This window comes from Jaculus jaculus, chromosome X (genome assembly GCF_020740685.1).
Source record: "Jaculus jaculus isolate mJacJac1 chromosome X, mJacJac1.mat.Y.cur, whole genome shotgun sequence".
Classification (NCBI taxonomy): Eukaryota; Metazoa; Chordata; class Mammalia; order Rodentia; family Dipodidae; genus Jaculus; species Jaculus jaculus.
In genome coordinates, this window is record NC_059125.1 from 9,863,886 (window position 1) to 9,935,974 (window position 72,089).

Genomic DNA, 72,089 nt, shown 5'->3' on the forward strand with positions numbered 1-72,089 from the left:
CTTCTGAGCTCTGGGATGCTAAGGCTTGCCTGACAAGCCCCCAATTAGCAAACAGATCTCAGCAGGGGAGCAACTTTGTAGCAAGTGAGCTCTTTCCTGTTTTTTCCACCCTGCTCCTTTCATTCTCCAAAAGTTACAAAGTGTGATTGTTTTTTCCCTGATAAACTCCAAAGCTTCCTCCCTGATTGGTCTCAGCTTTAGAAAGGACGTGACATCAGCAATTTTGCAGACTTGAGTCTGGGGGGCTGTTGTGGACTTTGGACGGCCTCCAGCCTGCTGCTAGGTGGAGTGTGTGTGTGTATGTGTATGTTTGTGTCTGAGTCTCTGTGTGTATCAGTCAGTCAGTCAGTCAGTCTGTCTGTCTGTCTGTCTGTCTGTGTCTGTGTGGGAGTCTGTCTGACCACAGGTAACACTCAGATTACCCTGTCTGTACTGTTCTCTGCTGCAGACTGCCTGGACTAGGACCTGAGCAGTCCAGCCAGCCACAGAACTAAGATTTCCCAGGGACACGAGGAGCATGGCATTTGGACTGTGCTGCTGAAGTGGAGTGTGGCGTTCGCTGGCCCAGAAGAGCATCATGGATGATGAACAATGGGGCAGGAACCACAGCAAGCCACAGAAGCCCGGAGGCTCTTCTGACACCAGGCTTCTTTCAAACCCAAACCCGTTGATGGGGGGTGAGTCATGGAGCATATGAAATCAGAGAACTGAGGAGGGGGGAGGTTAATGGGCTTAGGAGAGACACTAGGATGGGCCATTTTAGTGACGAAGGTGTCCATGGGGCAGTTACTGGACAGATAAACAGCTTTGTTGGAGATATCCTTTATATCACTGTTCAAAAATGTGCTTCCTTCAATCTGCAGAGCCCTATAGATTATACAAGTTTAATTGTCACAGATTGTTCACCAGTGAAAACTTCAGCTCCAAGGAATCATTCTTTGTATGTCAAATGCATTACTTATTAAATACAAGTTTAAGTGTTACTTATAAACAGCAGTTTTCTTCCTCCCTTCCTTTCTTCCTCCCTCCCTCCCTCTCTCTCTCTCCCTTCCTTCCTTCCCTCCTTCCTTCCTTCCTTTCTTTTTGACAGGCTCTATAGTCCAGGCTGGAATTATAGGTGTGTGGTAACACACCAGGCCTAATAGGAAGATTTCAAATGCTAAATTATTTAACTTTTATCAAAAGATGTTTTAGGCATTTGTCCTTGAAGTGGGGCTGGGTTTGTAAATGGCATTGAAACAAGGAGTGCTAGTTGATTTACTTTAAAAAGTGATTTAAAAATCTTTGGAGAGGTTTCCTACAGTTGTGAGTCTTACCTGTTGGGTGGTATCTTTGCTAATGCGCAGAATCCTATACATTTGGCCATTGCTACTTTCAAGTAAGCATGCAGCACGTACCTACTGCCTAGAGGACTTCTGAAGACTGGGTGTAAATAATTGAGGTGATGTTATTTCATTTTGTACCCTGGTAGGCTTGCAACAACACCTGTCCACAAGAGGGACAATAAATAAGGCCTCTGAAGCCATCTAGGACTTATTAATGTCCTATTATATAGGTACAGGCAAGCGAAAAAAAATAAACAAACAGAAAAAATTAATACAAACTGCCTTCTCTTTGATTTAGAAGACAAGCCTGCCCATTCATTCATTTATCCATTTTTCTCATAAAATGAGTACAGCGGGTTTGGCTCCTCCACAAAGATGGGGCTGAATTAATCAGTATATATTGAGCACAAATTTGAAGCTCTAGGAAGGCAGAGTGGCATCAAAAATCAGTTTCTAAAAAACGAGTCTGATAAATATTTTCAAAGCATTAAGCCAATCATTGTGGGAAATAATAACTTGGTAGACTTCTGAAAAATTATTTTACAGCAGAGTATTATGTTTATTTTTGTTTTTATGTGGGTAGGGAAGCCACTTTTTGCTGCTTCTAAAGATCCTAACACAGCCCTGATTGTGGCAGGATACTGAACAGAGATGGGTAGTTACTTAGAAAGTAGTTACATGTTACCAGTAGAATGCAGAGTATTTTAGGGAGTTGTCTATTGAGAATTAAGTGGGATAGATGAAGCTAGATAATAAAGCTTTCAAAGCCATGTGGAAGGGTTTATCCTTCATAATTCAGAGAATTGTCAGCCATTGATTGCTCTGGAACCGAGACCTGGCAATAATAAAGACTGTAAGTAATTTAATTAGGATAGATTGTATGACATGCTTTGCAGATGGCTGAATGAATCCACTGGTTTCCAAACCCACACATGCCTCGACATCACCTAGAAAGGTTACTACAATGGAAAAGATACAGTTTCTGAGGAAGTCAGTTACAAGTCTAGGGTAAAGCCCGGAAATTTTCATTCTCAACGCGTGATACTTACAGGTATGCTCAAGGACTATACTTTGAGGACCACTGCACTAAACCAAGCTGATATTTGGATAACACCTTGGAAATGATTAAAGGGGGTTCATTCCAAGGAAAGAGAACTCAGCCTATGTTGCTTCATTTAATATGGGGCTAAAGGAGAGAAGGCATTGTACATGGTAAAATTCTCAGTCTGAAGTTCATCAGGTAGAAGAGCCAGATAAGAAGAAAGCTGGGGTTGGGCCTGGTGGCGCTTGCCTTTAATCCCAGCATTTGGGAGGCAGAGGTAGCAGGATTGCCATGAGTTCGGGGCCAGCTTGAGACTACATAATGAAATCCAGGTCAGCCTGGGCTAAAGTGAGACCCTACCTCTAAAATCCAAAAAAAAGGAAGTTGGGGCGGAGAATTGGGTTAGTTAGAGAAGGAGGAAACAAGGGAGGATGCAGGGTCCATTGTGAACATGAAAACACCAGTAACTTTTCCCTAGGTACAGCCTGATGAGATGGGACTGAGGTTGGAAATGAAAATAGGTTTAGAGTCAGAAGCCTCAGAATGTTCTGTAGAGGGGCTGTGGTTGAAAGCCAGTGAAAGGAGAAATTTTCCAATGGCAGAGAGTTGAGACCAAGGACGGATCACTGAAGAGATGATCAGATGGCAGGACACCTCTCCCAGCTTACTTCCTTCTCTGATTCAGAGGGACAAACTCCTCTGCACCTTTTGCACCCAGTCCAACCACTGTTCCCATGTAGTTCCCCTAGGTTCCTCCCCTATTCCTATCCATGTAGACTCATTTGCTCTCTGCTCTTGCTCCAATTAAGCTCCTTGGGGAAACCTCAGTTGCAGCTGGTTACATTTGTTTATGCTTCTGAGGTCTTGAACTTGGTGAAGTGTGGAATGTGGAATATTCAGAATGTTGTTTCCAAATGGCTGTGCCAACAAACACAGCTCAGGCGAAGCATGTCATTTGGCAAAGACAAGTGAGAGGGAACATAGGGCCCAGTGTGGTTCATCTTGAGGAATTTTGCTTCTCTCATCTGCACCTGCAGGTTTCTTTTCTCTGCTTCCTTCTCCAGAAAGAGGGAGGATAGGATGTAAAGTCAGAAAGGCAACTGTGCAAAGATTTTTTTTTAAATATTATATTTATTTATTTATGAGAGAGAATGGGCATGCCAGGGCCTCTAGCCACTGCATATGAACTTCAGATGCACGTGCCCCCTTGTGCAGCTGGATTACGTAGGTCCTGGGTAATTGAACCCAGGTCCTTAGGCTTTGCAGGCAAATACCGTAACTGCTAGCCATTTCCCCAGTCCCCAAAGATTTTTTTTTTTTTAATGCTTGACTCTCCTTTCCCAGGAGTTGGTAAAGGATCTTCTCTTACCTAACCGTTTGTACCTCAAAATCGGTTCATGTGTGAAGGATTTGCAATCTGGCAGGCTCAGGTTTTTTTTTTTTTTTTTTTTTTCTTCAGAGAACAAGAGTGAGAGAGAGGAGAGATAGAGAACTGGCATTCCAGGGCCTCAGTCACTGCTATCCAACTCCAGATGCTTGCACTACCTAGTGAGCATGTGCCACCTTGTGCTTGTCTCGTCTTTGTGTGTTTGGCTTATGTGGGATCTGGAGAGTAGAACATGGGTCCGAAGGCTTTGCAGGCAAGTGCCTTAACTGCTCAGCCATCTCTCCAGCCCTGTTTTAATTTTTGGGATACAGGGTGGAGATATGGTTAGCAGTTAAGGAGCTTGCTGGCAAAGCAAAAGGACCCTGGTTCGATTTCCCAGTACCTACATAAAGCCAGATGCACAAGCTGGCACATAGGTCTGGAGTACATTTGCATTGGCTAGGAGGCCCTGGTGTGCCCATTCTCTCTCTCTCTATTTGCCTTTGCCTCTCTCTCTCTCTCTCTCTCTCTATTTGCCTTTACCTCTCTCTCTCTCTGTGTCAAATTAATTAATAAATATAAAATATATTTTTAAAAAAATCTTTGAAAAAACTTCTAATTTTTGAGATAGGGTCTTCCTAGGCTGGCCTCAGACTTACTGTGTAGCTAGGGATGACCTTGAATTTCTGATCCTTCTGCGCCCACCTCCCTAATGCTGGGGTTAGTGTGTGTGTGTGTGTGTGTGTGTGTGTGTGTGTGTGTGTCCCCTGGGGAATAAAACCCAGGGCTTCGCTTCATGCTAGGCAAGCATGCTGGATTGGTGTTTTTACAGAAAAAGCAGAGGAGACATTGGGAGAGAATGCCATGTGACAACAAAGGCAGAGATGGGAATGAAGTATCTTCAAGCTGAGAAAAGTCAGGGATTGATGTGCAGTGCCAGAAGCTAGAAGAACCGAAGCAGGATTCTTCCCTACGGCCTTTGCAGAGAGGATGGCCCTGCTCAGGCTTTGATTACAGACTTCTGTCAGATGTCTCCCTTCTACAGCTGTGAGACAATAAATCCTTATTGTCTTAAGCTGCTGTCTCATGGGGCTTTACTATGGCAGTTCTGGAGAAATGAATTCATACAACTTAGACACACTTTGGAACATGCACCGAAGGGTTAATTAACCACCCTAATCCCACCAGGCGGGTAAAGTTCTGGTCCCATTTTTAGTGCCTATCCTTACAGATTGTTTTTGCCTACAGGCTCATACATATAGTGGTATTTCCTTCTCTACAGAAATGAGCTCACTCTATAGAAGAGAGTGTTCACATTTAACTGTAAGGCAGGCAAGAATAGGCATTGAGTAGTCATTTCATTTTCTGATGGTATGCTTTTGGATGTGGAGACACCTCTGCAGGGGAATGCTTTCTGAGGAAATTGTCTGCTTAAAAAGAATAGGTGACCATACAAAGTGCCTATAGAGAATAGGAAGGGTGAGGGTATGGAGAGGAGAATGAGAGGGAAGAAGGAGGAGGACGAGAGGAGGGGATGGATGATAGAGAAAGAATTGTAGTGGACAAGACCAGCTTGCCCAAGCAATGTCTTGATGGGCCTCTCTGATTGATTGTTTTTCACTTTGAGATATTCTCTCTCCCTCTCCCTTTTTATCATGCTGGAATGAATCCAAGGTCCACTGTAATTGTCAACATAACACCCAACTCACAGATACTCTCCAATGTTTCTGTGTTGGTTCATGCCACTGAAGCCACCCTTAGCACATCTCCAAATGTTCCCATCTCAGAGAAACTCAGCTTCTGTGTTTTACCCCCTCTTGACCTTGCTAAGTGTTTCCTAAAATGGATAGATTTCTGATGTTGCCCAGAATTCACAAGGGCTCTCATTGCTTCTCTTAGTAGCGTTGTAAAGAATGTACCAATTAGTGCATTTCAAATTGTTCCTGAAATAATGGCAATCTTAGAAATAATTCCAGAAAGTGCAATAAAAATGAAACGGCACCCTTCCTAATGTGCTGCAGGTTTGATAGAGACAGGTTTCTTAAAAGGGTAAGTTTAATGGCACTAATTAGAGGACTTGGGTAGTAGTGTAATTGGATGGCTTGCAGAGTACTTTGATTTTGAGAGTTCCCTGGCCTAGTTTACATGTAATCTACACTACTGGATCCATGGTTATACTAATGACCTCATCAGCATCTAATTTTTGGCAGTAAAATTGATAGATCTTGGCTGGACAGGCACTGTGAAAGAATTGTTGATATATGATAAGTGCTTGTCCAATGCATTATATACAGGCAACCATTCTCAAGTTTCAGTGACTTTTGAAGTCAATGAAAAAGAGTCTTGCTACTTTTCATCTATGAGTTACTCCCCAGCATGAGCATCATCCATGGTTCTGGCAAGAAAACTGGTCTGCTTTTCTGCTCATTGTGCTGTAGCATTTGGCAGGATGCAGGGGATGCTGCCGCCTTAGGGTTTAACTAGGCAAGTGTTGAACTAATAGCTCATGGCCGGCTCCAAGAGTGGGCTCTGGAAAACACCAAAGGAGTACTTACCACATCTTGGATTTCATCAGGTGCATGTCTTAGCTTATTCTCTGGTATTTTCTACCGAGTGTAGACTAATCCATAATGCAAGTTATGATGTCTGCTAATTTCTCTTTCCCTCCCTCCCTCCTTTTCCTTTTCTCTTTTTTCTCTCACTCTGTCCCCTCACTCTCTGTGTACGCATCCATATGCACAATCTGTGCTCTGTGAATGTGAGAAAAACTGTTAACATGTTAAGCAAACCATTGTCATGATTTCAGGTTTTTGCATAATCACTCAATTGTTTTGAGTATAAAGTTCTATGAAGTTGACATGGATTTAGGCTTTGCAAAGACTTGTGTTTTACTTCTGGGCAGGAACATGGACACTGTGACAGGCTAAGCAAATGCTACACTGATATGGCTTAAAGCTAGATGAGGAAGCCTCATACATTGGTGCAGTCACTTTGGAAAACAGTCTCAAGAGTCTAAGCCTACACAGTTCTACTCTCTGGTACACCCATGAGAGAACTGAAAGCATAATCCACCTTGGCCTGTGTATGGGAATTCAATAGGCAGCATTATTGATACCCAAAAGTGGAAACAACACAAATTTACTTGAACTGATGAGTGAATACATAAATTGTGGTCTATCTACACTATGGATATTTGACCCCAAAAGGGACAAATGACTAACACATGCTGCTACAATGTGGATGAGCCTTGGAATATGCTAGATGAATGGAGTGAGTCCTAAAGGACCTCATGTACGCTTCTACTTATAGGAAATGACAGAATGGGTAAGTCCATTAGGACATAAGGTAGACCAGTGGCTGCCTGGGGCTAAGGGGGTTGTGGAAAATGAAATGAATAATTTTCATGGCTTTCAGATTTCCTTATAGGGTAATATAGAGGTTCTCAAATTGATTGTGGATTTGGTTGCATGAGTCTATACCTATAATGAAAAGCACTGAATTCTGTATTTCCAGTGGGCAAATGGCATGTGAATTTTAGCTCAGTGAAGTGGCTAATTAGCTAGCTTGATAAAGATATTAATATTGTCAGCTTATGTCATATGTACCTGATCAACACTCTATACTTCTCAAAGTCACAGGATGTCTCTGCTTTGTAAATACTACTTTCAGCATGGGCACAAAGTATCAGATAGCCTTTGTTTTAAAAGACCGACATCATTCTTTATTTGGCCTAAATAGGAGGGATAATGTTTCCATGATGAATAAGTAGGAACTACATCTGTTTTTGTCTTCATTTAATAATATAGCTGCAACATTTTCATTAAATCTGAACAGAGAGATGTAATTTAGGACTCAAATTACTTGCCTGGACTGCTTTGGTTGTCAACTCCAATAATCTTTAGGTAGCTTTAAGGAAGTTGAGGACTCTCCGACAGATATATTTCTAACAGCTGAGCACTTGGAAGAAAAAAAGAAACAGGTTAGTCATGAAATCCATGGTGATCCATTAGTATATACTTGTACATCTGTTGAAACCTGATTTTCAAAACTTTTCTTTCTTTATTTTTGGTTCTTCTTGCTTAAGACTTTGTATGAAAGGCTGATTATCAACATCAAGACAGGAGAATTACCTGTCCTTTCATTCTAATCCATAGGTAAATCTTTTCACATCTAGCCTTAAGACTCCAAGCCCTAGAAGCAGTAGTATTTTTCATGAGAGAATTAGGAATCCCTGAGAATGCAATGAGGACATCATCTGTGAGCCCAATATATATATATATTAGTTTTACTTATTTATTTGCGTGTGTGTGTGTGTACTGGAGCTTCTTACTGCTGCAAATGAATGCCAGACACTTAAACCACTTTTTGCATCTGGCTTTCGTGGGCAGCTTGAGAATTCAACCTTGCGCTGGCAGGCTTTGCAAGAAAGTGCCTTTAACCACTAAGCCATCTTCCCAACCCTGATTACACACACACACACACACACACACACACACACACACACATGATAGATAGATAAATAGATAAATAGATAAATAGATAGGTAGATAGACAGATGATAGAAATTTTCAGGGTCTCATGTATCTCAGACTGGCCTCAAGCTTGCTATATTGCTGTGATGACCTTGAACTTCTGATCCTCATGCCTCCAATACTCCTACTGGGATTACAGGTGTGCACTCACAAACCTAGTTTTATGCAGTGCTGAGGATCAAACCCAAGGCTTTGTGTATTCTACACAAGCACTCTCTTAACTGAGTTACTTCCCCAGCCAAAGCAGGAAAATCCATTTCCCTTAAGGTGCTTTCCTTCTAGACCTTTCCCAGTAGGAAAGCCCATGCTTTCTAGGTGTAGACCAGTACATTTCTAGGTGTAGACCAGGTGGAGATAGCTCATTCAGCATCATCTGATGTACTAAATACTTAATGAATTCATCTGGAAGGATGGATATTTGCTCACTGGGGTAGATTTCTAGTCCAGGACATTGATGACTCCAGGTGGCAGGCAGTTGTCAATGAACATGAATTAGGTAGGGAGTGTTCTTGCCTCTCCTCTTTCATGACGCTTAAGCTTAGAAGACATTAGCAACTACTCAGATTGTCCAGACTTCCTCGGCTTTGAAAGGCTCTTATTTCCCATGAAAGGAACGAGGAATATCAGACCCTGCTACCTTGCTTGTGTGTCATGTGTTGATCAAAGCCAGCAAAGCTGGAAGTGACAGAAGCTCAGGCAAGTCTCCCTATATTGCAGCTCCCTGCATCTGTTCTAGAAATCAGATGCAGCTGAGATGAGAAAAAAAAAATCTGGCCTGGGCCTCATTCAATTATATCTGCACTTAATTATAAGGAGAGAGGAAAGCACTTAATGTGCTAGGATAGGGTTTACAAGCTCCTTCCCTAGAAATTTGTATCCTTCCTACGTGGCTGTAGAATGCATTTTCTGTTTTAAGTTGCAATGATTATGGGGTGTAATCAAGACTCTGTTTAGTGCTCAGACAAGATAATAATAGTAACTAATATGTATGGAGTACATTTCTGTTTCTACCAGAAAGGAAACTGAGAATCAGAGCCTGTTCATAGACACACCACTCAGAAGAGGTCAAGTGGGTTTGAGTTAAGAACTTTCTTTTAATCACATTAGCATTCTGCTTGGGAGGGGCATAAATAATGTCCTGGTTTCAAGTGAAGACTGAACTCTGATTTGTGCTTAATATTGGGACAGGAGGTAACCTGCAAATAGATATAGTTTTGTTTAGATTTGATTCCAAACCTAATGGAGTATGTAATTACATGAGTGTTACTGTTAATGTATGGCACTATTTGCCGAGATGCCAAGGTTTGCGTTTCACGCAGGAAGCTAGATTGGCAATCGTAGCCAAATACACCAACACTGTTAATTAGTGAAGCTCTTACTTAACTAAATGAGCCATTTGCCTTTGAAACTCATATGAAAATGGAAGTAGTCATCTATCTGTCATTTAGTCTGCCTCTTTAAAATATTAATTGAAATTAAATTCACCTTTTAACTGATGAATTCAAAACAAAATTATATATATTTATAGGGTACCATGTAGTGTTCTGATATACATATACACAGTGTAGTGTTTGAATCAGGTTAAAAATAACTATCTCAGGCTGGAGAGATGGCTTAGCGGTTAAGCGCTGGCCTGTGAAGCTTAAAAGGACTCTGGTTCGAGGCTCAACTCCCCAGGACCCACGTTAGCCAGATGCACAAGGGGGCGCACGCGTCTGGAGTTCGTTTGCAGTGGTTGGAGGCCCTGGCGCACCCATTCTCTCTCTCTCTATCTGCCTCTTCCTCTCTCTGTCTGTCACTCTCAAATAAATAAATAAAAATAACAAAAAATAACTATCTCTTCAAACATTTATCTCTTTATGTCAAAACATTCAAAATTTTCTAGCTTTTCAAGTATGAACACACATTATTGTTATCTGTGATCATTCTCCTGAACAATAGAACATCAGGGCTTTGTACTCCTATCTAGTTGTAACTTAATGCCCTTTGGTCAAACCTTTCACCAATCTCTCCACCTTCTGATAACCACCCTTCTACTCTAAACTTCTATGAGATCAGCTTTTGGATTCTACATATGGGTAAGTTTGTATGGTACTTGTCTTTCTGGGCCTGGCTTACTTCACTTAACATAGTGTTTTCCCAGTCTGCCTTTTTTTGTCCTTAATTTGGGCACTGGCTATGGTTCTTTAGCTATCCAGACATATCAAATAAGCCATGAACAAGAAACAACACTAGAGGGGAAGAAAAGTCTGGATGGGTGATTTTAAGTGGTGATGTATGTTTTAATCCTGGACTCATCAGGCTTTTATTGACTGGCAAGGATAAGCCTCCCAGTCTACACACATTCACATGATGTAACCCATTCCTTCCTTTCCATGCAGATGTCGTGTCTGACTGGTCTCCTCTTCATGATGCTGCAATCAATGGGCGCCTGCTTTCTTTGAGGAACCTTATTAAACAGGTAGCTCTTTGAAGAAATGATCAAAACTAAACACATTCTGGGATGGAAAGATGGCTTAGCAGTTAAGTCACTTGGCTGAGAAGCCTAAGAACACAGGTTCAATTCCCCAATACCCATGTAAGCCAGATGCACAAGTTGGCACATGCATCTGGCGTTTGTCTGCAGCAGCTAGAGGCCCTGGCATGCCCACACCCATCCCCTCTTTCTCTATCTGCCTTTCTTGCTCTCTAATAAATAAATAAAAACAAAATATTTTTAAAAACATTCTAGTGCTACGCCAGGTTGAGAAAAATAAATTATTCTATCCCAAATAACTATTTCCTTCTTTGAAAGATAGTATAATATCAGTTTCATAAAAATCTTAAGCACACAGTAGACATCATGCTAAGTATCTGTTAAATGAATAATCAGCATGTTAATACATTCTAACTGCCTTAATTTTTCTCACCAAATTGTGTTCTTTAAAAGTTACTATATATAGGAGTTTTCAACAGTAGCAGTTTTGCCCCTTAAGGGACAATATGTGGACCCCCAATTGGTTGCCATATTAGGGTGGTGATAATAACATGGAGTGTGTAGAAACCAAAGATGCTACTAACTGTCCTGTACTGCACAGGACAACCCTCCCTGTGAAAAACTCCAGGTCTGGAGAGATGGCTTAGCAGTTAAGGAACTTGCCTGCGAAGCCTAAGGACCCAGGTTTGATTCTGCACTACCCACATAAACAGATGCACTTGGCGGTGCATGCATCTGGAGTTTGTTTGCAGCAGCTAGAGGCCCTGGTGTGCCCATTCTTTCTCTCTCTCATAAATAAGTAAGTAAATAAATAAATATTTTTTAAAATACAAAAAAAAAACCTTTCCAGCCCTAAATGCTGAAGTTGTAAACCCCTGACATAAGCCTCGAACTCCTGATCCTCCTGCCTCTGCCTCTTCAGCAACATCCAACCGGCGTGCGCCACCACAACTGGCCATTTTTTTTGTAATTTCAGTGACATTTTTCAACTTTGTTAAACCCCAAGGCATGGTGACTCATACCTTTAATCCCAGCACTAGGGAAGCTAATGTAGGAGGATGGCTGTGAGCTCGAGGCAAGCTTGGTGCTCCAGATTGAGTTCCAGGTTAACACCAAGCTAGAGACCCCACCTCAAAAACAACAGCAGCAACAGTTGTATTCCCCAGTTGATCATAGCTCTGAAGAGTCTGACTTGTTTCTCTTCTCCTCAGGGGTCAATCCCATGTGCACATTGATTAAAGTCTTGCTGGCTTCTGATTATTGGAATGCCAGGAAAAGGCACTTTTAAGAAAGCAGCTTAAATAATAACTCAGACTCCAAGCAAAGTTTTGTTCAGGAAGTTTTGATCTTTAAATGTCCATATATCTTCTTGTATTTGATGCTATACATGGAACCTAGAGCTTTGCACATGACAATAAATCTTGTTTACTCATTATCATTTGTGTGTACATATGCACACATCATTTTGCAGTTGTGGATGTTAGTGTAAAACCTGCAAGTGTTGGTCCTCTCCTTTTACCTTATTTGAGACAAAATCTCTCTTGTTTTTGTTACAGGGAAGGCCATACTAGCTAGCCTGTGACCTTCAGTATTCTCCTGACTCCACCTCTCATTGTAATAGGCATGTTGGGATTGTAGACATGTGCTTTGCATCCAGCTTTGTGTGGGTGCTGGGGATTTGGTCTGTGTCAGCAGGTCTGCAGAGCATGCTCCTTTAAGTACTAAGCCAGTTCCAAGCTCGAATATATCTTTTAAGTGATATTTTAGCTTTCTGTACTATGGACCTCTTTGGCAATTTGGCAGTCTATGGGCCCCCTCACAGAGTTAAATTTTACTTTATTTATTTATACTTTTTACTTTATTATTTAATCATTTATTAATTTTTAGAAGGAGAGAGAATTGGCATGCCAGGGCCTCAGCCACTGAAATTCAACACCAAAAGCTTTTGCCACCTCATGGGCATATACAAACTTGCAGTTGCCTCATCTTTGTGCATCTGGCTTATGTGGGATCTGAAGAGTAAAACATGGGTCCTTAGGCTTTTCAGGCAAGCGCCTTAACCACTAAGCAATCTCTCCAGCCCAGATTAAGTTTTGGATGCATGAAAACTAATGCATAGGAAACCTGTTAAATGTTTAAACAAATATGTGATATGTAATATATGACCTTTTATATTAACTTATTGAAACGTTTCAGTTGTGATTCTAAAGCTACCATAATTTTCAAGTACAGTGAACCAAATTTTGAGATGGTTTGGACTCCTTCAACAATATAATGTATGGAAAATATCTGTGATTTCTAATGTTGATAGTACTAAAAACTGCTTTTACTACATAGTTTGTTATTTTCATAATTGAATGATACATAAAAAGGCTTTAAAAAATGAAACTAGGCTGGAGTAATGGGTCAGTGGTTAAGAAGCTTGCCTGTGAAGTCTAAGACCGAGGTATGGTTTACCAGTACCTACATAAGCCAGATGCACATGGTGATGCCTGTGTCTGGAGTTTATTTGCAGTGCCAAGAGGCCCTGATGCACACATTTTCGCTCCCTTTTCTCAAAGAAAATGATTACAACAAAAAAAATGAACCCAATTCCATGGACCTATCTAGATTAAAAAGTCTTTCCATAAGAAAATAATTATTGAAGAAAAATTTTACACTAACTCAAGCCATCATCTTAATGAAGTTTTGGAAGCAGCATCCCATTATCAATAGAAATAGAGATTATCACACAAAACTGTAGCTAAAAGAAGTGAGACTGCTTTTTAGGTGAAAGGAAATATTTACCTTATTTTGATAGGATAAAAAAAAATGATCATTGTAGCTACTAGACTGTTCTATTAGACTTATAAAACCAGACAGACATTTGTTTCTATTTGGTATTCAGTGTTCACTGATCAGCAGCTAGTATCAGCCTTTATCTAAATCCTATCATGTTATTTAAGTTAGGTATCACCTAGAGACATCAATTTCTGCCTTTATAAAATGAGGATTCTAATACTTAGCTGTGTCAGTCTACCTAAAACTCAGGTAGAAGTCATTATGATATTCAGTAATGTTACAATAGCCATGACTTCTTGATGACAAGGGTTTGGGTCACTGATCTAAGACAAGCTTGGCCTAGCTCAGCTCCATGCTGTGGTATTCATGTCTCTCATTTGTGGACTGCTGGTTGGTTACCTGAGGGATTTTCTTCTCTTGCTGAAAGGCTACAGCATAACAGGCCAAACCTGAGCATACAAAAATATAATACTTCCAATATTTGCTTATGTCATATCTGCCAACATCCCATTCACCAAATAAAGTCACATGACCAGGTACAAAGGCAGGAATTAAGGGAGTGCAATTTTTGTCAACAATAACATCATGGATAGGGTTTGAATGTGTTAAGTTAAAAAGGTTTGACAGAATGAGCTGAGGTGATAAAACGAAATGAGCTATCCTATCCAGGTTATAGTAATCCAAAAATGGTATGTATTTTCTTATTACAATCTAATCAGCACCTGAGATAATTAAGGAACACTGAAAAGTATTATTGGTAAGCTAAAAAAATAAAAAGGGGAATAATATAAAATATTCAAATGATTGTGTAACAAAGAAAAAGGAAAATTATAAAAATACAACTCTCAACAGATTAAAGAAAGGAAATCCATAAGTGAATCCATAACTACTCATTCTATATCATACTGGAATATCATTATAATATATATTATTTTTTTTGTAAGTAACAATACCTGGGCCTTACCCCAGATATTCTGGAATATCCTAGGGCCACTCTCTTACATTGGAATTTTTTAAAGTTCCTTCAGAACCACTGAGGTCAAGGATAAGAAAAGGTGACTTTACAGTTGTAGGAGAGAGAAAGGCATGTGACACAAAAGGAATGTAGTATACGACAAAGCACACAAAAGACCAACAAATTGGATTTTATTAAAATTAAGAACTTCATTAAAAGGTAATATTTAAACAGTGAGGAAGCAGGGCTGGAGATGATGCTCAGTGGGTAGGGTGACTGCCTAGCATACCTGAAGCCTCAGGGTCCATCTCCAGCCCTGCAGAAAATGGGCATGGTGGTGCAACACCTATAATTCCAGTCTGTAGAGATTCTGAGGCGATATTGGAATACCCTATCTCAAAAAAAAAAAGAAATGAGGCAGCAGGCTTTAGCACAAGAGTCAATCTTTGCAATTTTTTGTGCTGTTGAGGATCAAATCCATTGCAGGTGTTTTTACTAATTGAGTCTTATACGTAGGACTCACATTCTAGCCTGACATAATTATTAAAAAGGACAATTAGCAGGAGACTTAAACTGGTAGTTCACAAAAGGAAATATGCAAGTATTAAGTAACCTATGAAACTGTGCTTTTTAATAAGAAGTGTATTATAAATTAAAATTCCAAGTAACTATTATCACCACTCCTGAATAGAGTGGTTATATTTTTGACAACTAATAATACCTATTGTTGGAAAGGAAATGGAGCAACTATACCTCTTTTCCTATTAGTGGGGTTATAAATGTGTACAACCAAAACTGGGAAATTATTAAGTAGTATCTACTACAGTAAAAGTACTCCTATCTTATAACTTAGCAGTTACATTCCTAGGCATATTTACAATAGATGTATATTTATGTGTGCATGTCTTTATCATAAGATAGGCATAGGTATACTTATAGCAGGCTTATTTATAAGAGCCAAAGAACCTTAAAAAAGCCAACCTAAGTGTCAAAAGTTAGAATGAATAAATATAGTATTTTATTGTGTTAGCTTTCAGTTCTTTTGACAAAATAAACACGAGCTAAATCAATTTATTGGGAGGAAAGTTTCATTTTGGCTCATGGTTTTAGACAGTTCAGTTCATAGTCATGTGTCTCTGTTTTCAGGCTGTGGCAATATGGTGAGATTCTGTGATAGACCTAACTGCTCACCTCACCTCAGTATGCAGGAAGGGGAGGGGGAAAAGGGATGAATGGAGGGCGAGAAAGAGAGAGAGAGAGAGAGAGAGAAAGAGAAAGAGGGGGGGGCTAGGGTTCTAAATAGCACTTCTAAGGGATAACCCCAATGACCTAAATTCCTCCCACTAAGCCCCCTTTCTTAATGATTCTATCTCTTTTAAAATAATGACATAGGAGCCGGGCATGGTGGTGCATGCCTTTAATCTCAGCACTCGGGAGGCAGAGGTAGGAGGATTGCTGTGAGTTTGAGGCCATCCTGAGGCTCCATAGTGAATTCAGGTCAGCCTGGACCAGAGTGAGACCCTACCTCGAAAAACCAAAAAAAAAAAAAAAAAAAAAAAGCCATAGGAGGGGGACTAAGCTTTTAACACACGTAGCTTTGGAATACATTGCAAACTCAAACTAACAATTATTGAATGAAACTATATATATATATATAATGCAGTGAAAATAGATGAATGAGTGATCTTATCAACCTGTGGAATAAAACAAAGCAAGCACATATACAATAATACATCATGGAAAAATTAATATAATGTTCAAACTGTGAGAGAAAACTATATTTATTATGTTAGAGGTCAATTCATGAATATCTTTAGGAACCAGAGGTAGTTGCAATTTGGATTTTGATAATGCTCTTTCTTTATCTGTATAGTGATTACACAGTTATATTTTCCCTGTGGCAATTCAGTATATTTATACTTGGGATCTGTGAGTTGTTTAAAATATCAGTTGTACTTCAATAAAAATCATTAATGGGGGCTGGAGAGATGGCTTAGCGGTTAAGCGCTTGCCTGTGAAGCCTAAGGACCCCGGTTCGAGGCTCGGTTCCCCAGGTCCCACGTTAGCCAGATGCACAAGGGGGCGCACGTGTCTGGAGTTCGTTTGCAGAGGCTGGAAGCCCTGGTGCGCCCATTCTCTCTCTCTCCCTCTATCTGTCTTTCTCCCTGTGTCTGTCGCTCTCAAAATAAAATAAATAAATAAAAATCATTAATGGAATGATGGTGATTTGTTAGGTTAGCAGAAAGTGATTAAGCCACCATTAAAATCATAGCAGTGATTTTAATTTGGTGATTTTTTCCCCTTCAGACTTTGTGTTAGAATTCCTTTACGTTGCCATTGGGTGGGGGCTCCTTAAAATATTGATGTCTGGCCGGGTGTGGTGAATCATGCCTTTAATCCCAGCACTCGGGAGGCAGAGGTAGGAGGATACTTGTGAGTTCTAGGCCACCCTGAGAAAACATAGTGAATATCAGGTCAGCCTTAGCTAGAGTGAAACTCTACCTCAAAACACACACACACATATGTGTGTGTGTATAGATGTCTGATGGGGCCTAGTGGCACAGGCATATGACCCTATTCACTCAGGAAACTGAGGCAGCAGGCTTGCAGGTTCAAAGCCAGCTTCAGTTTCAGAGTGAGTGTAAGGCAGGCCTGTGTGACATAGTGAGACCTTGTCTCAAAATAAAAAGAGGACTGAATATATAGTTTAGTGGTAGAACACTTGAAAACTTGCCTGGCATGCTGGAGGCCCTAGGTATAGTACTGAGTAACACAAATAAACAAAAACACTAATGCCTAAATTCAGTCTTCTTTGATTATAATGCAATTGCTATAGGACACAGCCCAGATACTGGGCCTTTGGGAAAACTTCCTAGGTGATTACAATTTGCAGTCAAGATCAAGAACTTCTCAGGAACTTCTCACCACAAACCAGTGGTGAAGAGTGGCTTTTTTTTAAAGCAACTTGAATGATGTTCTTTATTCCATCTGCTGTGATCCTTAAAGAGCCAATTCAAATTCAGTATTAGGATGGAAGATGGAAACACATAAGACACTTGTGTTTTGTTTTGCATATGTGTGTAGAGTATGTGTGTGGTGTTATGTTTGCAGTTTGTGTACGCAGATGAGTGTGTGCATGGGGAGGCTAGAGGAGAATGTTGGGTGCCTTCTTATCACTCACTTGAATATTTCCTTGAGATGGAGTTCTCTCCTCTACTTGCAGCTTCAGTTTTAGTGAGCCCTAGTGATTTTTGGGTCTCCTGGTCTCTACCTCCTGTGCACTGGGGCTATAGAAGTCTATGGCCATTTGACAGGCTCTAGCTCAAGAGGCCTCATGGTTAAGTGGCAAATGCTCTTAACCATTGAACCATCTCACTAGCCCAACATTTGCATTTTGATGCATCAGATCTTTAGGGATTGGCAATTGACTGAAGGTTGACTGACAAAGAAGCCCCAGATAATACATGAAGAAACTGAGGCTTAGGGAGATAAGTAACTGCCCTGTGCCCCTCCTTGCTTAATGCCAGTACTAGTATTTGAATTTTGGAATAATTCTGCCATCCTACCTCTTGTAGAGGTCTCAGCTCTAGACATGAAACAAGATGACAGTGACATTAACAGAACTAGGGTTGGCAAGACAAGGATGTCTTTTTAAAATATTTTTTGTTGTTGTTTATTTTTATTTATTTATTTGAGAGCGACAGACAGAGAGAGGAAGAGCAAGTGAGCAAGAGAGAGAGAGAGAATGGTCATGGCAGGGCCTCCAACCACTGCAAATGAACTCCACATGTGCGCGCCCCCTTGTGCATCTGGTTAACGTGGGTCCTGGGGAATCGAGCCTCAAACTGGAGTCCTTAGGCTTCACAGGCAAGCGCTTACGCACTAAGCCATCTCTCCAACTCAAGACAAGGATGTCTTTGTCTTCACTTGTCAATGCTTATATTGAGATTACTAGGCATGTCTCTAGGTGGTTTTGTTAGTAGAGAATCAGAAAATACACCAGAGGTAGAGATTTAGATTTGAAAGTAAGTGCATGTGTGTGTACGTGCGTGTGTGTTCTCGGGCATGTAAGACTGATGCAGAAAGTACCAAGAGAAGAGTAAAAAGATATGAGGTCACATCTTTGAGGAACTGTCTATGTTGAGAGATGTAAAGAAGAAAAGGACAGAGCAGAAGAGAAAAAAGGGGACCAGAAGATGGAAATCAGGTAAAACAGCATTTTAGAAGCCAGAGAAGAGGTTTCATGAAGTCAAGATGAATATGTAGCAAAATGTAAAGCTGTGTGAGGCAAAGGACCAAGCACTGTTATAAGATTCCACAAGGAAGAAGTTGCTGGTTATTTTGTTAAGGACAATTTTGATTGGATTGTTGCATGGAGGAAGATAAGAGGAACATCAAGAAAAAACATAATCAACATAAGCCACTTTCTGTTGAAAAAAGGATAATGAAAGAAAGAAGGATAGAGGATGGTGCTGAGAGGATGGGAAGGCTTTAAGAGCAAAAGGAAAATGTTCCTGAGGGAAGAACACTGGAAAATGAATGCATGTGAGAAAGGCGGACAACAGAAGGTCAGTGGACAGAGGATGAAGGACCACATGAGGTCATGGGCTGTCAGGAGGAGTTCATATAGTTCTTCCTCAGACAAAGCCCAAAGGAAAGGAAGACTGTGGAAAGTGCAGACAGATTTTAGAAGTGGGGAGGAGAATGTAGGAGTCTCACATCAAATCACTGTGATGTATTCTAAGCATTCATGATCTTCCTTTCTGCTCAGTGGTGCTAACTAGACAGAGGAAGTCTAAAGAGCCTGAGGGTCTTTGTGGTCAGTTGATTTCACCAAGGTGGAACTTTGAAATCATTGATATCTTGATCTACCTCAGCAAGCTATCAGGTACTAAGCATTATATTGACCATGGGTGCCATGACATTGTACAGCCACAAGCACCCTCCAAAAGAGCTTCTGACCACAGGCTGAGGTAAGGTGACAAATGCTAATGGAAAAGTTAAAGCTTATCCATTCAATAAATATATTCTTGAGCTGGGCATGGTGGTGTGCAACTTTAATTCCAGCACTTGAGAGGAAGAGGTAGGAGGACAGCCATGAGTTCAAGACCACTCCAGGTCAGCCTGGGAGATAGAGTGAGACCCTACCTCAAAAAACCCTATATATATATATATATATATATATATATATATATATATATATATATGTGTGTGTGTGTGTGTGTGTGTGTGTGTGTGTGTGTGTGTGTGTGTGTGTGTGTTTGTGTGTGTTCTTCACTGAGATCCATCCCACTGTGGTCTAGAAGCTGTGAACTAATTGGTTTAAGAATCATTTTAGGGACTTCCAGTTAAGATGGCAGCATAGGAACCATGCCAGAGCAACCTAGGGGAGCGAAAGCAAGAGAAAAAGCAAAATGCAAAAACAAAAACCAGCAAAATACACTCTTCTACTAAAAAGTGAAGTTTTATAAGAAAGTATCAACCATAGAAGAGAAGTAGGAGAGAAACAGAGCATCTAGAGACCACAGAGACAGGCAGAAAAGGCTCCAGCAGTGGTGATACCAGGTCTGTGCAGCCATGGTCACCAGGCTCTGCGTGAGCCTCAGGAAAAGCCAGGTGAGGGGATTCTCCACTCATATCAGCCTCCTCACAAACTCAAGAAACATGAAGGGGAGGACAGTAGGGACCAGTGCAGCAGATCATGAGCAGGAGGGTCGCCAGCAAGCACCAGAGACCTGGGGAAGGGAACCCACCTACACAGCACTTGGTATAGGCTATCAGAGAAGTGACCCACCAACCCTGCCAGCCTACCTGAGCCCACAGCACAGTAAAGAGGGATCCAATTGGATATGCCGCATAGTTGAGACCAAAGCCATCCCAAAATACCTTTTACCTTATACCAGGTCACTACCCACCAAAAAAGCTTGGTATATAGGCTTGCATCAGAAGTGCTAATTGCACCTTCCATGTCAAGGTAACTTATGTGTTAAATCTGATGGATTGTTGGATTTGACATTCTTAAAAAAGTTATGTTTTGGGGTTGTCATTTGTTGCTTCCTGAGTTATAGTGCCTTTGTCTCCTCTTCTGTCATTTGTTGGGGCAGGGTCTCACTCAATCACAAGCTGACCTTGAAACTCTCCACAGACCAGAAATCTCTGCCTCCCAGTGGACAGTATGAAGGGTGTGGGATGACACACATCCTTAGAGACTTTGACTTTGTTAGCAGATCTGTTTGTTTTAATATCTACTCTTGAATAAATACTCTATGCTGGTTTTCATTGAATGTGTATATTGTTTAATTAAATTATAGAATTTGCCTGGATTTTGTTCCACCCAGCCCACTAGAATTCTTGCATAGCAGGCAAACCCAACATCTCGATCATTTTTATGGTTACTCTGAGAGTCTTTTAAGAGCCATACCTAGCACCTTAAGCTTCTACTCTGAATATATATAGCATCAGATTGATTGATATATCTAAGAGTATTGCTGATAATTCGAAGACCTGAGCAACAAATTACTCCAAGATGCAAAAATTTCTACATTATAATATAAGAAACACAAAAAATCAGGACATTATAATTCTACCAAAAAGTATAAATTCATCACAAATGACCTTCAGTGAGAATGATTTAGAGGAAATGCCTGAGAAAGATTTCAAAAGAATGATTATAACTATGATCAAAGAAATCAAAGGAATCAAAGAAGACACTGGAAACAAATTTAATGAAATAAGGAGGGCAATACAAGACATGAATAAGGAGATGGAAATAATAAATAAAGACCAATCAGAAATACTAGCAAAGAAAAACACAATAAGTCAAATAAAAAACTCTGTAGAAAGTCTCAACAATAGTATGCATGAAGGAGAGTACCGGATATCTAAACTAGAAGACCAGATGGAAGATCTAGTACAGTCCAACAAAGATAAAGATAATAGGAAAGTATGAATGGGAATTTCAAGATATTTGGGACACTATGAAAAGATCAAACATAAGAATTCAGGGAATAGTAGAAGAATTTTACTCCAAAGTCACAGCAGGCATTTTAAATGAAATCATAGAAGACAGTTTTTCCCAAATTAGGAAAGAGATGCCAATGCAGATACAGAAAGCCTTTAGAACACCAAACAGACAAAAACCTGAGAAGAACATCTCACCATATTATAATTAAGCTACCAAACACACAAATGAAAGAAAATATCCTGAAAGCAGTTAGAGAGAAAAAGCAAGTCACTTATAAAGGCCATCCCATCAGGATAACAGCAGATTCTTCAACAAAAACTTCAAAAGCCAGAAGAGCTTGGAATGATATATTCCAAATTCCAAAAGACAACAAAAGTCAACCAAGAATACCTTACCCAGCAAAACTATCCATCCAAACTGATGGAGAAATAAGGACATTCCACAACAAAACAGGCTAAAGAATATATGACAACTAAGTCAGTTCTACAGAAAATGCTTGAAGGGATCCTCCATGCTGAAGAAAAAAGAAAGCACACATATGAGGAAACAGGGAAAAAGAAATCATACTAAAAAAAAACTTATTACAGGAGAGTAAAGGGAAAAAAGGAAGCACTAAAAACCAAGAGAATGGCAAGTACAAATACATACCTTTCAGTAATAACTCTATCAATGGCCTCAAGGTCCCAACCAAAAGACACAGGCTTGTAGATTGGATGAAAGGGCAGGATCCTCCTGTTTGTTGCCTCCAAGAAACTCATCTATACTTAAAAGACAGACACTATCTTAGGGTGAAAGGATGGAAAATGGTATTCCTAGCAAATGGGTCTAGGAAACACGCAGGTGTTGCTATCCTAGTATTTGACAGGAAAGATTTCAACTTTAGTGAGGAAAGATGAAGAAGACCACTTTATAGCGATTAAAGAAAAAATTTAACAGGAAGGCATTATAATTCTAAACATATATGTACCTAACATGGGTGCTTCCAATTTCAGCAAACAAACACTATTAGACTTAAGGTAACAGATAACATCAAACACAATCGTAATGGGTGACTTCAGTACCCCACTCTCATCTATTGACAGATCATTGCAGCAAAAAATAAACACAGAAACATCTGGATTGATGCCATAGAATAAATGGTCTTAACAGATATCCATCCAAATGCTACAGAATACACAGATATCCATCCAAATGCTACAGAATACACATTTTTCTCAGTAGCACAGGGAACATTCTCTAAAATAGACCATATATTAGGACACAATGCAAATCTTAACAAATACAGGAAAACTGAAATGACTCCTTGTATCCTATCTGATCACAATAGGATTAAGCTACAAATCAGCAATAAGAAAAACTACATATATAATGTCATGGAGACTAAATAGTACACTACTGAATGATGATTGGGTCATTGAAGAAATCAAACAGGATATAAAAAATTCATAGAATCAAATGATAATGAGAATACAACATACCAAAACTTTTGGGACACAATGAAGGCAGTCCTAAGAAGGAAATTTATAGCTTTAATTACTTATATTAAGAAATTAGAAAGGGCACAAATAAACAACTTAATGCTTCACCTTAAGGACTTGGAAAAAGAACAAGGAAAACCAAAAATCAGTACACAGGAAGAAATAATAAAGATTAGGGCAGAAATTAATGAAATAGAACACCCCCCTCAAAATACAAAGAATCAATGAAACAAGGAGTTGGTTCCTTGAAAGGCTAAAGAATATTGATAAACCCTCAGCAAATCTGACCAAAAGAAAGAGAGAAAAGACAAATTAATAAAATTACTGATAAAAAACGTACCATTACAACATATACCAAAGAAATTCTGAAAGTCATAAGGACATACTTTAAGAATATATACTCTACTAACATAGAAAATCTGAAAGAAGAAATGGATGATTTATATGACCTACCAAAATTAAATCAACATGAGATAAACCATTTAAATAAACCTAAAACAAGTACAGAAATCCAGGCAGTTATAAAAAATAATATCCCAACTAAAGAAAAAGTCCAGGCCCAGATGGATTCACTGATGAATTTTACCAGACATTCATGGAAGAACTAACACCAGTGCTTCTCAAACTTTTCTGTAACAAAAAGAAAGGAATATTACCGATTTCCTTCTATGAAGCAAGCATCACCTTCATACCAAACCCAAAGACAGGACAAAAAGTAAATTACAGACCAATCTCCCTCATGAACATAGATACAAAAATTCTGAACAAAATATTGGCAAACAGAATACAACAATATATCAAAAAATTCATTCACCCCAACCAAGTAGGGTTTATCATAGACATGCAAGGATGGTTCAACATATGCAAATCAATAAATATAATACACCATATAAATAGACTGAAGAAAAACAAATCACATGATCACCTCAATACATGCAGAAAAGGCATTTGACAAAATCCAACATCCCTTCATGGTAAAAGTCCTATAGAAACTGGGAATAGAAGAAACATATCTCAACATAATAAAGGCTATTATGACAAACCTACAACCAACATAATATTAAATGGGGAAAACCTGAAGCTTTTCCACTAAGTTCAGGAACAAGACAAGGGTGTCCGTGGTCCCCACTTTTATTTAATATAGTACTAGAAATTTAGCTATAGCAGTAAGTCAAGAGACACATACAAATTGGAAATGAAGAGATCAAATTATCCTTATTTGTAGATGATATGATTCTAAACATAAAGAACCCCAAAGACTACCAGCAAACTATCAGAGCTGATATACACTTTTAGCAATGTATCAAGATACAAAATAAACACATAGAAATCAGTAGCTTTCCTATATACTAACAACAAACATGTGGGGGATGAAATAAAGGAATTTCTCCCATTCATAATTGCCTCAAAAAATAAAGTGCCTTGTAATAAATCTAACAAAGGAAGTGAAGGATCTCTATAATAAGAACTTTAAAACACACTAGGAAGAAATTTTAGAAGACAGTAGAAAGGAAAGGCATGCCATGTTCTTGGAAAGGAAGAATCAATATTGTGAAAATGTCAATCTTACCAAAAGCAATCTACACATTTAATGAAATTTCCATTAAAATTCCAATATCATTCTTCATGAAAATAGAAAAAAACAACCCAAAAATTCATTTGGAAGCATGAAAAACCTCGAATAGCCAAACCAATTTTGAGCAGCAAAAATAAGGCTGGCGGTATCAGCATATCCAATTTTAATCTATATTACAAAGCCATAGTTACAAAAACAGCATAGTACTGGCAGAAAGACAGACACATAGATTGATGCAACAGAATAGAGGATTTAAATTCCAGGTTCAGCTTTGCAGTTAACATTTTGCTGTGAATTTCTTGTGTGTTGTTGCAATGTGAATGGAGTATATTTAACAAATGGAGAACTTTGATAATGAAATCAAAAGAAAAGATTTGAATGTGAACAAATGACTATGTCAACAATACAGTAGCAGGTGTTGCATTCTGAGGTCTTTGAGAGGTGCTTGGGAAGGGATAAATGTTGTCACTTACATTCCTCTTGGTTCACTGGTTCAATAACCAAGTGTGGGTACAGATGACATTTGAGGTTATGAAGGGAGGAAAGTATAGTCTCTTCCCTCCCTGTAAATAGCAGAGCTTGGATGGCAGAACACTGTCAAGGGCATTAGAGTTTCTCATTTACAAGCAGATGATGGCAGGTCTCCCAGAACCCTTTCCTAGGTTTGGATTCGAGCCCCTGTGCACTTGGGTGTGAGCACAGAATGACTTGGAAATCTCCAACTGTGTGAGCCTGTGGATCAGAGGGTAAAAGCTATCAGGGTACAGGATGATGAGGGTATGACTTACAAAGGCCCACAAAGGTTAAAAAAAAATGTGTCAGGAGTAATGAAAACCGTGGTCATTTATTGGAATGTTTTTAGAGAACTTTGTACTATTCTGGGAAGCAAGTTCTAACATTTATTTGCAACATTGATTATACACACATAAAATTATAAAAATAACTTGTGTCAGAGACTCTCCATTAAGGGCAACGTGTTCTACGATCTGGGGTAGGAGTAGGACCATGGAACTACTTCGGGAACTCTTCATGTTCTGATTAATTTGGACTTCTGATCCATCTCTTAGAGGCCAGTCTTACAGACACTTTATCTGTTCTCCAGACTCAAAGTTCTTCGAGTAGAAGGTAAATTCTCCTTTACCTTGGAACTTCTCCCTCTACCTATGGCAAATCCTCCAGGGCTTTGGCCCTGTCTTAGTCATCATTTGCGTGTAACAAATTAGCTCCAAACTTCAGGACTTAAAGCAATGAACTTACGGGTTTGTTGCACACTCTGAGTTTAAAAACTAGGCAATGTTTTTCCAGGGAATACACACTTTCAAGTCTGACGTCAAGGTGTGACCCAGAGCTTAATCAGCATAAGGTTTAACTGAGGGTAGATATGTACCCAAGCTCATTGAAGCAGCAGTTGGCATAATTCAGCTTCTCCTGCACTATTAAGTCTCAGTCCCTGGATGGCTGTTGGCTACAGGCCATCCTCATTTCTTTGCCTTCATCAGCATAAGGAAGAAAAGAAAGTGGGAGGGAGCAGATTAAAAGTTGGTGATCTAATCCTATAAAACACTTTTATCCATTTTACATATCTTCATTTGAGGCAAATCTCTGAAGGGTTGTAGGTGAATGAACACTTGCCACTCCCAGCACCTGGGAGGAAAAGGAGGAGGAAGTAAGGAGAAGAGGAGGAGGAGCAGAAGGGGAGAAGAAGAAAGAAGAGAGAGAAGCCAGGCATGGTGGTGCAAAACTTTAAATCCAGCACTTGGGAAGCAGAGATAGGAGGATCACCATGAGTTCGAGGCCACCCTGAGACTACATAGTGAAGTCCAGGTCAGCCTGTGATAAACTGAGACCCTACCTCGAAAAGCAAACAACAACCAAAAAACAAACAAAAAAAAAAGAAGAGGGAGAAAAAAATCAAGAAAAAGAAGAGAAGGAGGAAGATTGTGTCCAAGTATAGCCCTTAGTCAAGGAGAAAGACAGGGAAGGGGGGATGAACATGCTAGGGTCTCTAGCCACTGTGAATGAAGTCTAAATGCATGTGCCACTTTGTGCATCAGGCTTTATGTGGATACTGGAGAATTGAACCTAGCTGTCAAGATTTGCAACCAAGCACGTTTAACCACTGAGCTATCTCCAGCTCCTCAAGTTTATTTTTGTAAGAGATTGTGTAATTCGTTTGTGTAATTCCTTGTAGTTGTAATTTGCTTAATGTGATATTGTGCTAAATGATTATGGGAAAGTTTACTTATCCAGTTGACTTAATGAATATTTGAGCTGTATATAGCTTTGTATTATAACCAGTGCTATTGTGAGCCTCCTTGTATCTGTGTTTCTTTCTTTCTTTTTCTTTTTTGACTTTTAATGATTTCATTAGCATATACTCATTACACACAAAATGGACTTTATTCTAACACTTTTATATAATTATATGGCCCTTGTCCCCATCCCACTCCTGCTGATCCCATTCCTCTTTCCAAATGCCCCCTTGAACTTTCATCTCTCTCTGTTTTTTTTTTTTTTTTTTTTTTTTTTTTCATTAGACTTACTTACAGGATCCTGGCCAAGGGCTTGTTTATAGCAGCATAGTATAGGTGTCTATTTATTTTATTTTTTTTTAAGGTAGGGTTTCACTCTAGCTCAGTCTGACCTGGAATTCACTATGTAGTTCACTACATAGCCTCAGGGTAGCCTTGAACTCATGGCAGTTCTCCTACCTCTACCTCATCAGTGCTGAGATTAAAAGCATGCACTACCACGTCTGGCTTAGGTGTCTATTTCTTGAGCATGTATGAATAGAGTGAAATTTTGCCTTGTATGACTATGCATCATGAGCCCTAAGAGGTCCTTGTGAACTTATCCTTTGTGGTTAGACCCAGGTACTCCTACTTGCAATGTATAATGACTCCGTTTTTTGGTAACATCACTGTTAATACCTTAGTAGTCTGCCTTACAATAAAGTAGCTTTCAGAAGAATTCATAGGGTATTGGAATCAAAGGTGTAAACTAACCCCAGGATGCTGTTGCATTGCACCTCTTACTGAGAGCATTTCCTTTTGCCAGGGGTGGTCTGTGAACCTCGTCACAGCTGATCGTGTGTCTCCACTCCATGAAGCATGTCTCAGAGGTCATATGTCTTGTGCAAATGTTTTATTAAATCACGGAGCTCGGGTAAGTGCATCTCAAGTAATATCTGAGAAACAATATTGGAAAATGAAAAATGGCTGTTCCTATCTCTTCTGAATATTTTCCAGCACTTTTGATTAGCCCTATTTGAATAGGAAGAGTGGTGGTTTTTTTCCAAGAGTATTATGCCCACCCAACCCAGCTATTTAGAAGGTGGTTTGATATCTTGTCCATTTAGAATAGCAACAGTAGTAGAATACTGCCTATAGCCCGTGTCCCAAGCTTATTTGCTTTAGTGATAGCTGAAATGCAGAATTTTTAGCTAGAAGGTCATATTTAGATTCTCTAGCACTCTAGAAGATAGAACTAATAAATTGTTGCTATACTTCTGCCTTTATTTTTATGGGTACAGGCAAGTGAAATGTTGAAAGTATGAAACATTCATCTGGGAATTTCTGGGGTGTCTGGGAGACTGAAAAGTTCTCCCTTGTCTCTTATCCTTTTGGGCTTATTCACATGGAAGAAGGGGTATTAAGAGCAGCAAACAAGGACAGGCTTTCTTCTTGCAACACATTTGCTATTATTTCATTGGCCAGATCAAGAAATGTGGGCAAGTGCAGATTCAAGCACTGGAAGAATAGCGTTTGTCCTGTGATAGACTGGGCTGTAGAGCTCTATTCTAAAGTAATATGCAGTGAAGGATAGAATCAATCTGTGGTCATTTTGAAAACTATTGCAACTTAAGGAGTTGCACAGAGAAGTGTTTGTCTATGGTAAGAGAGGGAGTCAAAAGAGGCTTCCTATAAGAGATGATGTGTACACTGAAGCTTCAGGGACCTGTTAAGAGTCAGTCAGCTGAATGGCAAGGTAAGAGAAAGTAAAGGCCTCTAACTCATGAGGAATAGAAAATACAAATCCTTGGTAGTGAGACTGGGCAGGACAGTAGAGTGGATAAGCCAGTTTAGAACGCAAACAACTTTGTTTTTGTTAAGGAATTGGGCTTTGATGTGGGATAAGCACAAAGCCAGAGATGAGTGTGTCATTAGATTTAGGTCAGTGTTAGGGAAACTTCCTCAAAATTTAGGAACAGGGCTAGAGATAAGGTGAAGCAAGAGAGGTACCTGGGGTGCAAACTTTAAAGAAGCAGTTACTCTGTGGTCCTGTGGCACTTGTGGGACCCCAAGAGTGAGCATCTACTTAAATTTGTACCTGGCATCACTTGTACCTCATCTAGTTCCTGGCCTTGCTTGGAAAGTAGGAATGACAATGAATTCATTCTCTTCACAGTATCAGCATTTAACAGATTCTCCAGAGAATTATATAAGAATGTAGAAGGGAGAAGGCTCTCTTTCTCTCTCTCTCTCTCTCTCTCTCTCTCTCTCTCTATATATATATATATATATATATATATATGAATGCTAAAAAATATCTTACTTATTTGACAGAGAAAGAGGGAGAGAGCAAGAGAGAGAGAGAGAGAGAATGGGTGTGCCGGGGCCTCCAGCCAGTACAAATGAACTCCAGATGTGTGCACCCTGTTGTGCACCTGGCTAACATGGGTCCTGGAGAATTGAACCTGGGTCTTTTTTTTTTTTTTTTTTTTGACTTTGCAGGCAAACACCTTAACCGCTAAGCCATTCCTACAGCCCTGAATTTTTATTTACTATTTTAGTGTTGCTAAAACATTGTGGCATTCGTTGTTAACTTATAAATTTCTGACAGATTTCTAACTTAGAAAAATAGCCCCAGTTATTATAGTTTTATGGCCTTATCAGCCAATTTTGTATCTACTTGCACATATTTCAGCAGTGTGTTGACCATATAAATTCTCCTTTGAGCCAATCCTACCATCTTACTGATCCCTCACTAATGAATGAGTTGAATGAAATATTTTCATGGATTGGCTAAGCATCTATATAGAAATTACCCTTTAAATTACATATATACATATATATGTATATATATATATATATATATATATATATTAAACAAGTTTTTGTTTATTGCTCTAGATTCTGTGAGAAAATTAAACTCATCTTAGAAGTTTAAAATAAGGAGATTAATTTGTAAGCTGTTAACATTACAATAGCTAATTTCAAAGTTCATGTTCCTATGGAAGGCATGAAGGAGAATAGAATCTTCAGTAATATTCTTGCTACCTTATTTGGTTTTTCTTAACACCCTTTCATAATTTCATATCTCCCCATTTTATCAGTGAGCACCTTCAAGCACCGAGCCACCTCCCCAGCCCTATTTCTTCCCTTTTATTGCTGTGGAAATGTACACCTCAGAGAATTTACAAGACACCTTGAAAGTGGAAGAGGCTGGATATGAACTCATAACCTCTTACTGCCTACCTTCATCCTAGTGTGTTATTCTTACATACTTATTTTTTTCTTTCCAGGTGGATGGCATGACTATAGACTGGAGAACTCCTTTGTTCAATGCTTGTGTCAGTGGCAGCCAGGACTGTGTCAAACTGCTTCTGCAACATGGAGCTAGTCCTCACCCTGGGAGCGATCTGGCATCCCCCATCCATGAAGCTGCTAAGAGAGGTAAATCCACTCAGAATTTGAGGGTTTTCGCCCAATCCTTCAAGAGATATCTGATGGTTGAGAGAAATAGGGAAGAGAAGGGATGGGTTAGAGCAGTCCTTCTTCAAGTAGGGTTCTGATAGTAAGGTTCTGCATGATTGGGCTTGTAAGTGTAGACTCTTAGGCCCTATTCCAGTCCCACTCAATTAGTAATTCTAGAGGTGAGGCCTAGCCATCTGTATTTGATTTAATAAGCTGTCTGGGGATTCTGATACACAGTAAGTTTGAGAATCTTCCTTTCAGAGCATTTGTAATACCACTGTATTTCTGTCACAAAAGTTGGTGCATCATAGATCATCCATGAATGTTTATAGAATGAATTATTGAGCTCATATACAAATCAGGAGCCCTTTCTGTTGTTTAAAATTACTGGTGGTGCATGCCTTTAATCCCAGCACTTGGGAGGCAGAGGTAGGAGGATCTCTGTGAGTTCGAGGCCACCCAGGTCAGCCTGGGCTAGATTGAGACCCTGCCTTGAAAAAACAAAAAACAAAAATAAAATAAAATTAGTGTATTTTATTTATACAAAGCAGTTGGTTGTTTAATAAGATTTTATTTATTTATTTATTTGAGAGCGACAGACACAGAGAGAAAGACAGATAGAGGAGAGAGAGAGAATGGGCGCGCCAGGGCTTCCAGCCTCTGCAAACGAACTCCAGACGCATGCGCCCCCTTGTGCATCTGGCTAATGTGGGACCTGGGGAACCAAGCCTCGAACCGGGGTCCTTAGGCTTCACAGGCAAGTGCTTAACCACTAAGCCATCTCTCCAGCCCGTTTAATAACATTTTTTGATGCAAGTCCAACAGACTTGTCTTTTGTGAGAGACAGAAAGAGTGAGAGCAAGAGAGAAAGAGAGAAAGGGAGAGAGAGTGAGCAAGAGCGAGAGAGAAAGAGAAGAGAGAGAGAGAGACAGAGAGGGAGAGGGAAGGAGAGGGAGGGAGAGGGAAGTAGAGAGAGAGAATTGGGACACTAGAGCTTCTAGTCACTGAAATCCAACTCCAGATGTGTGTGCCACTTTGTGTGCATGTGCAACCTTGCATAGTTGCCTCACCTTTGTGCACCTGGCTTATGTGGGACCTAGAGAGTCAAACATGGGTCCTTAGGGTTCTCAGGCAAGCGCCTTAACTGCTTAGCCATCTCCACAGTCTGCTTAATAACATTTTTGTTCAAGTATATCATGTATTTTGACCATGTTCACCCCCATTGCTCTCTCCTGCTCCCTGCCTCCTTTTAGTCCCCATCCTCTTCCCCAAAACTTCTTTTACTTTTATACTTGGTATGTGCATGTGTACGTGTGCATATGTGTAATTTAGGTTCCACATATGAGAGAAAGTATGGTTTTTGTTATTGTATTTCAGGATGTAGTTATATATATCCAGTTTCATCCATTCTCCTGTAAATGTTACAATTTCATTTTTCTTTATGACTGAAGAAAACTCCATGCCATATGTATACCATGCTTTTTTTTAAAATTTTTATGTATTTATTTGTTTGAGAGCGACAGAGAAAGAGGCAGATAGAGAGAAAGAAAATAGGCACTTCAGGGCCTCCAGCCACTGTAAACGAACTCCAGATGCATGCACCACTTTGTGCATCTGGCTAACGTGGGTCCTGGGGAACCGAGCCTTGAACCGGGGTCCTTAGGCTTCACAGGCAAACACTTAACCGCTAAGCCATCTCTCCAGCCCCCATGCTTTCTTTATCCATTCATGTGTTAATGCACACCATGACTGATTCCATTATTTTGGCTTGTATAGCTAGTGCGGCATTGGCCTGCTATTCAGCTTTCTCTGTAGTATGTTTACATAGAGTCCTTGGGTGTATTCCCAGGGATGCTATAGCTGGATCACATGATAATTCTACTTGTAGGTTTATTTTGTAAACATTTTTTAAAAACTGAAACACCTTGTTTATTTGAGAGAGAGAGAGAGAGAGAGAGAGAGAGAGAGAGAGAGGGAGATGGCCACACTAGGGCATCCAGCCACCACAAACGATCTCCAGATGCATGCTCTACCTTATGCATCTGATTTATATATTACTGAGTTGAACCTGGGTCCTTAACCTATATAGGCAAGCACCTTAACTGCTTTGCCATCTCTCCAGCCCTGTAAGCTTTAAAAATATTTTATTTATTTATATATTTGAGAGAGAAAGTGAGGGGGGGAGAGAGAGTGAATTGGCATGCCACGGCCTCTAGCCACTGCACATGAGCTCCAGACGTATGTACCACCTTGTACATCTGGCTTTATGTGGATACTGGGGAATCAAACCTGGGTCCTTTGGCTTTATAGGCAACACCACCTCTCCAGCCCTTATTTGTAGATTTTTGAGAAGCCTGCACACGGATTTCCGTGGTGGTTGTACTAGTTTACATTCCCATTAGATAAGGGTTCTTTCATACCTATATCTTTACCAGAATTTGTTGTTTGTTTCCTAAAAGAAATTTTAGCATTCCAGTTTAGGATCTTTAGCAATGGTATCTCAATGGTATCCAAGTTTGCCAAGTGAAATAGGTTTTCAGGTTTGGGGATAATTGGATCCATAGGTTGCCTGAATTTTTATATATATATATATATACACACATGCATATATATATGTATACATATACATGTATATATATATATATGTACACACACACACACACACACACATATGCATTAACACATGAATGGATAATGAAAGCATGGTATACATATGAGATGGTTTTCTTCAGTCATAAAGAAAAATGAAATTGTGTCATTTGTAGAATAGATGGAGGTGAAGATATCAAACTAGATCCTAAAATGAAATAACTATCATATATATATATATATATATATATATATATATATATATATATATACACAAAAATAAAATTTAAAGTTTTGCTTTCATCAGAAATATGTTTTGCCTGAGAACTTTCTTTTTCCCCATAGCTTTCCATTTGACTAGGTGAACCTATGGCGATAATCTCCCAAAGCACTGACTGTCTTTTAAGAGACATACTGACTCATCTTACTGATTGGGTACACAGAGCTTAAAAGATAGAGAAAACCCTAAAGGGATAGTGTCTATAGTATGACATTCTGCTTTATCAAACCTACTTTGCCAGCCTGGGCCTTGCTCCTATTGGGTTTGACAGCTTCTAAGGCTTGCCTATGCCCACTGTGACCTCCTTCCATCCTGACCTTAAAGGTTGTAAGTTTCCTTCCCAGTCCTGTGGTGCACTCTATGTCCTTTCTTCTTCAGGGCCACCGCTAGTCCCTGTTCCTCCAGAGCTCATCCCAACTCATACTAATCACACAACTGCTAGCATTTGAAAATGGTTGCTTATAATGGCTAGTGAGTGCAAGTACAGTCCCACCCAGAGCTTCAGGTGGCACTTCCTTGATGGTTGGACCCTGCTCCTTGGCTGCCACCCTTTTGTTTGTGTGAACCAAGACACAAAGGTCTGGATTTCCATCTTCATGTACTGGCCAGGATGTCCAGTGGTGTGCTGGACCACCTCCTAATGAAATTGGGAGCAGGCCCTTATAACTGCTGTGTGTTGAAAATCATTTGCATGGCTATGTATTACTGGATGTGCTGAGGATGCATTAAACATGCAAAACTGGGGAGGGGAGTGTTATTTAAGAGTCTTTATGCTCAGTTTTCTCCTCTTTTTGGCTGAAGGTCATGTGCAGTGCATCGAGTCCCTTGTAGCTCATGGAGGCAACATTGACCATAACATACAACACCTGGGCACTCCCTTGTATGTGGCTTGTAAAAACCAGCAGATGTTCTGTGCCAAGAAGCTTCTTGAGTCAGGTAAGAAGAACAGCGAAACAGAATAAGGAAAGAAGATTAAAAATAAATTGAATGGTTTTTTTTTTTTCCTATTTCAGATTATCTTTTTTCCCCATCCTCTTACTTCTCTTTCCTTTCTTCTTCCCTTCTTTAGGAAGGTCTTATATAGGTAAGGTTACCTCAAACTGGCTATGTATCTGAGGATTACCTTGAACTTCTGATTCTCCTGTATTCACTTTCAAAGCAGTAGAATTATAGGTGTAACCCATGATGGTCAGTTTAATGTAGTGCTGGGAATCAAACCCAAGGCTTCATGAATGCTAAGCAAGCACTACCTCCCAAACTATACCCCCAGTTAATGAATGCAATGTATTTTGGTTACCTTTCTATTATAGTAGAGGAAAGACTGTGGGTCAGGGAGTTGAGGAAGATCAGATACTAAATGCACTCCTTTGGAAAGTTATTCTGCACTGAACATTAGCTCTTTCACTTGTAATCAAGATGATGATGATGGTACCTCATAAGTTTCTCCTCCCTTTCCTTTGTCTTTCTCCCTCTAGCCAATCATATGATTAAGCCCTGTAAAACTTGCAAAGGGGCAAGATTTGGGCTAAGTCTTCCTATTTCTGACCAACTTCAGAAATTATCTTTGATTAGGAAATTAAGCTTACCTCATTTTCATTCCATTGTAAATAGTGTATTTTTCTTGAAGAGATATATGTACTGTAATTCCTTTCCACTTCCCTGCTGTTGTCAAGCCCCCTTCTCAATACCTGAAACACTACTTCATCATCTTGTCAACATTCAAGTCCTGTTCACTATTTAAGACTGCAGGAACCTCTTCCTAACACTGAATATTCATGTATTCCTTATTTCTTTTCAGTGGTTTGACCACCATACTTAATCATTAATTCTGTCTTCTGTAAGTCCAGGTAGATTTTAAGCTCATAGGTTGTTAAAAGCTCTTAGCTAGGACAGGGCCGTGTTTGACAACTCTGACAAGGTGAAAACAAAAGCTATTAAAGACCAATTCAATTAACATATGTTTGGTGAGCATAGGTTGTTCTGGAAGGATTTCAGCTTAGGCAAAACCATACTGTGAGGTCAAGTTCTGGGCTGGTGTGGGGATATATTAAGAGTGTGAAAGAGATGTTTTATTTAATGCTAGGTCTATAAATGATGAAGGAAGGCAAAAAGGACATCAAATAAGAGACTGGCTGGAGGGAAGAAGGGGTTCAGTGGAAGGGGTATGGGGAAACAAGAAAGATTCATGGGATGGTATTATGATCAAAATACACTATATACATGAATAAAAACTTGTTTCAAAAGTATGTGGAGATGGGAATAGGTATGGATAGTTCTAGAAATATACTTACTCCTGAAGAGGAGAACTGCCACTTTCTCTGTGATCATGGGATTGGCTATTCCAATGTAGAAGATACTCCTGTGACTTGGTTGTGTGTCACTGTCCAAATTACATTGTCTCAAGTTCCAGGCTTTAATCCTGGCTGGCTATGTGGTATGTGGGACTATTGCTTGTTGTATACGGATTTCCCCATCTAGCCTCAGTCTTGTTCTGTGCTGGCTAACACTCAGACTCAACTAGTAATGAATATGCAGCTTACATGCTACCAGGATTGGAAAGTTTTGTATGCACCATGCCTATGTGGAATGCACATTGTATAAATGTTTAACTTCTTATGCTCTGTAGCAGGTCTTGCTCTTTCAATCACATTATCAAATAACATTTTTTCCCCTAGTAGTAAATGAAATCAAACTAATTCTCATTTTCACAGAAAGCATGCTCACCATGGATCCTCTCCTGTTAAGAGAATGTTGAGGCTCAATGTTTTGAGAAGGTGGGGGTTGTTAGACTCTGCTCCTTGGCCAACCCCCTTTTGTTCTTTTGATTAGGAGCATGTGTGAACCAAGGCAAAGGTCTGGATTCCCCTCTTCACATAGTGGCCAGGATGTCTAGTGAGGAGCTGGCCCACCTACTGATCGATTTTGGTGCAGACACCCAGGCCAAGAATGCTGAAGGCAAATGTCCTATGGAGCTGATACCTCCAGAGAGTCCTTTGGCCCAAGTTTTCCTACAGAGAGAAGGTGCTTCTTCTTTGCTTGAACCTGAGTCCTAATTCATACAGACTCCTTTGGTCTCTAGTAGGAGGCAGGTACTTACTGAGCTCTGACTTCCAATCTTGTAAAACTGCTTTCTGTTATTACCAAGTTGAGGCAATTTTGTAACCCTTTGTGGTGGTTGGCTATTTGGGGATGGTGTAATATTCGTGTATGAATACGCCAGTTTTCAAAGAATTAAGATGTTATTTAAAGTATTTGAGGGCTGGAGAAATGGTTTAGTGGTTAAGGCACTTGCCTGCGAAGCCTAAGGACCCATGTTTGAGTCTCAGATCCCACCTAAGCCAGACACACAAAAGTGAGGCAAGTACAAGGTCGCACATGTCCACTAGGTAGCCCAAATATTTGGAGTTCAATTGCAGTGGCTGAGGCCCTGGCACACCAACTCTCTCTCTCTCTCTCCAAAAATAAATTTAAAAACAAAGTATTTGATATTATAGCTATGCTTTAGAATTATTCAGTAGAAGTCTCACTGACATTGTCTGATTGCTCAGAATTTCTGACTGCATTGTAAATCAGCCAAACCACTGAGAAATTGATCTGTGGGGTTGAGATACATCTAACTAAGAGTATAGGGGATTTCTTTAATGATTCATACCAATCCATAGACATTTACTATGACACGTTAACTATACTCCTCCATAAAGAAGAACTGAAACTCCCAACCCAAACAAGGAAACATTGTTATGGAATGGTGTATGTAGGAGCAAAACCTCCTTCAGGTCTGGGAGACACCTGATTGCAAAATTAGTTGTCCCAGGAGGCAGTTCAGGACTTACTTCCTTACCAGAGAGTTGAATGTTTTTAATTTTTGGAAGTATGAGATTTTGAAGCAAGTATCCCTACCAGAAGGTCTTTGATGTCATGTAACCTGGTTATTTTCTTCCTACGTTCTAAGAAGTAAGGCTGGCTCTGGGCAGAAAGGTAAAGTGGGCGAAGGACTTCCTCCTACTCCCAGGGTATGAGGGTAATTGCCTGTCTTGCATCAGTCTGCACTCCCCAGGAATGCCAGCAGGGTTAGGGAAGACTGACCCAGACAGAAGGGACAGTTCACTAGAGACCACTCTATGTAAAACAAGGAGATAACCACTAATCAGTTCTGCCTGCTTTTTGATGATTTCTTGTTTTGGAAATAATCTGTATACATATACAGGGCCAGTTTCTCCTCTAGTGCTTCAGAGCTCACAGAAATATCTTATTTCCTTTTCAAAAGGGAAGAAAATTGAATAAAACCCAACCTGAATTGTATTCATTTTTATACCAACACAGTTGTAAAATTCAATTTTTAATATTTTTATTGGGAATGCAATCCGCAAAGGTCCCTTAAAGTCACATCATAGGATGGATATATCCCCTTCCCCATCAAATACTCTCATAACATTTTTAAATAGCCTTTACTGGGTTTTTCTTTCCATTTTATTTAAGAAAGCTATTTCCAAAGACCTAGGTTAGCTTTAATTCCTTTAGTTCACATTTTGCATGGTAACAGTGTGGCCCATGATTCTACTGGTTTATGAAGTGGAGAGAGATAGGGGTGAGCTGGGAGGCAATGCATATGTTGATCCTGTACAAGGCTCTGGGTTCCATCCTTGGTATTTAAAATAAGTAAATAAATAAATGGATAAATAGATAAATAAATAAGTTATAACTTGCCACTGGATAAAATCACTGCTATTTGCCTCCATGTGTAACTTTTGGGATTCTGGTGAGGCCACTTCTCAGTGGGGCTGGTAGTTCACTGGAAATTGTCCCAGGCAAGCAGCTACAGGTTTAACATAGTACTTTCTGGCTCTTGGTCTTCCTGCAGATTCCGTCAACCTATTCCTCTGTGCCCAATTTAATGCAATTGCTATCCTCTTCTGTAGTAGACAGCTCCACATTTCTGGGATGAACATCCAAACCAGACACAGATTATGGGAGGAAGGGGTTTAATTCTGGTTTAATTCTGATCCCAGGGAAGTTCCATCTATGGAAGAAGAAGCTGACTCCCATTCATAAATCTAAGAAGAGGGAGAAACCACCATCAGCCAGTAGGTTGACAGGTACCCCATCATAGCTCAAACCTCTCTTCATACCTTTGGGCTGGAATTCCCTCCTTCATTGACCCACCCCCTGTAGCTCGAGTCTGCCTGCTAGGGGCCAAAGCTGCAAACTCAATTTGAATAAAACACCTGAGTTTCTTGGGCCATACACTTAAACTACCAAATCTTCCAGTGATATGGGGACTGGAGAATATTCACTGGAACCTAACCGTGTTCTGAGTTGGGCTTTGCATACAATACTGGCTTGGAAAGGCAGTTTACTCAGCATCTGAAACAATATTGGCTCATGGCACACAGTAAAAACTAAAAAGGACTATCTTAGCCTAAATCTACCCAGCAGTGCCCCTCATCTCCAAAATGTGTTGGTCTTGAGGCGTGTTGCTGGGAGAAAAAGAAAGAAAAATCAAGATCCAAGGAGATATATGAATTTATACATATACAATTACCAATATTTTATTGAGCACAGCAATTCCCTTGAATACTTACAGGTGTCAGCAAGTGGCTGCAGAGCTGCATTGAATGTCCATCTCTGTTTTAATGAAGTTAGAACTGCAGTCTTTCCCTACATGCAGAGAGCAGGCAGCAGCTCTTCAGATGACATCCATTGTTATCTGGAGCATAGTAGGACACCTTGCTTTTCATAATTTTCCATCAAATTCCTCATAGGTCTTGTTCCTCACCATGTCTTGTCAGTAACTCCTACAGTTGCCCCTCATAGTATATGTAGTACATATGATAGTCACATCCTTCATCATAAGTTAGTCAGTTTAGGCTAAGTTCTGCTTCCCTATAGTATGTGTCTTCAAGTTCAGTAGTGTGTGCCTAAAATACACTGGCGTGATTTGAAAACTAACCCCAAATTCCAAGACAATCCTTCTGGAAAGTGCTACTAGGGCCACACTTAAAATCTTGTGTTCATTTATTATTTATTTATTTATTTGCAAGAAGGGAGGAAAGAAAAAGAGAGAGGAGAGAAGGAGGGAGAGAAAGACAGAGAGAAAATGGCCATGCCAGGGCCACTTGCCACTGCAAACAAACTTCAGATGCATGCACCACCTTGTGCATCTGGCTTTACATAGGTACTGGGGAATTGAACCCAGCTGTCAGGCTTTACAAGCGTCATTAATCACTGAGCAATCTCTCTAGCCCTTTATATCTATTTCTTTTTTTAATTAATTAATTTTGTACTCAGTGAATACAGTCAATTTGGTACCATTGTTAGGCTTATCCATATCCTACCCCCTTCCCCTGGCCCCTCCTTGTTGAGGTATATGGGTCATACATTTTAGAGTTAGCCCACAGTTATGGGTAGGTATACATATTTCTTTATTTTCATTTGCCTATTTCTTTCTCTCCTCATTGTCCATCACCTGAGAGATATGTAATACACTTTATCTCTACCTTGTGGTGAGGCTATAGGACTATAGAGCTTGCAATATCATTTCAATTATTCTCTCAACCCTGCCTGCATGATAAAATGACTTGGGGCCCATGTCTTTACCCAAATCCAGGTGCATATGCCCCAAACAATACTTGAAGCAGTATCTCTAGGATAGGACCCAGAAGCATGTAGTTTAACCCCCCCCCCCCCCACCACCACAGCCAATACTGAAGTGCAGGCTGCATTGAGAACTACTATTTCATGGAACTCTTTAGGGTGTATAGTTTTCTTTAAAATATATACCCAAAAGAGAATTTGTGTTATAAATTGGCGTAAGGAGTGGGGATAGGGATGGAACATTATCCCTATCAGGCATCAGGTATATATGTATGCCTAATCTTTTGACATAGTAAGAGGATGTTATCAAGTTACCTCCAAATCACAAAAAATCATAATGTTTTAAGTAAGTTTATGATTTTGTTTTGGGTCACATTCCTAGCTATTCTGGACTTTGGGTTGGACATGCCTCCATCCTTTTACCTTGTAACAGAATTTCTTGACCTCAGCACTATCGACAGTGTGGACCAGCAGTGAGCTATGAGATGCACTGTAGGATGTTTAGCAGTGTCCTCTCCTCCTACACACCTTCCCCAAGTAATGATAACTTAAAAGCTCCACATGTTGCCAGGGAGCAAAATACTTTCTGTTTCCTCCTACCTGCCTTCCCCTTGTAGAGAACCTTCATCCTAAAACATAAACTCTTGGGTATTTCCTGTTAAAGGTTTATGTTAGCTCACTTAAAAAAAAAATTATTTATTTATTTGAGAGCGACAGACACAGAGAGAAAGACAGATAGAGGGAGAGAGAGAATGGGTGCGCTAGGGCTTCCAGCCTCTGCGAACGAACTCCAGACGCGTGCGCCCCCTTGTGCATGTGGCTAACGTGGGACCTGGGGAACCAAGCCTCGAACCGGGGTCCTTAGGCTTCACAGGCAAGCGCTTAACCGCTATGCCATCTCTCCAGCCCTTAGCTCACTTTTTATTCATGAGTTGAGATAGCTCTGAAAATAGCAGGTAGGACTTAGGAATATCACATATACCAATGGTTCACTAATAGCTTACTATGTTTGAATATGTTCAAATTGCTCAAATTGTATAAGTATAAAAAAGTATAAGTATGCTTATACTTGCATGTAGAAATATGACTTCATTTTTAAGCTAAAAACAGTAGCATTAAGTGTGAGATTTATTTTCATTATTCGAATTGTTACCTACTTGTATAACTCCCAAGGTAGTTTCTTTAAGCTTCAGTTCGTGAGGCTAAGCTTTAAAATTTTTTCACTCTGTTTTAAGTTAAAACCCAATGAGCTTCTTTGGGTTAGATACCAGAACAGAGAGCACATGGACTCAAAATTCCTGCTATAAAAAAGGGAAATGCTCTTGAACAGTGCCATATTTCCTCATAAAAATGTTGTGGGGCTGGAGAGATGGCTCAATGCTGGGTGGTTAAAACATTTGTCTACAAAGCCTAACAACCCAGCTTTGATTCCCTAGTACCCACGTAAAGCCAGATGCCCAAGGTCTCACTCTCTTTCTGTGCCTGTCTCTCTTCTCTCTCTTTTCAAATGAAGAAAATGGTTACTTTTTTAAATGTTACATGTTGTACGTTTAAAAAAAGGCAAAGGGAAAGAATCTTAGATCAATGCAAGTAGTGCATGACTCATCTCATGCTTTTTCTCCAGGGCCCCCTTCTTTGATGCAGCTATGCCGCCTGAGAATCCGGAAATGCTTTGGAATTTATCAGCACCATAAGATAACTGAACTTGTCCTCCCAGAAGATCTGAAACGCTTTCTCCTACACATTTGATTGTGTCCAGTGAGCGCATTCTCAAACATCAGGCAAATGTTATAAATGTGGTGGCAAATAAATTTCAAATGAAGTTGGGTTTATAGAATTTGGTTGTTGTTTGGTTAGACAATAAAACAAAACAAAACAAGCTATTGTTTTGGGACCTTCAACTACATGCTAAGCACTAAGAAACATATAGGCGTCATCTAATTTAACCCTCCCAGCAAACCTGCCAGATGGATACTGTCTATTACCTTTCCCAGGTGACAAATAGGGCATGTTACCCACATCAGTGACAGAGGAACCAGATGCAAATGTACAGTTTCTTCTGCTAAACTGGGGTATTTTGTCCGAGGCAGAATTTTCCATTATTACTGTTCTGACTCTGTGACATGGGAAGGGTCATAAATACTGAAGATGCTTCTTTGTTTGCATCTATGTTGTTACATTCTGTGATCATATAACAAAACTATTTCAGTAAGTTCTTTTTCCCATCCAAAATTCCACAAATTGCATAAGGCATATTCTAGAATTGTGCTGTTCAATATAGTAGCCACTGGTTCAGAGTTTCTCACTCAGGAGGCAGAGGTAGGAGGATTGCTGTGAGTTCGAGGACACCCTGAGACTCCTTAGTGAATTCCAGGTCAGCCTGGGATAGAGTGAAACCCTACCTTAAAAAACCAAAAAATATGTAAATAGTACCTAGGTGGAGAATCTTTATACTACCCATAGTGACTAACTTAAACTTTGAATTAATTAAAACTAGATAACTCTACATGGGCAGTGGCTCCTGTTATGGGCTGTACAAATGCAGATAATTATAGAAAAATTTTATTATAAAGTGATCTTTAGATGCTCAGTTAATTTAGGTTAACTGCTTCTCTGTTTCAAATTTATAGGAAACCTGTAATGGAATTTAGTATTGGTGATGTAATTTCACTTGTCTTTGAGAGAAGATTTTTGGGTTCTGTTTTATCAATATAAAGAAAAAAATATTGTAACTAGTTAAGGAAAACCATTAAATATAAGTTGACATATGGCTTAAGTGATCTTTAAAGATATTTACAATATATTTTCTTTAACTACATTTAATTTACCATATGAAGATGATTCTAGAATACTGTTCTAAATACACAACTAGTTCTGCCAGTAGATGGCGCTGTTGCCACATAGTTACTTACGCAAGAGGCTTGATCCTCATAAATGACCCATCATGTAATGGTTTACAACAGAGGTTCTGGAAATTTCCACTGAGGAATGAAAACTTTGTGGTGATAGATTCTACTGACAACAGGTTTCCATTGTTTCTTGCAATGCATCCAGTAATCCTAATGTGACTACAGAAACTCACCTCTTCCCGGTGTATTTACTTCTTTATTTGATCACATTTACTGCTCAGAATTTATACAGCTAATGAGCATCAGTATCCTATACTTTGCTATTTCATTTCATTCATTCATTAAGTTCATTTATTTTGGAACTATTTAGTGAATGCCAGTGTTTGGGCCATGCACTGTACTAGACACCAGGGTTGCAAAAGATAGGCAGTGATTTTTGTTTCCTGTGTCTTACAGTTTAGTCAGTCTTTTGCCAGGAGGTAAGAGTTACAAGCATTTTGCTGTCATCCTTTTTTAAAACATCAGTATAAAATATAGCCTGATTTTTTTTGTATAAAATGTATCAGCCAAATCCTTACGTATGGTAATTTTCTCTCATATTATTCCAATGAGCTTAATCCAAAATTGTAACAGAGCAGCATTTTTCTTCTTAAATATTCCAGGCAATTAACCAATTTATAAATCCATCTAATAAATGGCCATCCTCACCAATGGAAAAATACTACCACTGTCTCCCTCACTGCAATTTAGGGCAATTAAATCTTTCCTCGCTGAGCAATAGTTAGAATACTCCTTAAAACAGCCTATTTTTATGAGAATAGATGTGATGCTGTTTGTTCGTGGTATATACCTTAGCATACCTTGTTACCCTCATGCATCAACAAAATCTCTTACCTAAGTTGTGTTAAGTGACATTCAAGCACCCCCACTTGCATGGATGATGGATGTAAATTCAACTTCATGATATCATCTTTTAAAGATAGCATCAGTCTTATCTGTTTCTAGATTGCAAACTTATGATGTATTTATGTAGATTAACCTTGCATTGTTTTACTACATTTTTGATGTTTTTTTTTTTTCAGGAGAATCACTGCACAGCTGGCACACATCACTAGCATAATTCATGTTATAATGAAAGAAGAGAGCAAAAGGAAGGTACCAGGAAAAGATGACTTTTGTACTCTTAGCCTGTAATGGGCTGATGCTCTGTGTACCAGTCTCAAGTGGTCAGTCATTAAGCAGATGCTAGGGACTTGGAGAGAAAGAACCAAAGTGGCCTCAGCATCTATTCTAGGGCAGGGGGTTGGGCCTTTCTAATGCAGTACAAGGCCATCATTAGCACTCTAAATCAGATTAGGTCAACATCAATAGGAAGTAAATAATAGCCTCTATTTTCAAGGGCTCACTAAAAGCTAGGCATGATGCATTAGCAATTTATAAGAAGTCTCCCAATTCTCATCCCCATTTTACAGAAGGGTTAAATGGCTTCTAAAATGTCACAGTTAGTAGGTGGTAAAGCCAAAGTTCAAGCAGAAGTCACATCTCTTAACATAACATGCTCTGCCTTCCCTTTTCTTCAAGCAGTCCCACAGCTCTGGTGGCAAGGTCCTTAAACACCTTGGCTAATTTCTGAGCAGGTCTTGGAAAGTGAATTCAGAACCAATTCTGTAAGTCAAAGGTCCATTGTGATACACGAAAGCTGTGTCAGGTTCAGGTTTGGACATTACATAGCACTTTCAACAGTCACTTGGTCATGTCTGGTACCTCTTGGGACAAGCAAGTCAGCCTTTCCCTTCTAGTGATGCTAGGAGGCACAAACAATACCTTCTCATCAGATCAAACTTGGCATTTGAAATGAACTTGTTTCCTGAGCCAAGAGCATTTTGGACTGACGTTGAGTGACAAAATCTGTTCCTATGATGTTATATGGTGGAGGAGAAGCTTCCTGAGCCTGGACTAAACTGGCCATTCATTTATTAGTTGTGTGCTTTTTGTTGTTCTTTCCTGCTGGAACACTTTGGAATTACTATACAACAAATAATTACAAATTTAGTGATTTGAAGCAACACAAATTGATTAGCTCATAGTTTCGGTAGGTCAGAAATTTAAGCACAAGCTGGCTGGATTCTCTGTTTAGAGTCTCATGGAACCAAAATCACAGTGTATCCGTTACCTTTCTCATTGCTGGGACCAGACACTTGAAAAGAAGCAACATAACTGAGGAAAGGTTTACATAGGTTAATGGACTGCAGAATAGAGCCCATCATGGCAAGTCAGGTATGGTGGTGGGAAGAAGCTTGCCACTAAGGTGTCAGAACCTTAACGCAGCTTGCTCACATCTCAGTGGACAAGGAAGCAGTGAAAGGGGAATACCAGCACCTCCTTGGCATTTTCCTTTATCCTTTTTATTTAGCCCAGGACTCCAGCTTATGCTATGGTGCTACCCACATTCAGGGCAGATCTTATTACCTCAGTGAATCCTCTTTGGAAGTACCCTCATAGACATCCTCAAAAGTGTGTCTCACTAATACTCTAGGCTTTTTGACATAATTTACAATAAAAAAATTAACCATCACATAGGTATTGGACTGCACATTTTTTAATTTAATTTTAATTTTAATTTTTCAATGTAGGGTCTCGCTGTAGCACAGTGTGACCTGGAATTCACTAGGTAGTCTGAGGGTGTCCTTGAACTCATGGTGATCCTCCTACCTCTGACTCCTGAATGCTGGGATTAGTTCCTTTCTGATGTAGGACTGTGACCCAGGTTTTCCTGCTGGCTGTTAGTCAGAGGATACTCAACATCTTTAGACTACCAAGTTCTTTGTCATGTGGTGTTCTTCATGGGAAGGTCCCAGCACGGATTTTTGTCTAACTCTCCAGCAAGGTGAAACACATCTCCCTGACTTCCTGTTCTCTAAGAAACTGGAAAAAACCTGCCTGCTTCCACAAGGCTTGTCAAGTTAAGTCAGGGATATCTGAGTAGTATCTTGACTTAAGGATCAACTGACCTGGGGGCATTTTAGAAACCCTCCTGCCTGCCATACTTGTTCATGGCTAAAGGCCATCAATTTTGTGTTCATGTGTTTAAAATCCAATATAGAATAAAATGATTATATTGTATTCATCAAACCTTATATAGTGCTTAATCTATGACCACATGTTAGACATGATTCAAAGCATTTCACAAAAATCAACTCATATAATAGTCATATTACTTTATATTTTAAATATTTTTATTCATTTATTTGTGTGTGTGTGTGTGTGAGAGAGAGAGAGAGAGAGAGAGAGAGAGGGAATATATATAAGGGTGCACCAGACCCTTCTGTCAATGTAAACAAATTCCAGATACATGCGCCATTTTGTGCATCTGACTTTATGTGGGTACTATGGGATTGAACCCTGGCCAGCAGGTTTTTGTTAGCAAGTACCTTTAATGGCTGATCAACCTCTATTGCCTAGTTATAATACCTTCTGACATTGGAATCATTATATTCATTTTTCAGCTAAAGTAACAGGCAGAGAAGACAACTTCCCTTTGGGGTCTTCTCAGCAAGAAAATACCATTGCCATCCAGCCTGGGGTCAAGTGACATGGTGGGGCACTGCTGTCTCTTATGCTGGCTGTCATGAATCTTTGGTGTATCTAAGGCACTTACAACTGTGTGCATGTTTTATTAGACAGCAACTCAATTTTATGGAAACGAAAAGGAAAGATAAACAACATGTTTCCAAAAAATAGGTAAGTTTGCTACAAGTCTACCTCCTGGCCTAGCTCCTGGACAACTTCGTGGAAGAGAGGACATCCATCCTTGCCTTCTTTTGACCTAATTTCAGCACTTATCTGTTGGTGTTTCTTCCACACTGAGGAGAATGAAGCTTAGGGCCAGTACTTTTCCTTTGGTTCATGACTTACCTTTCATACTCTAGTTTTTGTTTTTTTTTTTTTTTTGTTTTTTTGGTCTGGTTACCTGATGTCACTGGGTGTGATTAGATCCTACTCACTATAGCATGAACTACAATCACAAGAGGCCACTCTTATCAGATGACCCAAGAACCAGTCCCCAAATGTTACAGGCACACACCTTCTGAAACAGTAGAAGGAGGCCTTCTGTTAGATGTGATCTGCTCTATTTATGGGACTGAGGAAAAATCAGTCTCAGGATTGGCTTCCATCTTGAGCTCATCTGGATGAGGGACATGGCAAAAATCCTTGTCACTGTTCTCCCAGAAGGGAAAGGAGCTCGGTCTTCATGTCATAGCCTTCATGATGTGAAACAGGACAAGAATGTTCTATTGCCTAATACACCCTCCAAGACCTTTCGACTCTTTCAAGTGTATAAATTCTCACTGATTTGACAAGATTGATTTTCTACCCTTTACTTTGCAAAATCTGTTGTGAGACCAAAGCAAGTAAAATTGATTTCCACTCACTTTCCTCTCCACCCAAGGCCTCTTTGCTCACTTCTGGCAATATAAGGTTTTCTGACTTTCTATGCCCTTTTGAAAAACTTGTTTTTTTTTCCCCCTTTCCTTCCTTTTTTTGAGTACAGTGAAATCAGATGGTTTCACAGACCTGTGTGGGAATTTTAATGTGATAGTCTAGGTGTTTAGACTTCATAGATTGAAAAAGATAGCTCTGTTATATCATAGTTGGAAACACAGATATTTATAGAGTAAATATTGGGCCATGGCCACGAAGATAGGATACTATCACCCTGATTTTCATTCAGTTCACATTTTGTGTGTTTCACTTAAATAAGAATGAACTTCAGAAAGTCACCAGCAGAATTTTTTTTTCCTCTGAGTTTCATTGTACCAAATCAAATGTAGTGGGTCTGCATTTTATTTTGTGATATCTCATATAAAATCTCTTATTTCTTTTATTTCTCTTGAATGAATTCAGTCAGTCCTGAACTACTATCAGCCTGGCTGGAAATTCAACATCAGTCCCAATACAGACCCTAATGAAGGGTTGAGCAGAAATTTCAAGGGCCTCATTTTCCTTGGAAGCAAGAGGCTGAGCTGCGCCCTAACCTTCCTCCAGGGACCCTGTAGCCATCCCCTCTAACTCATAGCCACCTCTTTGTTGTGTTGGAAAAAGACACCGTGTCTGCTTCTGGAACTGACTTAAAAATCCCAGTTCTCTTTCATTCCGGAAGAATTAGTGTCTCTACTATGCTATTGCTCTCTCTTTTTCAGCTCTTTGACAATTGACATTATGGAGTTATGGAAATGTACCCCAAGAAGGTGGGAACTCAGCACAAAAGGTGCCTTCCTTTAGAAAGCCACTTCCTTAACTCCACATCGCCAATGTATCTGAGGCCAGAGAAATACAACCTTGGGTAGTTTCTGTTTTATCAAACAGATGACTGGTTATGATGAGGTGACTTTAGAGGCTAAATGTTAAAATCTATGTAGAGGAATTGTCTTCAGAAGTGGAAAAATTAATGTTGTGGGAGAATTTGGTAGGACCTGTATGTGTGAGGAGTGCCCTCATGAGCTCTGAGGTTCTGTTCTTTCTCCAAGCCACCCTTGGGTGCTCAGGTGCAGTCATATGTACATGGAGATTTAAAAAAGTGAGGTGATGGAGTGAATGAGGAGGTGTGTTTTCTGTCTAAAATGGGCAAAGAGGGATAGGAGGGATACAAGAGGACAAAGCTGGTAGACAGCAAAAAGGGGATAAGGTCAATAAATTGCAAGTCTCTGGTCTAAGTGAATGAAAGAACTGCCCAGCCCCAGTACACCCTTCCTCAGAACATTAGAGGAAGAAAGACTGATGGTAATGAAAGGCTTGGGATACCGATTTTAGAGGTCATTCGGTCACTTAGAGAACGTCTAAGAGAAAGTGAGGAGATGAGGATCAACAAGAAATTATCGGAAAGGCAGACTTCAAGAAATAGAGCAATCGGGCTGCAGAGATGGTTTAGCAGTTAAGGCACTTGCCTGTGCACCCTAAGGAGCCAGGTTCAATTCCCTAGGACCCACATAGAGCCAGATGCACAAGCATCTGGGTTTCATTTCCAGTTGCTGGCAACTCTGGTGCGCTTATTTTTTCTCTCTCAATAAATAAGTAAATAAATAAATTAAAAATTTTTTAAAAATAAGTAGAGAGATCAAGATGCCCTCTGAATTGTCTTCTTCGTGAGTGTAAAAGTTGCCGGGAATAGTTCCAGACATAAAAGATCAAGAGGAAGATAGAGAGCTAGGTGTAAAAAGCAGAAATTTCTTGATAACCGCAACAAAAGGAGGAAGTGGGCTGTATTATCTGACAGTGCAGATTCAAAAGAATTTAGGTATTTGAAGGAGGAGGAAATGATTTAAAACAGAAGTTGGCAGACAGTGGCTAGTAAAACAATTCCATTTTAATTTTTTTTTTTTTTTGAGACAGCATCTTACTCTATAGCCCAGACTGGACTTGAACTTTCAGGGATCCTCTTGCCTGAGCCTCTCAAGTGCTGAGATTAAAATTAGGACCCATAAAATCCTCACATTTCTTTTTTTGTAATTAAAACTATTGGAGCACAGCCACATCTATTTTATTGCAATGCATCTATGGCTGTTTTGACACTATGGCCTACTGAGTAGTTATAAGAAATGGTATGGCTGGAAAAACCTAAATCATTTACAATCTAGTCTTTTATAGAATAAAAAGGGTTTCTGAACCCTGCTATCAATTAGCGAGTAAGAGCATAAACATTAACCTTGTAATAGTATGTAAGCATAATTAACATCACAATAAATTTTATGTCACACAGATGTCAAATCTTTTGTTCCTTTCAATCTGGTTTTACTCTGGGTCACCAGATCAACCATTTTGACTCAAGTGGATATTTTTTCAATAATGAAATAGCTCACTAATGGATAAAATGATAGATTAGTTTTATGTTGGTATTTGTTTTTCTTTCAAAATCCAAGCCAGGGCTGGAGGGGTTGCTCAGTGGTTAAAGGTACTTGCTTGTAAAGCCTACTGGCTGAGTTCAGTTCCCCAATACCCATGTAAAGCCAGATGCACAAAGTGGTACATGCCTCTGGAGTTCATTCGCAGTACCAAGAGGCCCTGGAATGTTCATTTTCTCTTTCTCTCCTTCTCTGCTTGCAAATAAATATATAAAAATTAAAACAAAATCCAAGGAATTCTTAAATAAGATAAATTTCAAGATTTGCAAATGCAGGTTAGCATTCACTAAAAAAAAATTAGTGGTGAGCTATGACACTATTTTGTAGCCTGTTAAGTCACTGAGGAAAAATGCTAGTTAATCAGCTTACCTGGCCATGTTCTCTGTTGCTTAAAAATGGGAAACTGGGCTAGAGAGATGGCTTAGCAGTTAAGGCGCATGCCTGTGAAGCCTAAGGATCCAAGTTTGATTCCCCAGGACCCACATTTTCCAAATGCACAAAGGGGTGCATACGTCCGGAGTTTGTCTACAGTGGCTGGAGGCCCTGGTGCATCCATTCTCTCTCTGTCTCTCCCCCCCTCTCTTTCCGTAATACATAAATAACTAAAAATAAACCTTTTAAAATATTTTATTTCATTTATTTGACAGATAAAGAGGGAGAAAGAGACAGAAAGAGAGAGAGAGAGAGGCACTACAGAACCTCCAGCCACGGCAAACGCCAGACACATGAGCCCCCTTGTGCATCTGGCTCACATGGGTCCTGGGGAATCAAACCTGGGTCCTTTGGCTTTGCAGGCACACAGCTTAACTGCTAGGCAATCCCTACAGCCTATAAAATCAATCTTAAAAAGAAAAAGAATGGGAAACTATTCTGCTTGGCTTTGCCCACAATCCAATGAGACAGACACAGGCAGCATTCCCATGGCAGTGAAGCTGTAGTCCTGACAGTAATCACTCACATTTCTTCTTTGGAAGATTTGAATCAATCTAGTGACTTAGAGGTGAAAGAATAATGAGATTCTCTCAATTTGCTTATTATTCATGAATATAATGACTCAGAAATGAGTGAGAGGGGCTTTTTCCCAATGTAGCAATATTTGATATATGGCTGCTTGCAGCATACAAGACCCATTTTAATACATGCATAACCTAATTGTACAATGATAACAAAATGGGAAGTTTGATTTGGTCTATTTTGGCTTGGGAAATAGCCTTTGGTGATGTTGCAATATTTGAAATACAATACTATAGGAAAATGCAAGCATTTGATTTGTACTCTTTGCCAATTCCTATGTTATAAATATGTCCACATAGTCAATCAGAAGTTACTAACATGATGTCATCAACTACTACATTTGGAAATTTGTACAGCTACCTTTTAGAAACTCCTTTCAGGTGGCCACAGACACAACTGCCTTTTCTGATAGTTAGGCCATGCTGGGCTACAGAGTGAGACCCTGATTCAAAACAATAATAACAAAAGCTACACAACAACAAACTGAAATAGTGAAACAAAATACCAACCACTGGCTTCTCAAAAAGCTCAAAACCAAACCTGTAGCATTCTGTATTTTACTGTTCATATTTTCTACTTTCCTTAGGGAAGTTTAAACAATTGTACAATGAATAGAAGATTGGAAATGATGTCAGTACCCTCCCCAAGCCTGAAATAAACTGCATAGTCTCTTCTGAAAGGATTTCATTGCATAGACTTAAAATTATTTTTCCTTATAATTCAAAAGATATGAATATTACTTGTCCATTGAAATCAGTAACCAGTTTCTTTTTATATATGAGAGAGGGAGAGAAAGAAAGAGAGAGAGAGAGATAATTGGCCAGTGCAGTTTAACTCCAGATACATGCATCATCTTGTGCTTATGTGTCACCTTGTGCATCTGGCTTATATGGGTTCTGGGGAGCCCAACTTGGGTCCTTAGGCTTTGCAGGCAAGCACATAAATTGCTACGTTATCTCTTTAGCCCATTAATCAGTTTTTAATTCACTAATCCCTTATAATACAATTTAGGCAGATTTTCCTAACTTTAAAATTACATGTAAATATTAAAAAAAAAATACTGGATCCTCAGGCCCCACCTCAGACCTTGTGATTTAGAATCCTAACCAGAATGGCTGATATATATTTGTGGTCCTGGAGGTAGAATCTAGGGCCTAACACATGCTAGGTAGACACTCTGCCACTGGACTATGATGCTCTTAGCCTCTAAAATCTGTGTATTAAAAAAAATCCTCAGGGCTGGAGAGATGGATTAGCAGTTAAGCGCTTGCCTGTGAAGCCTAAGGACCCTGGTTTGAGGCTCAATTCCCCAGGACCCATGTCACCCAGATGTACAAGGTGGTACATGCATCTGGAGTTCGTTTGCAGTGGCTGGAGGCCCTGGCGCACCCATTCTCTCTCTCCCTCTCCCCCTCTTTATCTCCCTATTGCTCTCAAATAAATAAATAAAAATAAACAAAATATTAAAAAATTAAAAAATTCCTCAGATGATTCTCATATAGATAAAGGTTTGGTTGTAGAACAAAGGGATATTTGGTTGTTCACCTGGGCAGCACTCAATGTTTTAATATGCATTGTCTAGATCAGAATTCCAAGTGGGACACTTACAGACTAATGTTTCCAGTGATAAGAAGCCAAACCTCTGAATAAATGCTGCATCAAAGCTGCTCACCATTGTGGTGGCTAATTATTGTTGACTTGACAGATCTAGAATCACCTAGGAGACAGGCCTCTGGGCATCTCTTTCTGTCAGGGAGTTTTTAGAGAGGTTAGTTGAGGCCAGAAAATTCACCCCAATTGTGGGTGTCATGATTCCAGCAGCTGAGGTCCTGAACTCTCTGCTTCCTGACTGTGGGTGCAATTCGATCAGCTGCCTCATGCTCCTGCCACATGCCCTTGCTGCCATGGTGGGGTGTAGCCCCTGGAACTCCAAGCTAAAAGAAACTCTTCCCTTTCTTAAGTTACTTCTTGTCAGATATTTGGTCACAGCAAAGAGAGAGTAACAAACTAACACAACCATCCAATTTTTAGATCCCTGAACTTCACTGATAATGTCCCTGACTGACAACCTCTGTGGTACCTACCAAACTGCCAGGCATTTTGTTCTCTCACTTCTGAAGGAAAGTCCCTGACAAACAGAAGCTTCTGCTCCTGAAAGTATGGCCACACCTGAGTGAGTCTGATTTGCCTTCAGCGGCTGAAATCACTGTCAGAAGGAGAAGCTCTTAGCTACTTGTAGCCCTTCACAGACATCAGTTTTTGGTCTTTGAGTCAATGTAGATTATGTGCATCAATTCCTATTGCAGATGACTGTCAGTTAACATCTCTGTCTCTTATGATGACTGACTTGAATGTAATCAGCAGGTGAACAGTCTTTATCATTGTCCATCTTTCCAAGCTTTGATGTATTGATTTCCAGCCTCCAAGCTGAGCCAAAACAACTTTGAACTCTATGTTTTCTTCTCAGTCTCTTTCTTCAATTCATTCATTGAATATTTGCAGAAAGTCTGCCATGGTCCAGGCAATGGAGATAATGCAGTAATAACAGGTTAAACCCTGATCTCATGGCATCTCCTGAGGTAGCAAAATAACAAAGAAAAACAAAGTCAAAACAAATAAACATGTAATAGAATGAATGAAATAAATAAAATATGTAGAACATGATAAGTGCCCTTGAGACAGGTCTAGACTAGTCAAGGAGGAGGGAAATTTGTGGGTAGGAATTATGCACCAATAACAATGACAGTTAAACAAAATTACTAAAGAGGATTTACAGGACCATAAATGAGTGCTTCAAACTGGTAGTTTAGTACTTAACAAGACACACTTACTTTATCAGAATCCCTAGAGGTGTATGACCCTTTGGAACTTTGGCAGAGTTTTAGATATTGTGTTTGATGTGTATGTACATCCCTGCTTTGTATACAAACATAGTTAATGGCTAAGACGGCTAAGGGTCTCAACCTGACTAGGCGAAAATCACCATTCTTACTGTTATCACTTAGGGATGCTGATAAGCTAGTAGAAACCTTCCCTAAACTCCTCATACTTTTGGTTACACTGCCAATCAATAAGTTTCATGCCCTGGCCAAGGGCCAGTGTCACACATTCATTTCTTATTTTAGATGAGCATTTTATGGTAAGGTTAGGTTTGCTGAAATTAACTCTCACAGCACAGATTGAACTTCAAAGTTGTAACTCTCAATTCCAAATTGCAATTCTGAGTGCGGGTTCAATTTTTAAGTTGGTTACAGAGCCAGCTATGAAGAAATCCTAAGGTAGTTTTATTATTATTATTTTTGGCCAGGCACAGAGATCAGCAAGTGCAAAGATCCTTAGGCAAGGGCATGTTCAGAGAAAATCATGTAGCTTCTGAGGGCAAGACCGAATGAAGAGTAGGGAAACGTAGTAGCTAATCTCAAAGAGGTAAGGGGCAGGTGCTAGGTAGAAATATGCATTGCATGGTTAAATGTTTCACAACTCTGCCTTGATTTTCCCTTTATGTTGCATTGGGACAGGACTTCTCTGCTTTAATGAACATATGTGTGCAGTTGCATGTGTGTATGCAGATGCACATACACGGATATTCTCATTCGTATGGAAGCCAGAGGACACCAATGGGTGTTGTTCCTAAGGAGTGCCACCCACCTTTTGTGAGATCGTGTCTTTCCTTGGTTTGAAGCTTGCCAAGTAGGCTTGACTGGCTAGGCAGAAAACTCCAAGGATCTACCTGCCTCCACCTCCCCAGCCCTGAAATTACAGGTGAATGCTACCAGGCCTGGCATTTAAAAATTTTTTTTGTTTATTTTTTTTATTTATTTATTTATTTATTTTGGTTTTTCGAGGTAGGGTCTCACTCTGGCTCAAGCTGACCTGGAATTCACTATGTAGTCTCAGGGTGGCCTCGAACTCACGGCGATCCTCCTACCTCCGCCTCCCGAGTGCTGGGATTAAAGGCGTGCGCCACCACGCCCGGCTTGTTTATTTTTATTTATTTATTTGTGAGTGACAGACAGAGAGAGAGAGAGAGAGAGAGAGAGAGAGAGAGAGAGAGAGAGAGAGAGAATGGGTGCACCAGGGCTTACTGCCGCTGCAAAAGAACTCCAGATGCATGCGCCACCTGGCTTATGTGGGTCCTCGGGAATCGAGCCTTGAACCAGGGTCCTTAGGCTTCATAGGCAAATGTTTAACCACTAAGCCATCTCTCTAGCCCAGGCCTGGCATTTTTATGGGGGTTCTGGGGATCGAGTTCAGATCCTTATGCTTGACAGGCAAGCACTTTACTGCCTGAACTATCTCCTCAGCCCAAAACAGAGCTTCTTAACCTGGCACTCTACAGATAGAATTCAGGAGGCCTGCAAGTTTAAATTATAAAATATTTCATTTTCACTGATCTCTAACTGAAATCGATCACTTCTTTTTGTTAGGAATGCAGGCCATCACAACAGTCTTAGCAGTACTTACAACTGCCATTCATCAATATCAGAGAAATTTTTATATAACAGCAGCTGTAACTATCCTGATATATCTTTTGTGCTCATCCTGTCTTTGAGATTTCTGTACTTATTACCCTGCTGCTACAGGACACATGACCATGGCCTTTCTGATCAAATAATGCCTTGAATGTTTTCATAAGCAGAAAACTTTGGCACCTTCTGATGTCTTGGAGAGATTAGCATTGTAAAATGAGCTGTGGAAGTGTTCATTCCATTTGCTGCCATGTCTTGCTGCGGATTGGCTCTTCAACATTTGTAAGCATTTAAAGAAATAATTGACTTTTACATTGGGTATATACTATGATGTGCCTCCAACCTTATCAAAGACCACTTCAGAGCTTAATATGCTTTGTGAAATTAAGTGACAAAGGGCTTCAAAAGATGTCTTTTAAAAAGCTTACTTATGGAGGCTGGAGAGATGACTTGGCTGTTAACGTGCTTGCCTGCAAAGCTTAAAGACCAGGGTTCAATTTCCCGGTATTCAAGTAAAGCCAGATGTATGAATTGGTCCATGCATCTGGAGTTTGTTTCCAGTGGTTAGAGTCCCTGGTGCACCCATATCCATTCTCTCTCTCTGCTTTCAAATAAATAAATATTTTTATCTTTTAAAGCTATAGATACTGTGATTTATTATTATTTATTGTAGTAACAAAGAAGCATTTATATGACTATATGATTAGTAATTTACTTTTGAAGATTCATGGAAGCATACTTCACATATGATTCATTGAAATTTAACAGCTGTAAAACATGAACTCAGCAAGAACATCTCCAATTAGTTGATCCAAACGGATATACAAGGTTTCCAGGATAACAGCTGGTATCTTGAGAAATTGAATTTTCCAGTGCCAGGTAAGGTTGATGAGGTATTAGCTCCTGAATGGAATACATCATATAAGATTTGACAAGCTTGAATTAATACCTAATGTTCTTGAAAGGGGTGGGAAATGATTGGAGAGCAATCAGGGAATGTTCCCAAAGAGGCCACAGACAACGTGAAAGCAGATAAATATGAAAACATATCTCATTAGCAGGTCACCAGTGGACTGGAATGGACTTGTTATTGCCGAGGGCAAAATGAAAGCTTAAGGAGATGTGCAAGCACCACAGGGAGCCAGTACCAAGCTGATTTTTCTCTCTCAGCCAGTTTGTTTATAAGGCTTGGGTATTCAGAAATGCTTTGGGCTGAAGGATCTATTTTAGTAGAAATAGTAACATTCATAATAATAATAATAACTATAAAATGCTGTTCAACTCAGCCACCTATGCTGAGACATATGTGCACCTCAATTCTCCTGTAGTTCTTGATTTGGCTTCTAGCCATATCTGACAATGGTCAAAGTTCACTGCTGACCACTGAATTTAACCACATTTAACCAAGCAGTATGTACAGGATCACTGACTTCTTGGGGAAGTTATTCAGGGAATAAAAGTTATCCAGCCCCTTTTCAGGTCACATGGGACTGTTTCTGGAGGGTGTGTGTGTGTGTGTGTGTGTGTGTGTGTGTGTGTGTATACACATGTCATAGAGCATGCATGTGTGGAGTCAGACAACAACCTCATGGTATTGATCCTCTCCTTTCAGCCTTTTTTTTTAAAAAAAATTGAGAACAACAGATAGAAAGAGAAAGAGACAGACAGATAGATAGATAGATAGAGAGAGAGAGAGAGAGAGAGAGAGAGAATGGGCGCACCAGGGCCTCCAGCCACTGCAAACGAACTCCAGACGCATGCGCCCCCTTGTGCATCTGGCTAATGTGGGTTCGAGTCTTGAACTGGGGTCCTTAGGCTTCACAGAAAAGCACTTAACCACTAAGCCATCTCCCCAGCCCCAACCTTTTTTTTTTTTTTTGAGAGAGGGTTTTCTTATGCTTTTTGCTGCTGGACAGGCCAGTCTAGTTGGCCCACAGCTTCAGGATTCTCCTGGCTCCACCGCCCATATTCACAGGCAAGTTAGGATCACAAACACCTGTGCCACTTTGCTTTACATGTGTTCTGGGGGTTTGAATATTGGCTAGAAGGCTTGCAGAACAAATATATTTTTAACCACTGAGCCATCTCCCCTACCCCTGTGGAGATATTTTGTTGATCGTCATAATTGGAGGGGGCTTTTGGTTTCTACAGTACAGAGGATGGGAATGTTGCTAACATCATACAATACACAATACAGCTCCCACAGTGAGGAAGTATCTAGCTCAGAATGGGAGGAATGCCACAGATGAGCAATCCTGATGTGGGGCACAATGCACATCACTGCCTGGTAATATCAGGTTTCCAGAGATGAATGAGGGTCATGAAAGAGGAGCAGCAGTTGACGAGGCAGGAAAGGCATACTATTTCTTCTTTTCTGACCCATTTTCAAAACACACCTCTGCTCTAGACTTCCCATTGTTTCGTGTAAATCATTCATTTTGTTCCTGCTTTCAGGTTTCCTATGGGTACAAAAAAGGCAGCTAAAGTCAGAGGCTACCACATGTCTTTCTGACAGCCCTGGAAAAATTATCTACATTCAGAGCTCTTTTATTCAATCAAACTTATAGTAAAATATAAATATATTTTATATTGTTATTGATATAAGTGTCTCACTTCTTTCAGTTAATAGTATTTTGAGATTTTTATTAAAAAAATAACTTGAATGCAACAATGACGAGACTGCGATATCCCAACCCTGACCTAATGCCACAGTTATTGGTACTCTGGTATGGCTATGGAAAGAAACAGCCAAGAAGGGATCGTGAAAATGAATGACAGGGGGAAAAGGGAGCAAATTTTCATACAGTTGGGAGAAATGGCAATAATACACAGGCTAGACCTACAGCAGATTGAGAAATAGGACAAACTTGTAATGAATGGCTGTTCTTAATCACCTCTGGTGGCACCTTTTCCCATCACAGAATCTATGGCCCATTTATCTCCCCATCTGTGGTCTACTGGCTGCTCACCACTCCTGCTCTGATATTTGTTAATGAAAGCCCAAGATAGTTCCTAGCAGAGCAATTAGAGGTCCGGGGAAACAGACAATCCTCAGAGCATAAGAGAATGACTTGTAATGTCATGTTGGAGGAACAGATGTTGGGGCTCAGATGGGCGTTTAGTAGATACTTTCAATCACTGCCTGGACTGTTGCTGGCCTCAGTTCACATCAGCAATATGCCTTGTTCTTGCACAACTTGCTTTATGGTATTAAAAGCCCAGGTGTTCTAATCTAGCCCCATGACATAAATGTTACTTCCATTACCAATGACAACCAAACATTAGATACTATGAAGTGACCACCTTATTTGGTAACAAAAAGACAATAAATAGTCAAATAGCAGCTCACCTACATTGAGCTTGAAATAGAACTGTGGGCTGAAAAGTAAATGGTAGGTGAAAAAGTGGGGATGGCCTTTCTTTCAAGAAGCGAACAGTGATGAAATTCAGGGAAGGGAAGCACCTGACCGACAGCTTCTTTTTCTGCATCAGGCCTTCCAGGCCTATCTGTGGTCACGGCTGCATCTGGGATAAGCAGTTACTTGCAAATGGAATCTCAGCTTGCACTTAGAAGACTCTGCCTCAAGCACATACCTTTCTGTATCCTGCTTCACAGCCTCTTGTGACACCTTGGGAACACACTCTTCTATGAGGACAGATCAGAGGAAAACACTTCCGGGATCCAACTTCATAGTGAGGAAAGTATCACATGTTAATACCTCTTAGGTTTAGGGTGGCTATTATATGCACTCCTGTGGTGGAATGGAACCTCACTTAACTTAATGGGGACTTTGATAATGCACCCCAAGATCCACTTTGCTTCCTTTCCTGTCCTCTTCTATTCATTCACTTGTTAATGCCTCATACTGCTGCCACATATTTTTGCTCATATATTGACATTGCCAGCATTAAGTGAACTCTTGACTATGCAATGTTAGAATTTTACCAAGCAAATTCACATGCTGTGCCAAATACCTTGCGTGGGTACTGAGTGTTATTTCATTTCTTCTAAGAGTTCTTGTATACTGCAGGATTTGAAAGACTAGAAACTACATATCCCAGCTCGATCTCCTTACAAGCAAGATTTCATTTCAAAATTTGCAAGGACACTGTCTTCCAGTGGGGTTAGAGGGAGGGGTCAGAGACTGTAAAGTCACCCTTGCAAAATTGACCACTTTAACATGCAGGCATCTGAAAACATTGATGCCAATTATTGGCTCTTGTGCTTTTTGATTAATTTCCCTAACTTTCCTCCAACATTTTCAGGATTTTAAGCCTATTATTCTCTATGGCAAGTCCTCTTCTGGTCAACCTACCTATAGAGGTTTCCATTTTTATGACCAAACCCAAATTGATACACCTATATCATTTAATTTTAGCATTAGATAACTAAGAAGAAAATTTGATTTTAAGTGGTTGATAGGTAAGAAGAACATAGCAACATCTAGATCAGGTAACAAAACAAGGGCATTTTAGGAGATAATGCAGATATATTACATTGTTGGTCAAGTTAAAAATCATTTCAAGAGGAGGGGGTACATGATGGTGAATATTCTCTTTTTTCAGAAGAGATGTCAGTTTGAATAAATATGATGGATATAAAAGAGTGCAGTCTTACAACGAGATATATTTGAGTCCCCTGTAAGTCCTTGAAGGTGAAGGAATTAGAAAAGATGAGCCAATCATGGAACCCTCATTCATATGTGTGTGGTGACTGCACTATCTGACTTCCCATGGGAGATGATACTAGGAATTTGTACTGTGTGGTACTTTGCAGAGAAAAGTCAAATTTATTGCCATAATTTAGAATTTTGAGTTACAGAGCAGTTGATGAAATGATCCCATCATGTTTATTTGATAAACCAGTAAGGTAGCATTGTAAAATGTAGTATTTTTTAATGCCTTTCAGATATTCTGGAGAGGAGAATGAAAGCTTCCTTTCTCTTATTTGTTGGAGTGCAATATTTCCCTAGTCATTTAATTCCAAGTTTTTGAGTCTTAAATGAAACGAATGCTTAAGTTATTATGTGTTCCAGGTAGCCAATTGCTTAATATTTTCTATGTATAGCTATTTTGTACTATTTACCCAGAGATTTGAGGAATAGTTTTTTTTTCTTTTTTTACCTAATGATCCCAATTTATACTCCATGATTTTGTTAAAAAATTAAGGGTAAAATTACAGAATGTACTTCATTAAAAAGGCACATATATTAGTCAGGGTTATCTAGAGAAACAAAGCCAATATGATGGAAGAAAGGGTGAGTGGGTAGATAGGTAGGTAATTTTGATAGATACATAGATGGATAGAGAGATCAACTGACTGATCAATAGAAAGATACACAGGCAGATAGATTTACTCTAGGGAATTGGCTTAAGTGATGGTGGAGGCTGGAAAATACCAAGATCACCATTCTAGAGACCAAAGAGAGCTAATAGTGCAGTACTGGATTAAAGACTGGCATGCTGAATATTTAGGATATGCCAATGATTCAGTTCAAGTTTGAAGTTACAGAAAAAACAAAACCAAATAAAACAATGTCCAAGTTCAAAAGCAATAAGGAGGAATTTGGTCTTACTCAGCCTTTTTTTTGTTCTATTCAGACATCCAAATTATTATAAGAAAACCAGTCAAATGAGGAAGAGCAATCTTCTTTACTCATTCTAAAATATAACTGGTGGGGTGGGGAGGTAGTTCACTTGACAAAGTGCTTATTTCCACAAACATGAGGACCTGAGTTTGATTCCCAGTATCCACTACAAATGCTGGGTGTGGTGATGTCAGCTTATAATCCTAGGGATGGAGAATCAGCGACAGGAAGATTCTTGGAACTCACTGGTCATCCATTGTATACGTACCAGCTATCTCTGGGTCAATGAGAGACCACTATCTCTCAAATGTCTCAAAAAAAAAAAAACAGGTCAGTATTCCCAAGGAATGATACCTGAAGCTATGACCTACACTTGCATGGGCACTCATGCCTGAACATGTACACATATACACACATGTGTAAAAACGATTTAAATGTTAATCTCATCCAGGACCACCCACATAGACACTTCCAGAATAATGTTTTGCCAAATGTCTAGGTACTTCATGGCCTAGTCAGGCTGATACACAAAATTAAACATCATAACACTCAAATTCTGTGCAAAGGAACATGTGCTTTCTATCTAAGAATATCCAGAACAAAAATATGTATTTACTTGAACATTTTCAAACACCATATCAGTAGGAGTTCCTATGTTACTTGTTAGAGATACAAAGACATAGACACCCTCTCCCTTATTTTTTGGTTTTTCAAGGCAGGGTCTCCCTCTAGCCCAGGCTGACCTGGAATTCACTACGTAGTCTCAGGATGGCATCAATGTCACAGTGATCTTCCTGCCTCTGCCTCCCAAGTGCTGGGATTAAAGGCGTGTGCCACCACGCCCAGCTTCATAGACCCTATTTTCAATGATCCCATAGTCCCAGCAGAAAGGCATACAGTAAGGAAGAGTGTGCATTGTAATGCAATAGAGTTCTGTGCGGGATGATGAGAATGGACAGACAAGTTGTCTACAGCAAGATGGAGATATAGATAACATATGATATATGCCTTAAAGGGGAAACAACCTTTTGATAGAAGGAAAAATGATGAATATGTATAACAAGTTAGAGAAGCAGGGAAGAGAGCAGCACAGTTGAGAAATTACAAGTAGTTATCATGAGGAATGAAAAAAATAATGCATTTAAGCACACATGAAATAACATTCTGAAGCACCAGTATTTGGAACTCAGTAAATGCTAACCCTGCTCTGCTTTTCCCTTTTAACTTCTTGTTTCTGTCCATTCTTTAGGTAGATCATAAGCATTTAAATGTCAGACAACATTTGGCTAACATAGAAGTACTTCATGAAATTCACTACTCTTAAAGAAATCATTTCTGTCTTATAGAAACTGGACCTTAGCAGATGTTTCTGAGTGAATTTATTCATCATATTGCATTGCCTTGCAATGTGGGATGCTTTTCAAAGCCCTTTTTGGGTGAACAGATTGTGTTGCTGCTGAGGGAATTCACAGGAATGAGGCAATCACTGTAATTCAAATAATTTCTCCTCATTTAAGAGCACCAACTGTTTATATTAGTACTGACATGATCCATTTATGAAGCATCTTAGCACAGTTGCCTCTGAAATTTTTTGGCTGTCAAATGGTCATCAGAACTGGGTTGGCTGTAATTGTAAACAAGAACCTTTTGATCTCTTTATCAAAACCTTTCTGAATTGTCACCATGTTTGGGTGCAATTGGATGACTTATCCCACTACATGAAAAAAGTGTGGCCTTTTCAGTTCTCTGAATAATATGATTCGAATGTGCAACAACCTGCACCAACCCTAGAAATACACAATTAATGTGCCCCCACTCCCAATTGGTTCTTCATCTAGTAAAAGAAAAAAAAAGACACACATACAAATAATTGCAGCAGAAATTAATCATTTAGGCAACATATACAGGAGTGATTATACCAACACAAACGAACCTTCTTTATTCAAAAACTCACAAAACAGAGAGAAATTGAAAAGGATCTTTAGATACTGGGTACAGAATTACCCTAGGGGAGGGGAGTGGGAAATAATAAAACAATATATTCCATTGAGGAAAAGAAATTGGCTTGGCATAGTTATAACACATTGGGGAAGGGTAGCAGACAATGTTGGGAAAACAGCCAAAGACTGGGTTTTGTCTTAGAAATGTGTGTGTGTGTGTGTGTGTGTGTGTGTGTGTGTGTGTGTGTGTGTGTGTTTGTAGTGTATATGATGTGCACATAGTGACATTTTCCTTAAACTGTGAACTAGGTTAATACAATAGCTTTGACTTTTATATATCACACTCTTGTAATGGGTGCTATGTCTATTTCATCAATATTTCATTTTCTCAGATGCATCATTATAAGAAAGTAATGAATCTTTGTAGGTCAGAAAGGTTATAAAATGGATTATAACAACTTCTTGACAATCTATCAAATGCCTAATATAACTTTTAATTTTCCTCTCCTCTTTTTTATTGAGAAACTCCCTGCATATTGAATGAAGCCCAACTCAGCCTGTTTTCTGTGATTGAATCTGAGTAGATAGGATGGTGATCATTTGAGGGCAGAGACATGTCTAGAAATGTGGACTTGGATGTCTAGAGAACAATGTATAGAAGCAGACCATGATATGATTCATTTGTGTTATAAAATTTCTTTTTGCTAGTGTGATAACTCTGGACACGAGAAGGAATACAAACAACGATAGCAAATGATAAAAAATGATGGTGGAAAGACTAGATAAGAAGCAATGGCATGGATTTAAGTGAAAACAGCTGAGGACCTGAATTGCTCCTGTAATAATAGGATGAAGAGGAGAGGTTGGATGTGAAGATGCAGTAGGTATGTCAGTGGATGCTGGATAGTGAATGAGAAGGAGGTAGAGAAGACTAGGGTCACATCTACATTTCTGACTAAAATTGTCTGTATACAATGTGGCTGCAAATAAGAATAAGCTGATGGAGGGAAGGAGGTTTTATTTTTTTGGAGTGGTGTGGTAAGAGAGGATAATCAGTAATTTTTTAAAATTTTTTTTTAAATTTTTTATTTATTTATTTGAGAGCGACAGACACAGAGAGAAAGACAGATAGAGGGAGAGAGAGAATGGGCGTGCCAGGGCTTCCAGCCTCTGCAAACAAACTCCAGACGCGTGCGCCCCCTTGTGCATCTGGCTAACGTGGGACCTGGGGAATCGAGCCTCGAACCGGGGTCCTTAGGCTTCACAGGCAAGCGCTTAACCGCTAAGCCATCTCTCCAGCCCACTTTTTTAGTAATTTTTGATTAGGTAAAGTAGAAAGCTTTTGTAACATCAGCAGTCAGATGGTGATTTGGTGCTGGTCTTCAAGAAAACCTAGTGGTTAGTGACAGGCGAAATCATGAATTTCATCGATGCATCTGAGAGAGAACACTAATCTGAAACATCTTTTCCCGACTTTTGTTCATTTCTAGTGACATAATGTTGAAGGACTCCATATATATACAATATTTACAAGGTATATGTAATGTGTTATATATGTATATATAATATCTTATACATATCTCCCAGGTAATGATGACCAACCCTATTATGTAGGTACCAACGGAATATTAGTGACTCCTAGACCTAACAACTAAGAAGTGACCTGATTTGGCAATATCAACACAGCAAATAGTCAAACAGTAATTCACCTTCATTGAGCTTGAATCTGAGTAATAGGGAGATTAAAAGCAAATATGTGAAAATGGGGAAATGGTCTCTCTTTCAAGATGGAACTAATGATGAAGTCAGGGAACTGGAGTTCCTGGCACTCATGTCAGGCCTACCTGTAATCTCTCTCCTTGCACACGCAGGCCCCACTTGCATTTACAAGGTTCTGCCTCTGTATTTTGCATCAAGGCCCCTACTGACACCTAAGACCCACAGTGATCCCTTGTATGAGCGCAGACCAGAAACTTGAGAGAAGTACCTCCAGCGTCCAACCTCATAAAGAGGAAAGGATTTTCTATAAATACTTCGACCTCATGTTTAGAGTGGTCTTTTTGCTTCTCTGGTGGAATGGAGCCTCCACTTAGCATGGCAGTGACTTTGATAATGCACCCTGTGATTTACTTTTCTTCTTCCCCATTTCTCTTCTTTCCACTCATTCATTCTCTGACATCAACTCTCACATACACTGCAGCAGTCTCTGGGTTTTGAGAAATTGAAACAAAGCAGTACTGGCATTTCCATGAACTTCACCTCATCAAAGCCAGACATTCAGGCTGTGCCTCTTAGCAGGTTGTAAGTCACTTCAGAGGACAACTGTGTATCTATTCCCTGAGAATAGAAGAGCTATGCTTTTCTAGAAGATGAGAAATATGAAGTGGTTAGGATTACACCCTGGCTTTAGAACCCTTCCTCCTGCAAACCCTGACTCTGTGATGGCTCCCCATAGGAAATAGCACCCCTTGTGGTGTCATTGCTCCTACAAAGTTCCATCCAGGATGCATTATCAATGGTTTCAGAGAAAGTCATCTCTAACATTCAACAAGACTATTAATTCTTGGGTAGTATTAATGAAGTCTAATAGCTCTTGGGACAAAGAGGTGAATTTTTACAAATGTATTTCCTAGTATTTGTGCCTCCTTAAGTGTTACTTCGAAGGATGGAAAGCAGGAACATATATAATGGTGGTGATTTTTATTTACTTTTGACACTCTTTGAATCTGTTATGTATTATGAGCCAAATCTAAAAAAAAGTATTCAATCACATTTTTTAAAGGAATATTGGTTAAGGCTTTTCTTTCTCTATGTACAAAACACTGTTCTGGTTATAAAAAGATATATAAAATGTAATCACTTCTCCAAAGGACTCATATCCTAACAGGTAGACTTGGGTTACACAAAATATGAGCAAAATGTCCTAATACTTATAGACTAGTGGAGTGAAAAATTATAGTAGGTTTTTAAAAAATTTACTATCATAAAAATAAAAGGTGATCCTAGAGCCCCAATTTTTTTTTATTAATTAGCTTTGTATTCAGCAAATACAGTCAGTTTGGTACCATTATTAGGTTCATCCATAACTTATCCCCTCCCCTTGGCCCCTCCTTGTTGAGGTATATGGGTCATGCATTGTGGAGTTAGCCCTCAGTTATGGGTAGGATAAATGTCTCTGCATATCATGACCCAACATGTGGCCCTAGAGCCCAAATATTAACTAATATCATACCAATTATCTTTGTAATTTTCTACAGCTCTATCTCCGTTGTCCATTCATCCATCCATCCATCCATCTATCCACTCATCCTTTTAAATATCCATCTATGTAGCCACACATTATTTCATTCCAATGTAAGAATTAAAAAAGCTAACAAAGAAATAAGTATCCATATTCTACCAAAAGTTCTATGGGAGTGCTGGAGAGATGGCTTAGTGGTTGAAGTGCTTGCCTACAAAGCCAAAGGACTCAGGTTTGATTCCCCAGAACCCATGTAAGCTAGATGCACAAAGTGGCACATGTGTCTGGAGTTTGTTTGCAGTGGCTGGAGGCCTTGGAATGCTCATTCTCTTGCTCCCTCTCCCTCCCCTTCTCTCAAATAAATAAATAAAAATAAAATAATTAAAAATTTAAAAGTTCAGCTGGGCTTGGTGGCACATGCCTTTAATCCCAGCACTTGAGAGGCAGAGGTAGGAGGATCGCCATGAGTTCGAGGCCACCCTGAGTTCCAGGTCAGCCCGAGTTAAAGTGAGACCCTTCCTCGAAAAACCAGAAAAAAATAAAAAATAAAAAGTTCTATGGGAGATAATTAGGTGAAAAGAATAGGCAATAATTTAGGGATCTTGAAATTGTGATATAATACTGAAATTCTAGGTTGAAGTAGAAAATATGAAGAGAACATTTTCTTTTTAAAAATATTTTTATTTATTTTATTTGCAAGCAGAGAGAGACAAAGAGAAATGAGAGAGAGAGAGAATGGATGCAGGGCCTCTAGCAGCTGCAAATGGAAGTCCAGATGCGTGTGCAATTTTATGTCTGTCTTTATGTGGGTACTGGGGAGTCAAAACCAGGTCATTAGGCTTTTCAGGCAAGCACTTTAACCACTGAGCCATCTCACCAGTTGAAGAGGACATTTTCACCAAAAGATTGGTAAGGACCAAAGATGTATGAAGTGGAGACATTGTTGTGATGACTGATGCTGGTGAAGACAGGAATGATGAAGGAAGAAAAACTTTATTTCATATCTTTCTTCTTCTCCTCCTTCTCTTTTCCTTCCCCCTTCTTCTCTCTCTTCCTCTTCCTCCCCCTTCCTCCTCCTTCTTCTTCCTACCCCCTCCTTCTCCCTGTTCTTATTCACCCCTTCTTTCTCCTCCCCTTCCTTACTCTTTTTGAGATGGGATCTTGCTATGAAGCACAGGATGGCCTCAAACTCCTAATCCACCTGCCTCAGTTTCCTAAATTAATGAGACATGCTCCACCATGCCCAGCTCACCTTTTCTGATTTCATCCTTACAACCATCCTGTCTAAGTAGAATGAAAATGTTTATATAAACAGTGGGTTTCTTTGCAAATGTAAGTTATTATACTGGTATGATGCATTGTTACACTTTTTTTTTTCTGATATCTCTGAGGCCAAAGATTATTACTTTTTGAACCAGAGTTTGACCAAGAAATTAAGGAGCTGGCAGTGCTGACTTGTGTGTGGTTGGGGATTTAGTGGTATTTTGTTGTTTTTGCATTTCTGGCAAAAATTGAAGCTGTGGAGCATGGTTTGTTAAGCTGTACACATGTTCATTGCAGCCAAGGTTTACATTAAGCCCCCTGCACCATTTCTTGCCAAAATAGGGCTGGATAATCTTTTTGACCCCAGTACAAATATAAACAACCTCCTCACAGAAGATTGCAGTTTTTAAGTTCTTTCCCATTATTGCTAGCTGTCCATCTCATGAAAAAGAGTCACCTGCAATAAGTCCTTATCTCTGATTTTATTTGTGATGTTTCTAAGGCTTTTATTTAGTAATTAATTTATCATTTATTATTTACTTATTCATTTAAGTTATTTATGTATGTGGGCATGCATGTGACATGATGCTCTTGTGGAGGAAGTTGGTTCCTACTGTCCACTTCTTTTGAGGCAGGATTTCTTTCTCTGTTCTTTGTTGTGCTCACCTTGAGTTCTGGGACATTTTCCTATGTTCACCTCCCATCTCACCACCAGTAGGCTGGGATTACCATGGATTTGGGTTTTTTTATGTGGGGGTCTGGGGATAGAAAGTGGGTTCTCAGGCTTGAGCTTGACATCAAGTGCTTTATTGACTCAGCCATCTCTCCATCCCTTTGGAATCTTTTTTTTTTTTTTTTGAGACAAGGTCTCATATGTATATAATCCAGGTTTTCCTTAATCTTGTTACATAGCTTAGGCTGACTTAAAATTCATGATACTTCTGCCCCCTGAGTGTTGGGATTACTGTTGGGTGCTACTATGCCTAACTCTCTTCCTCTTTTTATCTATGTATCTATCATCTATTTATCTATCATCATCTATTTAGCATCTATATCATCTATCTATCTTCTTTCTTTCTTTCTATCATCTGTGTGTTTATTTTTATCATTGAATTTCAGTATCTCCATTCTCTGCTAGTCATTTTCCAGCTCCAGTGTCTTTGTGACTTTGGACTTGCCAGAGTTACTAGATGCTTGTTTAATTACAACTTTCAAGGTTTTCGGCTTTGGATATGTAGCAGAATCTCCATCAAGCATAACAAACTCTTGGTAGTCATGCCTTACCCAAGTTCTTCTCCCCATCAATACTATTCTTCCTAAAATATGAATTAACTATGGCTATATTTTCAGCTGTAAATGTCTTTAAATGCCTTTTGGAGGACATAAGAGGTTTATGGTCCTGAGTATCATAATCAGGCTCTACCCACAATTCAAGTAGACCTTAGTCCTGGTATCCTGCAGGATGCTTGAATAGAGAGAATGGATTGGTTTGTATAAATTCTGTAATGAATGTCATGTTAACAATAGCATGCATAACATCTCCATGAAGCCGATATGTGTTTGTTTAGCTCCTTCCAGCTTGCAGGCCTATGGCCACTATTTGGTGTTCAAGAATGACTTTTTACTTTCCTTTAAAATATTTTATTTATTTATTTCAGTTAGAGAGAGAGCAGGAAATAGATAGAGAGAGAGAGAGAGAGAGAGAGAGAGAGAGAGAGAGAGAGAGAAATGGGTGTGCTAGGGCCTCTAGCCACTGCAAATGAACGGCAGATGCATGTGCCACCTTGTGCATCTGGTTTAGGTGGGAACTGGGGAATCAAATCTGGGCCTTCAGGTTTAGTAGGCAAGCACCTTAACCACTAAACCATATCTACAGCCCAGGAATGACTTTTTGATTGAGTTATATGAAGTATGGATTGGCAACTACTCTAAAACCTCTGATCTCTAAAGGAAAGCTTAGCAGAATCACACAGAAACATCTTGGTATTTCAAAGTCAAAACAAGACATTTGGGGTTTTTACCTAGTGATTCTGCTAGGTTTATTGGTTAAAAATATAAATAAAGATTACTGGGCATGGTGTTTCACACCTTTACCCTCAGCATTCTGGAAGCTGAGGTAGAAGGATCATTGTGAGTTTGAGGCCAGCCTGAGCTATAGTGAGACTCTGCCTCTATCATCTCTCTCTCTCTCTCTCTCTTATCTATCATCTATCTATCTATCTATCTATCTATCTATCTATCTATCTATCTATCTATCTATGTATCATCTATCTATCTAGATATAAAGATAATTTCTACTCTCGGAGAACATTGTTAGATGACTTATAAATATTCATTGAAGTTCGTGTTTCTGTGATCCATTATGACCAGTAGAATGTGGAAGGAAGTGGGAGAGGGCATGTCCAGGCCTGACTAATGTAAACCTGCACTGCAGTCTTGCATCTACATTATCTTCTGGTAGGTTGGACTGGAGGACATTCCTCATGGATGCTTAGGGATTCACATATTGACGACAGTGTAGGGTCACAAGATGAAAGGTGTCTGGGCTCCAAATCACCATTATCAGAATTTTTTCACTAGTGACTAGTATGCATTATGTTAGAAGTCATTACTGTGTTAAGTCATATAATTGGGGTAGGGTGGGGTAAAGCACCTGTGATTAGCTAATCTAATAGATGGTATGCATGGCTACATGATGAGTTGGAAGTAATGCTTGGAAGGGATTATACCATAGGAGAAAGACTATGTAGAACAGTATTCCATGGCTAGGAAGTTCCATCTATATGACTTACACACTGACCTGTGTATCACAGTACTGCCCAGCAGTCATCACAGATCCAAGTACCTGCACCGATCCATGAGAGGACTTCCTTAGCCAGAGTTAAGGAGGGGCCCAGGAATAGATATTTTAATCATTATCATACTTGATTATGATGTGGGTGTACCCTGAAGGCTATTTTGAGATGTAGTGATAACATGGGATCACATAAATACTAAGGGTATTTATCAAATGAATAATTAACTGAACAAGGGGCAGGAAAAGAGAAAACAAAAATGAGATTACAAGTGAGGATACATGTGAAAAGGAATAAACAGTAGGGGGAAAACCTGGTCCCAAGGCACATTAGAAGGTGGGACATCCTGTCACAGGTGGCTGTGGCTGATGATGGTCTACAAGGCATATGGAGTGTGCTCCTGAGCTTGCCAGCCATAATTTCCCAGGGGAGGCCCTATGTTTTGAGGAGCCTGCCTTTCATCTTGCATTTTATGTACATCCTGCTGACACCATCCTCTTACAAGCTTCCCTTCTGCTACAGGCATTTTCATGGCTAATCACATTGATGTATTTTTTTTTTTACATTCTCGAGGCAACAGAAAACAAGGAACATTATGCAGATAGATTTAAAATCGTTTGCCACATTTTAGCCTTTCCTCATTTTTTGTACGAAATTGAATTTGAGCCAAACAGCTGAGTTTTCTCTGTTCCTGAAGCCTCTCCATTTTGCTTTTCTGATGCCTACATAATAAGCATCTCTCTCTTGGTTTTGCTAACATAAACATCGTTTTATAAATAAGAGGCAGATGAAAAGTTCACCCAGGACCCATATGGTGCTAATGGCCAACGAGGGCTAGGCAGGAAACACAGAATTAAACTTGTGGAAGCTAAAATGCGAGGATAGAATGCACCTTGAGACTAAGAGTGAAAGAGACAAATAGCAGGATGAGAGAGTGGCAGACATGAGTGGGCATGCTAATAATTCCTGCCTGCTGTTAGACTTCTGCTGTGGGCTTGCATGTGTGCATACATGTGGCTTCCTAATCTGGCCATTTTAAGGGTCTCACATATCCTCTGCCAATATCCTAATAATTTCTTTCAAAATAATTGGAATGTCAGCTGAGACTGAGCTGAGTGTGTCTGTGCATGCCTGTAATCCCAACACTGGGAGGCTGAGGCAGGAGGATCATGAGTTCCAGGTTAGCCTGGACTACATAGTATAACCCTGTCTCCAATAAACAAATAGAATAGTTTTATGTCTAAATGTCAGATAAAGATAAACTGTTTACTATTGATATTATATATTTAAGAGTCTGAAGTATGTCAGTGTATTAGAGGAACATATCTTTAAGAACATCAACTAGAATTAATTTTTCTTTCTTCTTAAAATATTATAGTGGGGGCTAAGGATGTAGCTTGGTTGGTAGAGTACCTGCCTAGCATACCTGAAATCGTATGTTCTATCCCCAGCACAGCACAAACCCCATGTGGTGGCACATGCTTGTAATCCAAGCACTTGAAAGATAGAGGCATAAGGATCAGGAGTTCAAGGCCATTTTTGTCTACATAGGAAGTTCAAAACCATCTTGGGTTACATGTAACATTGTCTCAAAAATAAGACTAAACAAGACTAATGGAAGTCAGGTATGTTGGTCACATGTATAATCTCAGTAGATGGGAAGGTATGCTGAAGCAGGAAGATTGCTGAGTTCAAGGCCAATATGAGCTACATAATTAGTTCCTGTCAAGCCTGGGTTATAGAGTGAGACCCTATGAAAACAAAACAACAAAAACCCCATTATCACAGAAATATTATCATTATAATAGTATATCAAAACATTATTAAAAGAACTAAAACTTATAAAGCACTGTGAAAAGAAATCATTTTCATATATTTCCACATTCATTCACATTCCACATTTGTTGTTGTAGCAACAACCTTGTAAGACTAAGACCTTGAATATACTAGGTTAGTAACAGAAACTAAATCTTAGAGAAAGAAGAAGTAAGTTCAAGGTTTCAAACTTAACAGAAAACATGGCTAGTATTTGATCCTAAGCAGAAACATAATTTCTTCTAAGTAAGAATTCAAATTTTTATTCATGTAATGTTTACTAAGGAGGGCATTAAAACAAAGCTTTATACACTCTGATTTTCTTTATTCTTTATCCTTTTTGACAGGCTTGTGAAGTAGGCATCATTATCTCTGTTCTGTGGTGAAGGAAGTAAACAGTAAAGAGATTAGTTGACTTGTCCACTATCATACAGCTCTTATGTAAGAAAAGGCTGTGGTATATTGGTCCTAAATAGTTTCTGGCTAAGCTTTTAACTGCCACTCTCTGCTGTTTGATATCTAGTCAGGCTGCAATTTGAAACTCCAAACTGCTGGTGGCCAC

The 72,089-nt window shown here is 39.5% G+C and overlaps 1 protein-coding gene across 3 annotated transcripts; it reads left to right on the plus strand.

The window, feature by feature from the left end:
• Positions 1 to 209: 209 nt before the first annotated feature.
• Asb9 (ankyrin repeat and SOCS box containing 9) lies at positions 210 to 41,535 on the plus strand. 3 transcript variants are annotated; one of them, XM_045140708.1, is made up of 8 exons: positions 210 to 283; positions 449 to 677; positions 10,647 to 10,726; positions 27,553 to 27,660; positions 30,020 to 30,170; positions 33,862 to 33,996; positions 35,890 to 36,081; positions 41,279 to 41,535. In XM_045140708.1, the coding sequence occupies exons 2-8, from the start codon at positions 578 to 580 to the stop codon at positions 41,401 to 41,403; spliced, it is 891 nt and encodes a 296-aa protein (XP_044996643.1). In that variant the 5' UTR covers positions 210 to 283; positions 449 to 577; the 3' UTR covers positions 41,404 to 41,535. The 3 variants fall into 3 exon arrangements, with proteins under 3 accessions (XP_044996643.1, XP_004671516.2, XP_044996644.1); XM_004671459.2 differs by lacking the exon at positions 210 to 283 and having other exon boundaries at positions 353 to 677; XM_045140709.1 differs by lacking the exons at positions 210 to 283; positions 27,553 to 27,660 and having other exon boundaries at positions 353 to 677.
• Positions 41,536 to 72,089: the final 30,554 nt, after the last annotated feature.

Bases quoted from the DNA above. Each gene is read 5' to 3' on its own strand.
- Asb9 (XM_045140708.1), top strand. From the start codon at position 578: ATGGATGATGAACAATGGGGCAGGAACCACAGCAAGCCACAGAAGCCC. The intron at 27,661-30,019 runs GTAAGTGCATCT...TTTTCTTTCCAG, and splicing joins TATTAAATCACGGAGCTCGG to GTGGATGGCATGACTATAGA. The intron at 36,082-41,278 runs GTGCTTCTTCTT...CTTTTTCTCCAG, and splicing joins AGTTTTCCTACAGAGAGAAG to GGCCCCCTTCTTTGATGCAG.